Source organism: Castanea sativa, chromosome 8 (assembly GCF_040712315.1).
Source record: "Castanea sativa cultivar Marrone di Chiusa Pesio chromosome 8, ASM4071231v1".
Classification (NCBI taxonomy): domain Eukaryota; kingdom Viridiplantae; phylum Streptophyta; class Magnoliopsida; order Fagales; family Fagaceae; genus Castanea; species Castanea sativa.
Window position 1 is genome coordinate 35,597,373 of NC_134020.1, and position 72,089 is coordinate 35,669,461.

The 72,089-nt window shown below is 39.2% G+C and overlaps 4 protein-coding genes across 5 annotated transcripts; all 4 read right to left on the reverse strand.

The window, feature by feature from the left end:
* Nucleotides 1–14,375: 14,375 nt before the first annotated feature.
* Nucleotides 14,376–15,529, reverse strand: LOC142606250 (uncharacterized). The gene is made up of 2 exons (XM_075777634.1): nt 15,425–15,529; nt 14,376–14,819 (listed from the first exon to the last, which is right to left on the reverse strand). Exons 1-2 carry the CDS (start codon nt 15,527–15,529, stop codon nt 14,376–14,378), a joined length of 549 nt encoding a protein of 182 aa, XP_075633749.1.
* Nucleotides 15,530–15,808: 279 nt separating this feature from the next.
* On the reverse strand, nt 15,809–17,725 carry LOC142606251 (uncharacterized). The gene is made up of 3 exons (XM_075777635.1): nt 17,570–17,725; nt 16,560–16,642; nt 15,809–16,442 (listed from the first exon to the last, which is right to left on the reverse strand). The coding sequence occupies exons 1-3, from the start codon at nt 17,723–17,725 to the stop codon at nt 15,809–15,811; spliced, it is 873 nt and encodes a 290-aa protein (XP_075633750.1).
* A 19,729-nt stretch (nt 17,726–37,454) lies between these two features.
* On the reverse strand, nt 37,455–41,331 carry LOC142608296 (GATA transcription factor 10-like). Its single transcript, XM_075780043.1, has 3 exons — nt 41,044–41,331; nt 39,899–40,212; nt 37,455–38,335 (listed from the first exon to the last, which is right to left on the reverse strand). The coding sequence occupies exons 2-3, from the start codon at nt 40,175–40,177 to the stop codon at nt 37,607–37,609; spliced, it is 1,008 nt and encodes a 335-aa protein (XP_075636158.1). The 5' UTR covers nt 40,178–40,212; nt 41,044–41,331; the 3' UTR covers nt 37,455–37,606.
* A 5,046-nt stretch (nt 41,332–46,377) lies between these two features.
* Nucleotides 46,378–55,486, reverse strand: LOC142605643 (protein-tyrosine sulfotransferase). 2 transcript variants are annotated; one of them, XM_075777076.1, is made up of 13 exons: nt 55,126–55,486; nt 54,531–54,607; nt 53,854–54,031; nt 53,696–53,764; nt 52,834–53,122; nt 52,166–52,306; nt 51,645–51,749; nt 51,368–51,515; nt 49,664–49,713; nt 49,508–49,576; nt 49,283–49,402; nt 47,587–47,721; nt 46,378–46,734 (listed from the first exon to the last, which is right to left on the reverse strand). In XM_075777076.1, the coding sequence occupies exons 2-13, from the start codon at nt 54,592–54,594 to the stop codon at nt 46,591–46,593; spliced, it is 1,512 nt and encodes a 503-aa protein (XP_075633191.1). In that variant the 5' UTR covers nt 54,595–54,607; nt 55,126–55,486; the 3' UTR covers nt 46,378–46,590. The 2 variants fall into 2 exon arrangements, with proteins under 2 accessions (XP_075633191.1, XP_075633192.1); XM_075777077.1 differs by lacking the exon at nt 52,166–52,306 and having other exon boundaries at nt 55,126–55,262.
* Between the last annotated feature and the right edge of the window lie 16,603 nt (nt 55,487–72,089).

Here is a 72,089-nt window from a genome sequence, read left to right on the forward strand (position 1 = left end):
GAAGGCCCCTATCGCATTGTTTCAGTAGCAGGCATAGGGTCATATAGGCTAGCTAATCTAGACGAACGAATTATTCCACGTCCATGGAATGTAAATAATCTTAGAAGGTATTATTATTAATGAAATGAGCTTTTGTCAGTTTGTATTTCAAAGTTATGAGTAGCACTGACGCTCGTAATTATCAATTTTAAGAATCAAACAGAAACTTGGTTAAGTGCAGTCCTCGGACCACAAACCTTGTGGAAATTGATGTCTTATCATTTGTTAAACAGAACCTTAGTTATGCCGGGTCCTCGGACCTCCTACTTTGGGAAAATTAACATTTGAAGTTATTATTCTAAAGAATCAAACAGAAACTTGGTTAAGTGTAGTCCTCGGAACACAAACCTTGTGGAAATTGATGTCTTATCATTTGTTAAACAGAACCTTAGTTATGCCGGGTCCTCGGAACTCCAACGTTGGGAAAATTAACATTTGAAGTTATTATTCTAAAGAATCAAACAGAAACTTGGTTAAGTGTAGTCCTCGGAACACAAACCTTGTGGAAATTGATGTCTTATCATTTGTTAAACAGAACCTTAGTTATGCCGGGTCCTCGGACCTCCTACTTTGGGAAAAAAACATTTGAAGTTATTGTTCTAAAGAATCAAACAGAAACTTGGTTAAGTGCAGTCCTCGGACCACAAACCTTGTGGAAATTGATGTCTTATCATTTGTTAAACAGAACCTTAGTTATGCCGGGTCCTCGGACCTCCTACTTTGGGAAAATTAACATTTGAAGTTATTGTTCTAAAGAATCAAACAGAAACTTGGTTAAGTGAGATCCTAACACAAACCTTGTGGAAATTGATGTCTTATCATTTGTTAAATAGAACCTTAGTTATGCCGGGTCCTCGGACCTCCTACTTTGGGAAAATTAACATTTGAAGTTATTGTTCTAAAGAATCAAACAGAAACTTGGTTAAGTGCAGTCCTCAGACCATAAACCTTGTGGAAATTGATGTCTTATCATTTGTTAAACAGAACCTTAGTTATGCCGGGTCCTCGGACCTCCTACTTTGGGAAAATTAACATTTGAAGTTATTGTTCTAAAGAATCAAACAGAAACTTGGTTAAGTGCAGTCCTCGGACCACAAACCTTGTGGAAATTGATGTCTTATTATTTGTTACTATGTAAGTTTGTTATGCCGGGTCCTCGGACCTCCTACTTTGGGAAAATTAACATTTGAAGTTATTGTTCTAAAGAATCAAATAGAAACTTGGTTAAGTGCAGTCCTCGGAACACAAACCTTGTGGAAATTGATGTCTTATCATTTGTTAAACAGAACCTTAGTTATGCCGGGTCCTCGGACCTCCTACTTTGGGAAAATTAACATTTGAAGTTATTGTTCTAAAGAATCAAACAGAAACTTGGTTAAGTGCAGTCCTCGGACCATAAACCTTGTGGAAATTGATGTCTTATCATTTGTTAAACAGAACCTTAGTTATGCCGGGTCCTCGGACCTCCTACTTTGGGAAAATTAACATTTGAAGTTATTGTTCTAAAGAATCAAACAGAAACTTGGTTAAGTGCAGTCCTCGGACCACAAACCTTGTGGAAATTGATGTCTTATCATTTGTTAAACAGAACCTTAGTTATGCCGGGTCCTCGGACCTCCTACTTTGGGAAAATTAACATTTGAAGTTATTTAGAAACAGTTACAATTTTTAAGAATTAAACGAAAGATTGCTTAATATTTATCTTCGGGCTACGACTTTGATTAAAGTTAACTTCTGATTGTGTCTGGATGTTAATACGTTACTGTTTATTAACTCGGATCGTAAAGTTAACTTCTGATTGTGTAAGGAATGGTCCTCGGATCTTACATCTTACTAAAAACAGAGCTACGCATTACAAGGGTTTAATCGTTATATGAGGCCCTCTCTTCTTCTTAATCGAGGCATTGTTCAAATGAATTAACCATGTCACCTTGTATTAAATCTTTAATAATATACGCATGATTATGTGGAAGTTATGATTGTGCAATCCTTGGAGTTAGATTTTTATACTCTGAGAAACTTTTGATATGACTTAATGGGAAACTTTTGTAATAAGTACAAAAAGAATAAAGTAAAAACAGATACAATCCAAGTGAAAAGTAAACGAAATCGTTCTTCATTAATTAGTTGAGTATGCATTACAATATATAATTCAAAAACAAAAAAAAAAAATGGAAAAAGAGAAGCCCTAAGCTAAGTCCTAAGCTGTTGGAGGAGGATCTTGCTGAGAGGTACTAGTGCCCTTGGTCTTTCTCAACTCCAGCTCAAAAGGAGTCATAACCCCTTTCCTTTATCCGTCTTTGTTGGAAGGACGTTGGGTTCCCTTGTCCGGTTCAAGTCCTTCTGCATCCACTCCTCCTTCCTTTTCTTTATTGGAACCGAAGGTCTCGTAGGATCGAGGAATTTGCCGTGGGACCACCGGAGGTAGAGCAAGAGGAGTTGTCTCGGGGATAGGAGTAGCGGTAGGAGCCTCTTCAATCTCCTATTTCTAGGGGAAGCCAAACATTCTCGGACTTCCTCAAATCCGAAGATTGGGGAACTCCTTACGTTTAAAGCTTCCCCATACTTTTTGACGGTATTCACGGCATAAAGCCGCGAACTCCTCTGTCACCGCTCCTCTGTGGCTGCTACCCCTTCATCGAAACTTGCACCTGGCGGCTTGAAGAGAGAGTTGGAAGGAGCTGGCTTCTTCCTTCATCGAGCAGCTTCTTTTCATCCGAGCACTCCCTTTGAGCTTGGGAGAGTTCTTCATCTCTTTCATGAAGGAGCTTGCGCGTCCTTCTATCCGGGTCTTCATGGTCTTCAAGTTTGACTCGACCCCATTTTCTCTCTCCTCGGATCAGCCACCTCCGAGGTCAACTTCTCATTCGCGGCAAGGGGCCGTGCCCGAGGACTTCTCGGTTTCCATCCTGATTTCGAGCTTCGATCCGGCTATTTTCCGAGTGTCTTCAATAAACTTCTCAGCTACGAAGACCTCCTGAATAGCCTGTAGTAAAGTATGATGGAGTTAGGAATAATAAGAAACAAACTTACCTATAAATATTATTAAAAGTGGAATCTCCCTAAAAAAGGAGAAAAACTTACCAACGCTAAGTCTCTTTTTAGTGAGAGGAATAGTTGTGGCTGGCCCATCTTTTCCAAGGTCTCCATGTCCTTGGGCAGCAGAAGAAGGCGTTCCAAGACCTCGGCCAGGTGGTGGGTGTGGCTTTGTTGAACTGCCCTTATACTGGACTGGCAGGAGATGGGTGCGCCGTCCAGCCTTAGATCGGGTGACCAGGTGGTCGGTGCTCGGCGCACTTCAGCCTCATCCCTGATTTCCCCGATTTCTACCGAACGGGCTCTACCCTTGCCCTTGTCCAGCTTCTGCTGCTGGGCCGGTGGGAGTTGTTGGCGTGGTTTCTTGGGGTCTTTATTAATCGTCCCCTCATTATCCCCCTTCCTCTTCTTCTTGGGATCCTCGGCTGGCAGTTTTGGCTCAGCTGGAGGAGGAGGAGGAGGTAAAGTTGGGGGAACTTGGGACGTCCCCGTTTTCTTTTTCTCTGCAACCTTAGCAGCCCTATTGGTGAGGAGACCCTCCATTCTTCCCATGTCTTCTTCTAATTCGTCTTCGGGAAGGGCAACCACAAACCCTGCAATTCCAGAGGAGGCCTCGGTGGCTTCTTCCTCCTCGTCGGAAAGTCACAACCGGTTCCCGCGAGGTCTCTCGGTGTCTTCGAGATGGAATTGGTCTATCTCGTCGTCAAGTGTGTGTGAAGAAGACACCTGCTCTTCTAGAACGACAGTTGCTTGTGAGTGCACGGCGAGGGGGACTGCTGCTATCGGCCGGTTGTACAAAATGGTATTAGGAGCGTCCGGGAGGTCACGGTCGTCCAAAAAGTGGGGCCGAGCTACGTTTATCCTCTTTCGTCTTCGGTCGCCCGCAATTATGGCGTTCTCTATCTCCTGGAAGTCTTTGGAAAGGGGGGTGTACCCAAGAATAAGGTGAGCAGCCCGGAGTTGTAGGTCTTCACTAACGAACACCTCGGAGCGAAGTACCCGGTTTAGATCTGCGATGTTACAGTGACTCAGGCGAGGACGCACGTGTTGCTTATGCAAAAAAGACGTCAAAACAAACAAACTTGGTCGATTTACATAGATGTTTAACAAATTTAAGTAAGTACGAATACGCATGTCGGTGTGTGTGTTAGGCGAAGTTGTGTTGTGGGGAGATTCATCCTACGGCGTCGCACCGGATCCCCCCACTCAATCGGGGCGAAGGCCGTCGTGCCGGTTCCGGACACAATCAAGTAGTCGTCCTTCATGCCTTTGTTTGATTTGGGCAGACAGGAGATTAGCCTAACGGTGCTGGACCGAGATTTAATGTAATAACCTACTTTAGAAAGTTTATGGGACTCATATAGGAACACGACATCGTGCCATGTGAGGTTTAAACCCATCTGCTCGTTTAGAGCATCTACACTACCTAGAACTCTAAAAACGTTTGGGAGGCATTGATCGGGACACAACCGGTGGTTGCGAAGGTACTCCCTAGTTACAGGTTTCATTGGAAGGGTCATCCCACCCTCTAGAAAGGCTATCATAGGAATGATAACCTCTCCCTCTTTCCTAGAACCGGCCACGGCTGTTGCCGGGCAGTATTTTAGTCCTACATCGCTGGGAATACGGTATTTGGCCCTAAAGCCTTCCATCCCAGCGGCGGTATCAACTAGACACTTAAACTTACCCATTGGAAAAGAACGAAAGGTTAAACTCTAAAGGGGAGAGTGTTTACGAAGACAGCCGAGGACTGTATCCGAGGAGAAAGGGTTAAGAATAGAGAAAGCAAGAACTTACAAGGTTGAAGGTACGATTTCCACGGTTTTCGCGGTAAAGGATGATTGTTGGTGTTTTGATGGGATTGATCCTTGAGGAATTAAATGAAGGCGCAGGTTCCCGAAGCGTCACGACGTGCGAAAAGGCGGCCTCGAAATTATATTTGTCCCGCCTAAAATTTCGTGGAGTAATGAGGGCCGTTGGATGCCCATCTCACCGTTGAACGTGAGGGACAAAGTGTAACTGGCAGTATTAAATACGCGCGTTGTTCAAAATAAAACCGCCAAATGGCATCTTCTGGGACGCGAAACGATTTCCACACGTGCCATTACTCACAAAATGATTGGAGTAGGTTCTCGTCGGATCAAAACCCTATTTTTCTCCTCGGACGTTGAAAATTAGAGTTTTGAGGGGCTATTGTGGGGGGCAAAGGATCTGATGGGGATCGTGGGCCTTTTGGGCCGTGTTAAGGAAGGCCGACCTGACCCTGGGTTTGGAAGTTGTTAGTGCTATGGGTCGGCCCATACGCCGAGAATCCGAGGATCCAGCCGAGGGTGAACTTACCCTCGGATGAGCACCAAAGAACTCGGGATTTCATAGTAAAGGTTAGGGGATGACACAGTTAAGGCCAATGGTTAAAAGGGGTGAACCCTAGAACGCCCCAGAAGCACCGGTGTTGAAGAAATGTCAAAGATAAGGCTGCTACCTCACATTAAAGACCCCTGCACCTACCACCCCGGCCGCATTTATGGGGAAGTGACACCGCGTGGAAGAGAAACTTACGGTTACTATTCAAAGGCACTGAGAAAAGAAATATCTAGGCTAAGGGGGAGGTGAGGCAACACGTGTACAAAGCATTCAAAAGAGTAGTATATAAAGAGCAATTTAAGACAGAAAGAGGGAGGACTTTTTGTAACCTAAAAAAGAGAGAAAAGACTAAGAAAGGGATATAATATAAGAACAGCTCTCGGTTTACGTCCGAGGAGGCCAATTTACAATATTCCTTATTGTTTCCAAGTATTCGAAATCCTTAGTTTGTCATTTAATCCCCACATACTTCTAACCTGGGTTTCAAGCCCACACTCTACAAATTCATATTGTTTAAGGCTCATTGGGCCTGGGCCCGTAACTGTTCTTGGGGCCAGGTGCAATTGTGCACTTACACTTGACATTACTACAAAATACATAAGCATTTCTTTCAAGCCAAACATAATAAACCACTGCAGATCTATCAATTTTTCTTATGGTGCTTTTCAAACTTCTGGCTTTCAACACTTTTAATTATACAAATATAATATTTATTTATAAAGTAAAGAAAAAACAAAGATTAGAAACCTTCTAATTTGATTTTGGGTAGAAATAAACTCAAAGACCCATCCACACGATTTAATTCTCCTTTTCTTTTGGTTACAGATAGATTGGTGCTCTTCCCAATCATTAAAAAAGAATTTGATTTCATGTCACAAAGGTGGAGAATTTATCAAACTTCTATATACAGAGATTCATTTTAACCATAGAAAATTAATCATTATTCTAAAATTCTTTCTATATCAAATTTTCTCACTTTAAATATAGATTTGCAACACATGTAATCATTCTAAAATTGAAATTCCATCATCAAATTGAAATTGAAACTTCCCATGAATTATATAATTCGTACCTTGAATGTTTAATCATGAACCTGGCTTTCTGGCCTCCTTGTACCTGAAATGTACTTGTATTTAACCACAAACATATATATGTATACACCACTTGTGTCTCTTATAAAAGAATCCCATATTAATTAACAAGAGTAGATTAAGCTAATCAACTCTTTCTCAATCAGTTGGGTCAAGAGGTGGATAGACTTGGACCTTACATTCATCACCGCATCTACAATCGTTGAAGCATCCCGGCCATTTCAAATAGTTGCTTTTTAGGAATTAGAAGAAAGTAACTTGTAAGTACGTATTATACAATCAAAAACTAAACCAACGAACAAAACAGCGGACCATCAACCCCTCAAGCCTCACCAAAACATAGCAAAGCAAATGAAGTAGAACAGATACATAATAAATTATAACAAAGGCCTTTTTTGCCTGAAAACTCATACTTCATTTAAAAAAAAAACACAAAAACAGCAACAATAACAAAGAAGCAGGACAGACGCAACGAAGAGAGCAACAATCACACAACTAAAACAGGCCAACATTGCTGGTTAACAAAGCCTTTGTTAACGTAGTCAGTAAAAGTTGGTAGCCTTTAATAGAAAAATTTTCCTCCAACATGCAAACATGATATTGCAAATTCCATCGAAACCAAATTCATCCATGCTAGCCCTCGGGATTCGAAAAATAGTAAATGTGGGGGGTAAAAATTCCCGAATAAATATTTGGGTTTTGGGCTTTATTGACAGGTATCAGTTTGTTTTTGGTTAAGGCCTCCAGGCCCACAAGTCAGTATGCATTATAAAGGTCCGAGGAGTTGTCCGAGGAGGAATGTCTCCTCGGACTGGCCCGGCAATGACCCTGAGACTCGTCAAGAAGATTAAAGGCAGAATTCTGGAAAAACCGATGGGTAAGAGGGTGATCCAAGCACCCTCTAGACGCAAGTATGTGATTGAAATATCTAGGGAAAAGGCTGCTACTTCCACATTAAAGACCCTGCATCTACTTCCCTGGCTGCATTAATGGGAAAATGACCTCTGAACAATAGAATTGGACCTTCCTGTTATTATAAAAAGACTTCAAAAAGGTGGTGGATGGGACAAGTATCTAAGGGGAAGATTTGTATGACACGTGGATGAACAGTAAAGAGAAAGAAGTATATAAGGAGATGAGAGAGGAAAGAGGGGAGATCGGCTCTGACAAACTCAAAAGAGAACTAAGAATTGTAAATTTTGGCCTAGAAAGAGAATATTTATACAAATCGTCCTCGGCTAACGTCCGAGGAAATCTATTTGTCATATTCGTTTATCACTTGCACAGATTGTAACATTCTAGCTTGCTAATCAAACCTCCAACATCCCGAACCTAGATTTCAAACCTATACTCTACAAATTATATTGTATAAGGCTCATTAGGCCTGAGCTCAACATTCGCTTTTGGGTCTGGGTACAATTGTGCTCTTACAGTAAATACATGTAAATAATTTGGTTTCATATATTTAGTCAAATACGTATTATTTCAAGCCAAATGCTTAGAGGATTTGGTGCATAGGATACTTGTTGGACAGAACAAAGCAGAGGTTGCCTTAATTCAAAACCTGAATCAAGAATTGTTATTTCTAATCACACATTCTAAAAATTAATTATTTGAAAGAATCAGAATTCAAATGAAATATCTCAAATTCAAACCCAAATTAGCCTTCAAATATGGCCCCTATTGAACCAAAACCAATTATCACAAACCAAAATTTCATCAAAAAATTTCTCTAGATGCAAAAGTTTCCCTTTGTCAGCATGATCCAATGAAATCTTTCTATTCTCACGATCTTTTATATTCATATATTCTAATGCAAATCATCTGACTTAGGTTAAAAGAGTCCTATCATACTACTACTACTACTACTACTACTACTTGTTTTTTTAATTCGAGTCTATCAGGATTTGGGAATTTGAGTCCTATCAGCCATCAGGATTTGTCTTAGAATTTTTTTTTATTTTTTTATTAAGATAATGCTGACGTGGAAAATTGTAGGAGATTCAGAAGTTTCGGTTATATATATATATGATGAGTTTGAGTTTAAGTTGGACTTGTTAGAGAGATAGACTTTCACTCCTTGTTAAGTTTGGACTAAATAAAAATAATTTTATTAAATAAAATGACAATTTTATTTAAATATTGTGCTAATGTGGAAAATTGTGGAAGTTTCAGAGGCTTCGGTTATATGTGTGTGTGTGTGTGTGTGTGTGTAGGGACACGATTTGTACCTAAGCCCAAAATAGTGAGGGAATAGGTCCAAAGAACCCAATACAATTAATTTGTAGAGAGTGAGTTTGAAATCTAGGTTTTAACGAGTTTATATACCAATTATAATGAGCCAAGATCACAATAGAAACAAGTTTGTATAAGGTAAATCGTCCTCGAACTCAATCCGAGGAGGCTAACTCTTCTTTATATGACTTTCTTTCACTTAATAATATATTACAAATATTATTCCTCAGTCTACAGTATTTTTCTCCCTTTCTTTCCCGATCCCCTTGCATGAGTGTCTCCTCTCCCTTTTATACTATCCTTCCTGCTCTCTGTATCTTCCACGTATGGATTATATTGTTGGTCTGGATACTTATCCCATCAACCCCTTCCTGAAGCCTTTAGAAGTAGTTGTAAGACTAAACACTGCTGCTTAGGTATCACTTCCTCATTAATGCGGCCAAAGAGTTAGCTACAGAGCATTCAATGCGGTGGTAGCAGCTTTCCCTTTAGATATTTCATAGCCTTGGCCTTGTCCTGTCACTTCTTGATACTTATCCCTATCAGTGGAACCGTCCAGAATGTTGCTCTTGATATCAAGCCGTACCTTTAGACCTCGGCTTCGCCCGGCCGAGGAAGTGTTCCTCCTCGGGCCATCTTCTAAGATGATCGTGATCAGGTCGTACCTCTTCATTTACCAACATGGATTCTTATGAAGATGTTTACCCATCTTCGGACTATTTAATGTCCTCGAATTGGGCCCCTGACCCTATATATATATATATATATATATATATATATGTATGTATGTATGTATGTATGTACTTATCATCCCTACAATAGCCTCTTGAGATTATTCTTTTTGGTCCCTCAGGAAGAAAGGAGGATCTCGATGTCTCCATAATTACCCTGTGCTCATCACACATCATCCCTGACTGCACAAGTGCCTTTTCCACTGCCCAAGCCACGCTCCTAACACTTCGGCACACAAGACACGCCTTTATTGATTTTTTATGGCTCCATGTTCCCCACGTTCAACGGTGTGATGCGGATCCAACAATTAAGGAACCTGTTGGAGCCCTAGCGGGAATTTTATTGCTTGTAACTATTCTTTGATATAAATATTGCCCAAATTAATTGTTCACCTCACTGTAGCATTCATACATTGAACCTATACATCTACCCAGTCTACTTTTTCCTTCACACCTACCAAGAGCCAATCCGAGGAGAGTTTTCTTTTTCGTGTAAGTCTTTATAGATCTTTTCATTTATTTTTTTTTCTTTTCATCTATTTTTCTTTTCCCTGTGTCCTTTCTCCTCGGCCCTTCTTTCTTCTCTTTATCTTCTTAGCACCTCGAAGTCTCTCTTAGTAATGGGTAGATTTGCTTACTTGGTAGACTCCGAGGAGGGAATAGAGAGCTTTAAAGCTCTATATAGAATTCTGCCAAGGGTCTCCATTAGATATTGTAAGAATGGAGAATGGCACGAAAAAAGGCAAGAGGGAGAAGTGGTAATCCCAATGATTGCCTTTATAGAGGGTGGGATGAAAATTCCCATAGGCACCATTACTAGGGACTACCTTAAGGCTCATAGGTTGGCTCCCACTCAATGTGCCCCAAACATATTTAGAATTTTAGGGAGTGTGGATGCCCTCAATGAGAGAATGAGTATAGGGCTTACCCACTATGATATCAATTGGGTCTATAACCTCCATCACCTAACAGGGCAGGGATACTACCTAAAGTCTAGGTACCCCGAGGTTAGGCTCATCCAATGCCTCCCCGAGTCCAACAAAGGCCTAAACAAGGACTTCTTGATCGTATCAGGGGAGTGGCACGATGGCCTCCCTTGCATGACGAGAGAGGGGAAACCAGGTGGGGCTCTAGGCTTAGGTTGATCATTTAAAAATCATCCCCTTTTCTTCTTCTTTTATTCTGGTTTATTTATGAGTTTCCTTTGATTCGTGCTTTTTTTTTTTTATTGATGATGTCTTTTGTTTCTCTTAATGGTTCTGCAGATAAAAACGCTGCTATTCCAAACTTCAATCTTATCAACCAATCGAGTTTGGACAAAATATTGAAGATCGAGGTGTTCATCCACAGTGACGATTAGCTCAGAGTGACGCACCAAATCCTCGGCTACACCCCCATCTCCAAAAGCTTCCAAGTGTTGAAGTGTGTAATTAAAACGAAAGATCAGCGTCTACACCAGATAAGTGTTACTGCTCTAGGTTTCCTCCTCCCCGGACCTATCCCCGAAGGCACTCTCACCACTAATCCTATCCTAAAAGGTATAATGAAGGTAGCATTGACCTTCCAATGTGCTATTAAGGAAGAGGTCACTTCGTCCCAACCCTCAACTCGGGAAGAAGAGGAGATTGTGGAAGTTTCTAACTCAGAGGATGAATTTGATATCTTTGACCGCATTTAAGAAGATATCACAACTCCTGAAGCGATGGGGATACAACGTAAACTGAGGGGCAGCTTGATGGAGATGATGGAGTCCCAGGTTGGGAATAAGGCTCCCGAGGCTGCTAGCCAAACTAAGCTCCCTTCTCTTCCTACTTCACATGACACCCAGCAAGAAGCTGCAGACAAGAAAAGGAAGAGGGAGCAAAGAGGTAAGGAAGTGGTAGAGGAAGGCAGAGATGTTTTCTCCAAGGAAACTGAGCCTCAAAAAGGAGCCAAGGTGGCTAAGACTACCCAATCCAAGTTAAAGATCGACGTAGCTCTTGGAGACAAAGGACGTGACCTCCGCGCCAGGGTACCCAATTGGAATCCACCCTTGGTGTTGGATGGGTTCCCTCTTCCAAAAAATTCCTCCATTAGGGACCCCCGGCAAGGGAAGCCTGGGTACATAGTAGATGCTGTAGAGTAGGCTTTGCTACTGCCCAATGACATGACCGAGCTAAGGACCTTGAGGACTCATGAGGTATTTCTAAGTCTGAAGAGAGACCTCGCCAAGCTAAGTTAAGCTTGACACTCACTATTTACTAATTTATTTCGTCATTTATTTATTATTATTATTTTTTTTACAATGCCTTTACTTACTTATTATGTTTCCTATGTAGGCTATCCAAGTTGCCTTTAGGGCCGAAGAGCTGGTGGACTACTCTCACCGGTAATACAAGAGTAAGGAAGGAAGGAGGATCGCTACCTTAAGGCGTTCCACGTGGCTGAGAAGAGACTGAAGGAGCTGAAAGTCCAACTTTCTCAATCCGAGAATGATAGAAATAGTGCAGAGGCTGCATTGAAGGGGGTAGAGAGACAAGCTGAGACCCAGCGCAAGCAACTTCGCCAGACCGAGAAGGACCTTGCTGTTGCTGGGGAAGAAATCAAAGCTTTGAAGAAACAACTGGAGGATGCTGAGAAGGCCAAGGACCCGGCCGAACAGGATGGTTACAACATTGGGGTAGCTGAGACTGAAGAGGCCTTCAGGTCTGAGGTGATAGGGGTGTGTATGGTGTATATTCTCCAGGTGTGGAACGAGGCCTTCAACCAGGTATGGGTTGAGGCCTCCTCTGCACTCAGGAGTGCAGAAAATGTATACTACCCCCTGCAATTCGAGCACCAGACTCTTCAACCTCTTAGGTGAACACTGCCCTTACTGTTGCACGCCCTCCTGAAAAGGCTACAACCAAGGACCCTCCCCTTCCCATTAGTCCTCAGAAAGGGGCAGAGAAATTTGGCACAAATGATAAAGTGCAAAAAGCCCCTAAGAAAACTCCCTCTGAGGTGACCCAACCCTCCGATGCACCCAAGGATTCCTCTAAAGGAGGGGTGGCTGTTCAAAGCCATGAATTGACCCTAGTAACCCTCCCCATCCCGGCCAAGGAAGATCCAAAGGCCAAAGGTGTGACCTCCTCAACAGTAGCAACAACTCAACCTGCCAAGACTACTAAGGACAAGCTCGTAATAAAGATGAAGCCCTAAGCTGACCTTCATTTGTTATGTTTTTTTTTTTTTTTTTATACAAGTATACCTTTGTAAGTAAACTGCCCTTTTCCAAGGCACAGTTCAATGAAAAGTGTGTGTATATATATATATATATATATATATATATATATATATTTCTTTCATAATTGTGATACTTGTGTCTATTCCATGTATAGTTTCTGTTTTACTTAACATTTAACTAATTTGGCAATGAAATATAACTCCATTGGATTATTTGCATAAGTGGTGATACAGTTACCACACTTACCTGGCCAACAACAGAACGGATTAAGCACTACTAAGTCTACAACATTATCAGAACATTCTTTTAACTTTAAACATCATACACCACAATAGAGCATTCATCCATCTCATGCTTAATGAATTTACAGGACTTGAGGGGATAGTCAAACATTGATCAAATCACAAATATATTTGATATACTTGCAAATTTTTAAAATGATATTCATGAATTTCTATTTATTCAAGTCCCTATTGTGGAAATCCTTGCTATTCAGCATGGATGGTGTTATTTGAGACTTAAATGAATAACAAAAAGTACTAATTCACCTTAAGCGTGTAGTCTGAGGAGCCATGAATAACTAGGATTCTGTTAGGCACTTGTAGGAATAATGAAAGATATCAATTTACCCAAGGTATGTGGTCCAAGGAGTCAGACATGACCAAATATTTGTTTGATACTTAGAGAAATGATAAAAAGTATTAATTTACCCAAGGTATGTGGTCCGAGGAGTCAGGCATGACCAAGGTTATGTTTAACACTTAGATAAGTAACTTGAAGTGTTAATTTACCCAAAGTAGATGGTCCGAGGAACCAGACATACTAAAGTTCTGTTTGATACTTAGATAAATGATAAGAAGTATTAGTTTACCCAAGGTATGTGGTCTGAGGAGTCAGGCATGACCAAGGTTCTATTTAACACTTAGATGAATGATAAAAAGTATTAATTTATCCAAGGTATGTGGTCTGAGGAGCCAGGCATGACCAAGGTTCTATTTAACACTTAGATACATAACTTAAAGTGTTAATTTACCCAAAGTAGATGATTAGAGGAACTAGACATAACTAAGGTTCTGTTTAACACTTAGATAAATAATAAGAAGTATTAATTTTCCTAAGGTACGTGGTCCGAGAAGCCAGACATGACTAAAGTTCTGTTTAACAATTAGATAAATAATTTGAAGTGTTAATTTACCTAAAGTAGATGGTTTGAGGAACCAGACATAACTAAGGTTCTGTTTAACACTTAGATAAATGATAAGAAGTATTAATTTACCCAAGGTATGTGGTTTGAGGAGCCAGACATGACCAAGATTCTGTTTAACACTTGTATAAATAACTTGAGGTGTTAATTTACCCAAAGTAGATGGTCTGAGGAACCAGACATAACTAAGGTTCTGTTTAATACCTAGAAAAATGTTGAAAAATATCAATTTACCCAAGGTATGTAGTCCGAGGAGCTAGGCATGACCAAAATTCTGTTTGATACTTAACTATAATGAGGAATGTAACGCATGAAGTAAAAAGCAATATATAAAACAGAAAAAACTTTCATTAATAATAATACCTTCGTAAGTTATTTACATTCCAGGGACACGGTACAACATTTTCATCTAGATCTTCAAGATAATAAGCCCCTATCCCAGCTACCAAGGCGATACGATATGGCTTTTCCTAGTTGGTCCCTAATTTGCCCCATACTGGGTTCTTTACAGTACTCAAAACCTTTCTTAATACTAAGTCCCCTAGCACTAATGGCCTTAACTTCACGTTTGAGTCATAACCTTGTTTGAGCTTGTGTTGATAATATGCCAACTGAACCATGGCGTTTTCCCTCATTTCCTTAACCAAATCCAAGCCCCTTTCCAACAGCTCATCATTGTTGTTTGGAATGAAAGATCTCGTCCTCAGTGTTGGGAAACCAGTTTCGAGAGGAATTACAACCTCAGCCCCATAGATCATTGAAAAGGGTGTCTTCCCTATGGATCTACGAGGCGTAGTCTGATATGTCCAAAGGATGTGTGGCAACTCTTCCACCCATTTTCCCTTCACCTCATCCAACCTTTTCTTGAGCCCATTCATTATTACCTTATTGACAGCCTCAGCCTGCCTATTTTCCTATGGATAAGCTAGAGTGGAATATCTGTTCGTAATTCCTAGATCGCAGCAATATCTTCTGAAGGCCTTACTATCAAACTAAAGGCCATTATCTAAGATGAGGGTGTGAGGAATTCCAAAATTGGTGACAATGTTTTTCCAAACAAATCTTTTTGCATCCAAGTCACTGATGTTTGACAGTGGCTCAGTTTTAACCCACTTGGTGAGGTAATTTGTGCCGACCAGCAGCCATCTCTTATACCCTGCTGCCTTAGAGAGGGTGCTACAATATCCAAGCCACATTGAGCAAAAGGCCAAGGGCTGGATAGAGGATTAAGGACGCCTCCTGGTTGATGAATATTTGGAGCATACCTCTGACACTAGTTACACTTCTTCACATATTCTTGCGCTTCCCTCTGCATATTTGGCCACCAGTACCCTTGGGTGAGTGCCCTGTGAAATAAGGATCTACCTCATGTGTGACTCCCACAAATCCTTTCATGCAATTCTTCTAGAAGTAGCTCTGTTGCTTCAGGGTGTATACATAGTAGGTATAGTCCTGATAAAAAGCGTTTGTATAGCTTTTGGTACTCGGATAGCTAGAACCGAGGAGCCTTTCTACGTACCTTGTCCGCCTCAAACTTCTCCTCGAGCAAGATATCTTCCTTAAGGAATAGCACTATAGAGTCCATCCAATTAGGTCCCACCCTAATCTGATGAACTCGGACCATCTCGCCTTTTATCTCTGTGGACTTGCACAGGTCTTTAACAAGGATAACCTAAGGTAAGCTCTGCACCAAGGACATTGCGAAGGTGACCAAGGTGTCAGCATGGGTATTCCTGCTTCTAGGGACTTGCACTAAGGTGAAAGACTCAAACTTTGACTGTAAATGTCTCACCTGATTCAAGTATTCTTGCATTCTCTAATCCCTGGCCTCCAATTCTCCTTCCACCTGGCCAACAACCAACCTTGAGTCTGAGAATATCTGCACTGTTTTTCCTCCCACCTTCTAGACCTTAGCCATCCCAGCTAATAGGGCCTCATACTCAGCTTCATTATTTGTGGCCGAGAAACTCAATCTTAAGGATTTTTCAATAACGATCATCTCAGGAGAAACTATAACTAGCTCAACTCCTAATCCTCTTAGATTTGCCGCACCATCAACATACACCTTCCAAGATGATGGCTTTTGCAGGGAGACCATGCCAACTGATTTTTTATCCATGTTTTGCTTGTCCTCTTCTTCTTCTACAGAGGGTTCAGCAAACTCGGCCACCAGGTCTGCAAGAACCTGACCCTTAACAGAGGTACGGGGCATATACTTAATATTAAAGGCCCCTAAGATCGTACCCCATTTGGCAATTCTTCCAGTGTAATCAGCACTCCGAAGTATTGATTTGAGCAGAAGTTGGGTCAAAACAACAACTGTATGAGATTGGAAGTAGTGGGGGAGCTTACGTGTAGCGTGCACCACTGCCGAAATGGCATTTTCCAATGGTAGGTAACGGATCTCTGCCTCATGTAATGATTTACTCACGTAGTAAACCGGCCTCTGCACACCATTGTCAATTCGTACCAGCACCAAACTAACAACATAGGAAGCCACAGCGATATAAGCAAACAAAACCTCATCTTCCTCGGGTCTGGACATAACAGGTAGTCAAGATAGATATTCCTTAAGTTGTTGAAAAGCCAAAGCACATTCCTCTGTCCATTCAAATCCCTTCCATTTATTCAAAAATTGGAAGAAATGCCTGCACCTGTCCACGGACCGAGAGATGAATTGGTTCAAAGCAGCAGTCATTTCCGTCAATTTCGGAACTTCTTTAGGATTCCGAGGTGGCTGTAAATTGTTAATTGCCTTAACCTATTTGACCTCAATTTCGCGATGAGTGACCATATAACCTAGGAATTTACCTGATCCCATGCCAAAGGAACATTTAGAAGCATTGAGGTGCAACTTGTGCTTCCTTAGTATCTCAAAGATATTTCCTAGGTCTTCCACATACTCAGACACCATCTTACTTTTCACTACCATGTCATCTACATAGACCTTAATATTTTTACCTAGTTGTGGCTCGAACATCCTGGTCATCATCCTTTGATAGGTGGCCTCTGTATTCTTTAAGCCAAAGGGCATTACCTTGTAATAATAATTTCCCGTAGAAGTGACAAAGGTTGTTTTCTCCTGATCGTCGAAGGCCAGGGGTATTTGATGATATCCTTAGAAGGCATCTAGAAAGCTCATCCGAGGATGTCCCATAGTGGCATCCACCAATTGATCTATACAAGGCATTGGAAAGGGATCTTTGGGACAAGCTTTGTTCAAATCTGTGAAGTCTACACATACTTGCCATTTTCCATTCTTTTTTTTTCACCACCATTGTACTAGCCAACCATTCAGGGTAAAATACCTCCTTGATAGCTCATGCTTGCTTGAGCTTGATCACCGCCTCCTTGACAGCCTCGAAATGTTCCTTAGATGATCGCCGAGGTGGTTGCTTCCTTGGTATGATAGTTGGACTGACATTCAAATGATGACAAATGAAGCTCGAATCCACCCCTGGGGCCTCGTAAGCATCCCAAGCAAATACATCAATGTTTTCCCTAAGAAATATCATCAATTCGCCTTTCTCCTAAGGAGGCAGTTGAACTCCGACCTGAAAATATTTCTCTTTATCATTACTTATAAAAACCTTTTCCAAACCTTCACACTTTGCCACCTCCACTAGATCCTCAGATAACTCTGGCTCCTTTGATTGCTACAAACCTTGCTCATTTGATGCCGGGGACCCTTCCTCAACTTGATGTCTAATTGCAGCCCCAAGCACTGCCTAGCCATAGTTTGGCTCCCAATCAGCGCCTCAACCTGGTCGCCAGATGGATACTTCACCTTCAAATGCATGGTGGAGGAAACAACCCCCATGGCATGAAGCTAGGGTCTTGCCACTATGTCTGTGTAGGGAGAATACGCATCTACCACTATGAAGTTAACCTCCACCATCTTGGACCTAGTTTGCACTGGTAGCTTGATCTGCCCCATGGGTATAACTACATTTCCATCAAAACCTACTAGGGTGAATCATAACTAGCCAAGTCCCCAGGTTTTAGCCCTAACCATTTATACAAATTAGGGTACATAATCTCCGTCCCACTGCCTTGATCAACCAATACACGCCTTACATCATATCCCCTATCTTGAGTGTGACCACCAAAGCATCATCGTGTGGCTATATAGTTCTAACCTTGTCCTTTTCCAAAAAACTCAATGCCATTCGGATTCCAACTTTAGCCTTCTTCGGCTCATAATTAGAGTCCTCGGCTGATGGCCGAGCTATAGACATTACTCTGGAAGGATACGAATCAATCCTCCTGAGAGCAGCAAAAATGACATTAATTGTGCCCAAAAGAGGCCTTGAAGAAGCGTTCCCCTGAGTCCCTTTGTTAGGATTAGTGCCCTTAAATCCTATTGTATGATGCTATGTATGATATTATGTATGACATTATGTAAGACATGATGTATGACTTAATATTGTGATTGATAAAGTTATTTTATTATTATCTAAAATAATGGTAACATGAATATAGGATATTATCATATAGTCCATGAGATGCATTCTATGTGATTTATGTGAAAAGTCACAGAAGATGTAAATCACAAGTTCTTTGTAAACTCAGAATTTATAGTTCGTAGTCGGTGATGAAATTGGGCATTTCATCTGCGAAGACTATAACGTGTCAATTAAGATGATTTGTCTTGATCATGGAAGTGAAAACTTCTAGTTGATATGTTGATATGTTTTAAGAGTTAAAATATATTGAACAGGACCGCTGTGAGATTTATTATTTTCCTAACGACTGTCAAATGAATAATAAATCTCACGACTTCTGTTTGCATGAACTCTTAATCCTGAGAGAATAATGGACCTGATCATGAAGTGTAGGTTGCTTTGATATATCAGGAGTGAGACCTGAAGTGACGGTCAAAACCTCAGTATGTTGGGCAGCCACATTTAGTGTTGATGGAACATATATTCTCAAGATGGAATTCATAGTCTCTTGATGGAGATATAAAATATTCCCTTGAGATAAGTTTAATGGTTTCAGTTATTCAGAGAGTTAGGCCTAACCACTTTAGTAAGAAATTACTAAAGTATATATATTTATGAAATTGGATTTCATAAATATATAATGAATAACTTTAAAGAATTAAACCGGATACTCAAGGATAAGATGTAGTAATTTACAAAGTGGCAGTCTACATTTATGACTTTGTGTTACTACGAATATTTTATGAAGGGGTTACGTGTATAATAAAGTCTTGGGATATAATTTATTAATAAGGCCTAGAGTGCAATTATATTTATATAGTGTTATTAAATATAATTAATGGTAACTTTGGACTTGTCAAGAGTTGACGGAAAAGCCCAAGGCCCATTGGAGCTAGTGTCTTATTGGTCCCTTTTGGTCCCACTCCAAGCCACACACTAAAGCCCAATTGGAAAGGCCCAATAGGCCAGCCCAATTAGATAACCAGTTAGTTATAAAGGGAGAAACATACAGAATTTTTATTAGAAGAGTTTTGAAAAGAAAAAGAAACGGTGTGTGAGAGAGTGTGAGACACACTTTCATTCTCCCTTTTGAAAAACTGATTGAGAGACCACACATCTTGGGCGTAAAGTGGAATTGGAGTGAAGATTAAAAGTGTTCCCAAGTGCTTCTAATCTTTGTTTTGAATTTCTCCACACCAAGGTACGCTATCTTGTTCTTAAATTCTGAAATTTATGTAGTGCACGTTATCAATCATGAATGAAATAGATCCTTGTTCATCGCTTCCGCTGTGGGTTTTGCATGAGATGCAAAACCAGAATTTTTCCTTCACCCTGAACCTGCATGGTCTCCTTGCCCATTGGGCCGATACATAAACTATTTTAACCTTTCATCTCTGACCAACTGCTCCAAATGATTCCACAGAGTCCTGCAATCCTCGAAGGTGTGTCCTCGTTCCTGGTAATACTGACAATGAAGACTTTGATTGCGCTTCATGGGGGTCTCCTCCCATCTTGTTTGGCCATTTGAAGTATGGCTCATTCTTGATCTTATCCAAGACCTGATGCACCGGCTCTCAGAATACTGTGTTGACCGTTTGTGGCGCAGTAGCAACCCTAGTATGCCTAGTAAAATCCTGCCGAGGACAAATATCATTGTACTTATCCAACCTAAAGTCCCTCCTATCCTGAGAGACTACCTTCGCCTTTCCCCTATCTAACTATTGGTCTTCCTCGACCCGCTTATATTTATCGATGTGGTCCATGAGCTGATGTACATTATTAACTGGTTTCCCTATTAACGATTTCCTCAGACCTTACTCGACAGGCAGACCAACCGTAAAAGTTCTTATGGCCATGTCATCAAAGTCCCCATCAATCTTATTGAATATCTCCCAGTATCTATCTGAGTACGTTTTTGGGTCTCCCCTTCTCGCATAGTCATAGATAGCAAGGAATCTAAAGGTCGAGGAACCTTATTGCACGTAATAAAGCGAGATCCAAACACCCGGGTGAGTTCCTTAAAGGAATCAATAGAAACTACTCCTATGCCGTCAAACCACCTCATTGCCACAAGCCTTAAACTTGATGGGAATACCTTGCACATCAAAGCCTCATTCTTGGAATGCACAACCATCCTCTGGTTGAAGTGGCTTACATGCTCCACAGGATTTGTTCAGCCATTGTACATGGTGAATGTTGGCTGAGTGAAACGCCGAGGAAGTTTTCCTCCTTCAATTCTACGCGTGAAGGGTGATTTAAAAATCTGGTTTAACGCTCTGCTCATAGCGTCATTTCCCAGGCCCCTACAAGACGAATTTTTGTCTCTACGGCCATGAGGATTGTCTTCTTCATACAAGAAAGACTCACTAGGGGGAGCCCTTAACTGGGTCTGTAACTGCCATCCCCATCATCATCAGAAGAAGAGTAAAAAATGGAAAGAGTTCGCTTTCATCATTCGTGACGCAACTTTCTCCTCAAATGATCAATCTCCAACTGCATGGCTCTAGCATTTTCCTCATGAGAGACTCTGCTCCTACCTTGTGACTGACTCCTGCTAGTATGAGTGGTGTGCACACTTCCCTCCCGGTCCCTACTTCGTTCAAGATTGAGAAATTGATCTTGATGTTGGGATCCCATAGACTCTGCTTGGTGTGGACCTGAATCTACCATATCTAGACGTTAAACTCGCTGAAACACAAGGCTTCCCACAGACGGCGCCAATTGTCCCTAAAAAGGACACGATTTGTACCTAAGCCCAAAATGATGAGGGAATAGGTCCAAAGAGCCCAATACAATTAATTTGTAGAGAGTGAGTTTGAAATCTAGGTTCTAATGAGTTTATATACCAATTATAATGGGTCAAGATCACAATAGAAACAAGTTTGTATAAGGTAAATCGTCCTCGGACTCAATTCGAAGAGGCTAACTCTTCTTTATATGACTTTCTTTCACTTAATAACATATTACAAATATTGTTCCTCAGTCTACAGTATTTTTCTCTCTTTCTTTCTCGATCCCCCTGCTTGAGTGTCTCCTCTTCCTTTTATACTATCCGTCCTCCTCTCTTTATCTTCCACGTATAGATCCTATTGTTGGTTTGGATACTTGTCCCATCAACCCTTTCCTGAAACCTTTGGAAGTAGTTGTAAGGCTGAACACTACTGTTCAGGTATCACTTCCTCATTAATGCGGCCAGAGAGTTAGTTACAGAGCATTCAATACGGTGGTAGCAGCTTTCCCTTTAGATTTTTCATGGCCTTCCCTCTATTCTGTCACTTCTTGATACTTATCCCTATTAGTGGAACCGTCCGGAATGTTGCTCTTGATATCAAGCCATACCCTCAGACCTCGGCTTTGCCCAGCAAAGAAGTGTTCCTCCTTGGGCCATCTTCTAGGACGATTGTGATCATGCTGTACCTCTTCATTTACCAACATGGATTCTTATGAAGACGTTTACCCATCTTCAGACTATTTAATGTTCTCGGATTGGGCCCCTGACCCTATATATATATATTTATATTTATATATGTACTTATCATCCCTACAATATAGATTACTCAAATTTTGTACTTTTCCTCCATGTGGAGATTTGAATTCACAACCTATCAATCACTAATTGTGAAATATACTAAAGGGGTTTTGAATGATATAGGGCTTAATGAGAATTTGATATCAAGACCAAAAAACTAGACAATCATTTGCCTCTAGAGCCCTGTCATTAGGAAACAGCATGGGCTGAGACCCAGAGTGCATAGATATTTTAGAAGCCCAATTACTGACTTCGTGAGCTCCTGATGAAATAGTAAGTAGTATTAACTTTAACTGAAGGTACAAGCCATAGGAGAAAGAGAAGAAGTACTAGAACATACATTCAATTCTCCTCCTCCGGTCATTTTCTTTTTCTTTTTCTGATGATAAATGGTGGGGAAATCTGAATCAAAATTATTTCTCAAAGCTAGCTAGGTGAACCCATACAGCACACAGAATCACAAGTACATATATACTTGGGCTATGCTATTCTAGAGCATAGTGGTCACATATGTATAGCGAGCTAATTAATAAGGTGGCTGGTGGCGGGACCATACCCAAAAGAAGTATCATCGATCGGGAGGTCAACGAAGCAACCAATAGTTTTGTTTTAATACTGTAGTGCACATGAAAATACAATGGATACAGATACAGATAACAGCCAGGAGAACAAATTAAAGCTCACCTATTCAATAGGGAAAAAAAAAGCATGCAGCTGCAACTTCATCTAACATCAGCGTGCAATGTGGGTCACCATCTTCATTCATTAATGGAAAATCGTTCGTGCATGCGTACGTACGTGCATGGTCATCGGTGAAGACACGTATGCGGATGCGGCTCAGGCGCCGATCCGACGGCCTTGCTTGCCCAAGTCTCTCCTTTATTGGTTCATGGTTATGGTATACTTTGGTTACGACATCATTTATTGCTTTTTTTTAAAATTAATTTGTTTCAAAAAGTAGCGTATGTATGTATTAATTAATATATGTACGTATTCAGTAGTTCAAACTGTGTAACAGTACTGTACTGGGTGTGGGTACTCTCGGATTCCTCGTGATTCTTTTGTTCCTTGAAACTGTATATTTTTTTTGTTTGAGAAGGTCCTTGAAACTGTATATGATACTCCATACTTGGTAAAATCTATAAAGAAAAAGTTTTATTTTTTTATTTTTTTAACGTCGAGTGTGATTATAGTGACATTTTACCTGCTGGGAGTAGAACATAAGCCGAGAATATAGAGTAATTTCCCTAGGCGCTTTTTATTACGAAATTCAAACATAAAACCTTCACCTCTTAAACTCGTATAGTGAACCCATGATCACTAAACCAAGCGGTAAAACTATGTTTTTAATCTTTTCGGGGTTCTATGATTTTCCATACCCCATTCTTATTACAAGTAGGTCCAAATCCAACAGCTAGCCTTGTTGTCCAGTGCAAATAAATGGTCCAGCTCGGGCCTCGCACAAGCCCATCTTTTCCAAAAGGCAATATTGGCCCAAATTTTTTTGTGTGCTAGGTAGGCCATGGGCTGCCTCGCAAAAATTTGCAGCCTTAAAACTAGCTTCTTCTTTGGGTAGGAAATGGTTAATTCACATGAATTAGCCTACGTTGATGAAGCAAATTATGTGGCACAAAGCCATTTTTACTTGTTTGATAGACAAAAGAATTAAAGGAGCAAACCTTTAAAAAATTTGTGGTAACAAATGGTGAAAGACTATTTGTTACTCTATTATCAATTGGCTATGCGCCTCAACAGATCAAGTCAGAGCATCTACAGCAGTGGAGCTAAAATTTAGTTTTTTAACTCTACAAAAAGTTACTTTATCTATTTTACCTACTCACTTTACAAAACATACTGCAGCAGTGGATCTATTTTAGCTTTTAACACAATAAAATAATATAAATATCACAATAAAATAATATATCTACTACAATAAAATAATATATACAATAAAATAAAATAATATATCCACTACAATAAACAACAATCACAACCACCCGCAACCGCTACCGCTGCCACTACCGCTGCCGCCATCGCAATCGCTGTCGCCGCCATTACCGCTGCCGTCGCTGCCACAATAATCTTTATTTTTTCTTCCTTTATTCATTCTCAACAACTATATTTTTCAACAAAAAGTGTTACATTCATAATATTTTTTGCAATACTTTCACAAGAATCATAACAAAATCTTATATGGAAAGTTGTTACTAGTTCTAATTTGAACCTGCGACTGAAATCATATTTTTACTCACCAATATTAGCTAATTACTTAAAATTTATTGTGAAAATATTGCGAAAATATTGTGATAGTATTTTTAAATTGTATCTTCTTATTCTTTGTCTTTCTTTCATCCATACGTTTTCTTTTATCCATATGTTTTTTTTTTCTTTTCTTTTTTTTTCTCTTGCATTTTGTCCACCACACACGTATACCCATTCCATCCTCTCCTTTTTTCTTTTTCTTTACTTTCCCCTTCCTCCAGAACCTCCTCACTCTTTCTTTCTGCAGCTCTCTCATTTTCTACTCTCTTCTTCTTCTTTTTTTCTTTTTTCTACTTGATTCCATAAATTCTCTAGCTCTCACACACTCACCTCTCTCTCATCCTCAAAATCTCACCGATTCATCCATCATCCCCACCAATCATCCTCCTTATCCATCATCCTCACCCAATTCATCATCCTCCTCACCCATCTTCGAAGCCCAACTCCGTTCATCCATCATCCTTCGCCGATCTGTTGATTTTGCATTTGGGTTTGTGTGTGTTTGCATATGGGTCTCAATTTGCTTTCTTTACTGATGTGTGTGTGTTTGCATATGATTATGTAAATCAAAATTATAATTAATTGTTCAACTGTTTTGTGATACTTTGGTTTAAGTGTTGTGAAATGTCTATTTGAGAGAGTGGGTCGATGATGTTGAGAGAGTTTGAGAGCTTGGGACGGCGTGGGTCTGAGGCTGAGAAAGTTGATCGGCTGGTGGATTGGTGACGTCGAGCTTCGGTGGCGGTGACGTTGACAACGAGTTAGTCCGACGGCGATAAACAAAGTAAGGAGATCGGAGTTGAGAGAGTGAGCTTGAGCTTCAGATGATGAGATGAGAGTGAATGAGAGAGAAGGCATGGTGATAAAAGAATGAAAAAAAAAGGGAGCAAGTGGTATTATTTTAATCAGGAGCTAAATAAATTTTTTTTTTTTTTTATAGCTTTGAGCTACAGTGCTCATGTATCTATACATGAGCACTGTAGCAATTAAGCTAAAATTTTTAGCTATTCCTCCATTGCTGCAAGGGTATTTTTTGTATTGTGATGGAGCTAAAATAGCTATATAGCTATTTAGCTCCACTGTTGCAAGTGCTCTCAGACAAATAGAAGATTTGCTAAAAAAACATTGCCTCCAAAAAAAAAAAAATCTTAATGTACCATATGAGTGCAGATGTGGCATTGAAGTATTATGTCAAATTGACAAAAGTCAAAGCCATATTAATCCTATCTCTTCGCTTAGGGTATAGAATATTATTATAACCTCATCAACCATAAGGAGGAATAAAATAAGTATGTATAGATTTTATAAATTCTTCACATACAGTAAAGAGACCGTTGTATACTAAATAATTGCACGAAGAGAAAAAAGAAATATATATCTTTTGTCAAAAAGTTGTATATACACATGTACTTTCTTAATTAATCTTAAAGATTCATTCATGTATTCTTTGACTTATTAGTAACATTAGGTAATTAATCTTAAATATCCATTCATGTATTCTTTGACTTATTAGTAACATTAGGTGAGATAAGGCAAACATCCATTTATTACTACAAGAACACGTATTTTCTTATTAGTCAATTCTATATTTACTGTAGTTTATCTTTATCTCGATACAACCTTCTTCTTTTCCTTTTTTATTTTAATAAAATGCAACTCAATTATAAGAGGCATCGAATGCTAATAGAAGCTCTTCCATTCTCTTTCTTGTTCTCTTAGCATGTGTAACTTGCTTTTATATTATCTATAAATACTATACAATCGAAAAGTTAGTGACTGATTTATATAATATCTAAAAGCTGAAATATAGTGTTATGTTTAACAAAACATTTCGTTTTAGATAATAATTAAATATAAAATGTGATGATGCGAGGAAAATCAGTAGGCTGGATGCTTCGGACTTTAAATGACTACTTGCTCTCTCGATGGCCTGAAAAAGAAAAAAAATAAATCAAAGGCAATCGGGGTCGCCAGCCAAGAACCCTCCGATGGCAAAGTTAGTTTTCTTTCTATATTTTTGGAGTTCCAACTTTTTGGGAAAAGTAAAATCGTACCTTTTTTTTTTTTTTTTTTTTTTTCTGAATGAACGTTTATATAGTGTCCTAAGAACAGTTATCAAACTTGTAACCTCTCCTGAATTTGAGGAGGTGTGAGGGTTCAGAGATAACTTCCACAACTGCTTGGGAGTTACATATTTCTTATCTAACTGTTGTTAGAAGTTATACGTGTAATAAGGAGTTGTTCTGCACACTCAGGAATTTTCCTAAGTGTCTAGGGTTCATCCAAGGGTCCTCATCCTGAAGGCTTCCAGCCGAGCGTACCTTGCATCCTAGGGAGGTCTTTCCTTTATGGACGACCCTTTCCATGGACGAGGTTCACGACGACCCAAGACGACATGGCGGGGTTCTTGTGAAACTTGACCACACAAAACCTCATCCAAACTTCTCCCTGTATGGACGACCTTTATGGACGAGGTTCTGACAGCCTTCGATTGTTTGGTCTTGCCCTGGACGACCTCCATGGACGATTATTTGGAGTTTATCCCCCATCAGTTGCCCCCTTGTCTATAGGTCGTCTAGGAAGCATGTAAAATGATGTCATTTTGGACGTGTGTCTTTATGTTAGCTGTATGTGTGCCATTTGTCGTAGCTTCATTGGCAACTTGTCATGTCGATTTAATTTCTCGAGGGAAACGCCAGGTGGCGTGTCTTGATTGGTCACGTAATTCGAGACACCATTTTTCAACGCCTATAAATAGTGGATTTCCTCTCATACCCTCTGCACTTTTTCAAATTTTCTTTTTTGACATCCTCGTCTTAGCGCCTCGTCTAGAAGTTTCCTGCGTTTGTAGTTCCCCTTCGTCTAGACTCAGGTATTTTCTACATCCTCGTCCTCGAGTTTTAAGCTTTCTCAAAAAATGTCTGTAGAGTTTTCCTCATCTAGCAATAGTGTTGACAAAGCTATAGACGAGTATCATGACCCTAGTAGTTTAATGGGTCTAATGATAGTAGTACTGGTGATAGCCATAGCAGTAGTGAGGGAACCACCACGGCCGAGTATACGTCAGGTGTTCCTGGGATTCCCTTAGAGGAATTTCAGAAAAGCCTTAGGACGAGGACTGAGTCTGGGTCTAAGGCTGGCACTAGTGCCCCCTCGTCTTCTGCTCAAGACGAGGAAGAAGTGGTCTATAGTTGTGCTGTTGGGGTTGCCTCCAAGACAGACGAGAGAAAGTTAGGCCTCCTTAAGTCTTGGTACCAAATCCCTGAAAGTTTAAATCCTAGAGTACCTGTGCGTGATGAGTGGTGTTGTCAGCCCCGTTTTGGTGTTGGCATTTATGAGGCTTACCTCTTGGGAGGTTTGAGGTTGCCCCTCAATGCCTTTACTAGGGAATTGCTTTCTAGGTTAGGCTTAGGTATTTATCAGTTCAACCTCAATGCATGGAGGCTAATAGTCGCCATGCAAGTTTTATGGAGGGAGGTGTTTGAGGGGGATCATCCTCTTACTGTGGACGAGTTCCTCTACTATTATAAGCCCTCCGAGATTAACCAACCCCTTGGCTTTTACCAGCTTACAGCCAGAGGGAGAGATTATAGGCTGCTAAAATCCTTAGTCACCTCAGATAGGAAATGGAAGACGGAGTTCTTCTTTGTCTCTAGCTTTTGGGCTGGACGCCCTATTGAGGTTGACAGGGATTCATTCCCTCCCTACACCAGAGAATTAGGGAACCTTCATCCTGAAGGTATGTCTAGCTGTCCCTTCAACTTTTGTTACACTTCGTATTGTAGTCATCTAATCACCCTCCTCTTTTTTGTAGGTGCCAAACGACCTCATTTGAGCAAGTTTTACCTTGGACGAGTTCAGAAAGCTCATCTACACCCTGAAAGGGACTTCCACTCCTTGGTCGACTTCCACTCCTTAGTCACCTTCCAACGCCTCGCTACTTGGCGACTTGGTCCTGAGCCTACTCCTGAAGCCACAGCCCACGAGCGTACAGTCTGTGGACGTAAGTTTTTACTTTTGAATGATTTCTTGTCATTTCTAGGGGTGATTCTAACGAATTTCTCTACAGGAATGGCCACCATGAAGTAGAATGAAGGGAAGAAGATAATGGACGAGGCTGTAGGGCCAGAGGTTCAGCCTCAACCTTGTCCTGCCCTCGAGGAGTCTCGGCCTCGTCCTGTCCTTGAGGAGTCTCAGCAGTCTCGTCCTTGTACTGGGGACAAAAGAAAGAGTTTGTCCCTGGGAGTTGATTTGGGAATCTCCCGAGCAGACGTAAGGAAAAGAGGGCCAAACACAGGTCGTCCAAGGCTAAAAAGGCTCAAACCCAGGACGATTAATCCCACCCTTTCCTTGTCCCCAAGAGTCCCATCCAAATTTTAGATGTTGATTTTGATCCGAAGGATTCTTCGTCCGTGCAGATCTTGTCTAAATCTGACCCTCCTTCCTCGTTTCAGCCTTCTCAACAAGCCCCTCAAAACCTTCTTTCCAGCGAGGGCTTGGCTTGGGAAAGGTTTGAGAAGGTTGTGACGGACGAAGACATAATGGCGTGCTATGACATGTCTCTAAAGGATTTTGAGCGTTTTGGCGTTCATGACCTTTTTAAGGTATGCCCCCTTCTTTCTTCTTTATATATATATGTCTTGCCAGTTTCGTATATATGCCCATTATAATGAAATTTTTAATTTGTGTAGGCTATGTCTAAGTTTATTGCCGCATCTAGGCAGGCAACTGAATTGGATAAGACGAGGATTCTACTAGAGAAGACGATCCAAAAGGGAAAGGACGAGTCTACAAGGTGGGCTAAAGTAGCTGTTAAGGCTAAGGAGGATGCGAAGAAGCTGAGGAGCAACGTCGAGGAGTTGAGGACAGACATCAAAGAGAAGGACGCTCGTCTTGAACTCCTCTAGAAGAAGAACAACGAGCTTAGTGCCCTTCTTGCCAAGGCTAAGGGAGACGTAGTTGCAGAGTTTCAAGCATCCAAACAATTCGCTAATCTATTAGACACCAACTACGCAGTTGGGTTTAAGGATTTCAGGATGGAGGCAGTGGAGAAATTTCCTGAAGATTGACTTCAGCCACGTTAAACTTAACCTTGGTGGAGCTACTTCAAGTTCCCTCCTCCAGACGAGCTCAGAAGACGCTAATATTGAGGATAATGCCTCTACAAAGCCAGCTCAGGACGATCCCAATGCTGATGCTCCTCCTTCTTGAAGACGAGATTTTTTATTAATTATTCAAAGTGTTTGTTTTTGTTTCTTTATTTTGGTCCACTGTTTTTAGGACCTTTTTAAGATGTATTTGAATACAATTTTCTCGTCCAAAGTTTTCTGGACGAATTTATTAACAATTGCCTTTTTAAGGCGTACTTTGTAAGGGTTTTTGGTCGATGGTTGTCTACCCTTGTTTTAGACTTTGATGAATGTATACTTTTATCTAGTATTTTATCTTATTGTATGGATGAGTTTATGTTCTGTTTTCACCATTAGGTGTTGTTGGCTTTTAAACAGTGAGTATTAAGTGTTGAATGGTCGTCCATACATCTCTCTTATGGACGACCTACCTATGCTTGAATGATTTTGTTAGCCATTTTATAAGTATAACTCGTCTCAGAAATGGCAATGATGGTCATTCATCTTTTTCCTTGTCCATGGGCTAGATAGTTGGCATTCGTCTTTCGCTTAGACATTTCTAATGTTTACCTCGTTCCAGTACACCTGGGCGTCTTGGCCAGATGCTCGTCCATGAACTAGTTTCACTATATGCCTTTTCCTTGTCCGTTTATCTTCAGACGAGCATGCCTTAGATTATTTTCCTTTGCTTTATCCTCATTTCGAGGAAAGCTTATGAACGTTACATCCCTGCGTCTAGAAATTTTCATTCGTCTTAGACTTTTGCCCCCCTTGTTGGTATTATTATAGAAATTAGATTTATGCACTAAATACATTAGAAATCCAAACCATATTATTGTATGAACATTGTCCATGGCACGCTTAGAAGCTAGTGCCTTATTAAAATGCTTAAGAAAATACATAACCTCGTCTTTCACAAACTGGTCTGTAGACGGTGCAAAAGTTTAAGAACTAGTGCACTTTTTATTCTTAATACACCATAGTAGTAATAAGAACACAACAGTAGATATAAGTAAACACATAGACCGTTGCTGTAACTGTCCATAGTATCAACCTCATCCCTGGAAAATTTCGTCCAAGCTCGCCACTGGTAGTACCTCCTCAGGTGTTTCACGTTCCAGGGGTGCTCTAACTTTCGTCCGTCCAGAGCTTCCGGGTAGTATGACCCCTGCCTCTTGCAGTTGATTACCCTGTAGGGTCTCTCCCAATTGGGTCCCAATTTTCCATGAGCTGGATTCCTAGTTGCCAATGAGACTTTTTTGAGAACGAGGTCCCCAACACTAAATCGTCTGGGTTTCACCATGGCATCATGCTGCCTAGCCATAAGATTCTTGTATCTTGCAGTCCTTTGCTCCGCATCCATTCTTACCTCATCAATGAGATCGAAGTCAAGACGAAGTTGTTCCCCATTTTCTCTCTCTTGATACTTCATCACTCGATAGTTAGCCATATGAACTTCTGCCAGTATGACGGCTTCACTTCCATAGGCTAGCTTGAAGGGGATTTCTCCTGTCGAAGTTCGTACAGTCGTCCTGTAGGCCCAAAGAACACCTGGTAACTCGTTTAGTCATATCCCTTTTGCCCCCTCGAGCCGAGTCTTGATGATTTTTAGCAGGGATCGGTTTGCTACTTCTGCTTGTCCATTCGCCTGTGGATGGGAGGGTGAGGAGTAGTGATTCTTGATTCCAAAATGTTTGCAAAAGTCCCTGAAGGGTGCGTTATCAAACTGACGTCCGTTATCTGATACTAGTACCCTGGGTACTCCGAACCTACATAGAATAATCTTCCAAATAAAAGTTTTGACATTTTGCTGAATTATTTTTGCAAGTGGTTAAGCCTCTACCCACTTGGTAAAGTAATCAATCCCTTCTACCAAAAACTTCATTTGTCTGGTTCCCACGGGGAAAGGACCTAAGATATCCAGTCCCCACTGTGCAAAGGGCCATGGGGCCATCATTGGGGTCTGGTACTCTGACGGCTGTTTAGGGACGTTGCTATAGCGCTGACACTGGTCACACACCTTAACATAGGCCTTAGCATCTGCCTGCATTGTAGGCCAATAGTAGCCTGCACGAACGACCTTATGGACAAGCGATCTCACTCCTGAATGATTCTCACATGCTCCTTCATGAACTTCCCTCGAAACATAGTTTGACTCGTCCGGAGCGAAACACCTTAGGTAAGGTTGGAAAAAACCTCACTTATACAGCACTTCGTTTATGAGAACGTATTTGGCTGCCCTGACCCTCAACTTCCTAGCTTTGTCCTTGTCTTCTGGAAACCTTCCATCTTTAAGATAGATTACTATTGGACTCATCTAATTTTCTCCCTTTCCTATCTACTGTATGTCCGGAAGGTCTTTGCTTGGCATATATTGGACTTTGTCGTATTTGTCCATAACTCCTCTTGTCGAAGCTGCTTTCGCCAAGGCATCTGCTTCCATATTTTCCTCCCTAGGGAGTTGAACAAAACTTACCTCTGAAAACTTTCGTGCAAGTCGTTTCACTTTGCTAAGGTATTTCTTCATTCGATCTTCCTTGGCATCACACATTCTATTTACTTGATTGATGACTAGCTGAGAATCTCCTTTGACTATTATCGACTCCGCCTCTAAGGACTTAGCCAATTCCAGTCCTTTGAGTAGAGCTTCATACTCAGCCTCGTTGTTGGTGGTTGGGTACTATAGACGAGCCGCATACTCCAACTTATCACCCTCTAAGGACTTGAGTATGACTTCAATCCCTCTTGTATATAGTGTGGACGATCCGTCTACATTGATAACCCACCTTTCAACTCCCTCGTCTTTGTTAAGCTAGGGGTGAACTTTGCAATGAAATCTGCTAATGTCTGCGCCTTTATCGCGCTCCTTGGAAGGTATCTGACGTCAAACTCGCTAAGTTCCACAGCCCACTGTATTAATCATCCAGCGACTTCCAACTTATTCATTGCCTTCTTTATGGGATGATCTGTTAGGACGTTGATAATATGAGCTTGGAAATAATGCCTCAGCTTCCTGGAAGCCGTAACCAAGGCAAAAGCTAGCTTCTTTATCATGGGGTATCGTCCTTTCGCTCCTCTCATCCCACGGTTTGTGTAATAAACTGGTTTTTGGATTCTCCCTTCTTTTCTAACCAACGCCGAGCTTACTGCGTGTGGGGACACCGCCAAATACAAATACAGCTCTTCTCCAAGTACAGACGGACTTAGCAACGGCGCTGTCATGAGGTATGTCTTCAAGTCTTGGAAGGCTTTTGGATACTCGTCCGTCCACTCAAATGCCTTCCTGAGGACTTTAAAGAATGGCAAACACTTGTTAGTAGCTTTCGACACAAACCTGTTAAGGGCGGCAACTCGTCCGGTAAGAGACTAGACTTCCTTGATATTTTTCGGTGCTTCCATATTCAATATCGCCTAGATTTTGTCCAGATTTGCTTCAATTCCTCTGTGCGAAATCATGAACCCCAAAAACTTCCCCGACCAAACTCCGAAAGCACACTTGCTTGGATTTAATTTCATGTTATACCGCCGAAGTGTATCAAAAGTCTCTTGAAGGTCGTCCAGATGATTTCCCTCATCCAGGCTCTTTACCAGCATATCATCTACATAAACCTCCACATTTCGCCCGATTTGAGGACAGAACATGTGGTTAACCAGTCTTTGGTAAGTCGCCCATGCGTTCTTCAAACCAAAGGGCATTACTTTGTAGCAAAACAACCATTGGCTTGTAATGAATGATGTCTTTTCTTGATCCGCCTCGTCTATCTTTATCTGGTTGTAGCCTGAGAAGGCGTCCATGAAGCTCAGCAACTTGTGACCTGCCGTCGAGTCCACCAACTGGTCAATGCGTGGTAATGTAACTATCCTTAGGGCAAGTTTTGTTTAAGTCAATAAAGTCCACGCACATCTGCCACTTTCCGTTGGCTTTCTTTACCATGACTACATTCGCCAACCAATCTGGATAATAAACTTCTCGGATGAACTCTGCAGTAATCAACTTCTGGACTTCTTCTTTGATGGCATTGTCTCGCTCAGGAGTAAAAACCATCTTCTTCTGACGCATTGGCTTGGAATAGGGACACACGTTCAAGCTGTGAGTAATAACACTTGGATCAATACCGGGCATGTCTTCATGACTCCATGCAAAGACATCGAGGTTTTTCTTCAAAAACTGGACCAAAGCATGCTTTGCCTCTTCTTCCATGCTCGCCCCAATTCTAGTGAGCTTCTCAAGCCTGCTCTCATCCAAAGGGATGTCTTCTAACACCTCAGTGGGTTCCACTGCGATCCTTCTCTCATCTATGCATATTGCCTGTACATGCTCGTCCATCGCCAGCATGGCTAAGTAACACTCTCTGGCTGCCAACTGATCTCCTTGTACTTGGCCTACCCTGTGCTCGGTCGGGAATTTAACAGATAAATGATAGGTAGAGGTTATCGCCTTCCAACTATTCAAGGTTGGCCTTCCAATAATAACATTATATGATGATGCACAATCAACAACAAGGAAGTTTACCTCTTTGGTTATCTACTGGGGATACGCTCTGACCACCACTGGTAATGTGATGGTGCCTACAGGCTGCACATTCATTCCTCCAAATCCCACCAGTGGTGAATTCACTGGTCGGAGTTGATCCCGTCCCAGCCTCATTTGCTGGAAGGCGGGGTAATACAGAATGTTCGCCGAACTGCCATTGTCTACCAGCACCCTCCTAGTCATGTAATCAGCAATGAGTAGGGTGATGACTATCGCGTCATCGTGTGGGTGGTGGAGTCGTCCTGCGTCCTCGTCTATAAACGTAATGGCTTGCTCATCTGCTTCCCTCGTCCTGGGAGGTCGTCCAGACAGCTGGACGTTCTGCACCACCTTCAGGTATGTCTTTCTCGACTTGGATGACTGCGCTGTCGAGGTTCCTCCGATAATTACTCTTACCTCTCCTAGTGGAGGTCGTGATGACTCTTCCACCTTAGCCTTCAGTTTCTCATCTCTTTGGTCTCGTCCAAGGAAATTCTTCAACTTTCCTTGTCTGATAAGATTTTCTATCTGCTGTTTCAAATCAAAGCACTCGTCCGTGTCATGCCCGTGGTTTATGTGAAAGCGGCAATACTTGTTCCTATTGCGCTTGTTAGGATCTCCTTTCATCTTATCCAGCCACTTCAAGGAAGGATCATCCTTGATCTGCATAAGGACCTGCTCTAGTGGTATACTCAAGGGTGTGTATTGTTGATTTCTCGCTGAGGAACTTGCCTTTTTACCATCCTTATCTTTTCTCTCGTCTATCCGAGCCTTCTTTGGACGAGGGCCCTGATCTGAGTAACGCTGGTGGCCTGCTTCCGAGCGCTCTGCTCTCTTTCTCTTCTTGGCTATGATAGCGTCCTCAGCATTCATGAAATTCTAGGCCGAATGGACGAGTTCGGCCATAGTCTGTGGTTCCTGCTCGTAGAGCTTATGGATGAACAAGTTAGAATTGACCCCATTATGGAAAGCGGCCAATAACAACTTGTCATCCATTTCATCCACAGTCAAGGCTTCCCTATTAAACCAGGTAATGAAGGATTGCAAACTCTCATTTTCCCTTTGCTCTATAGTTAGCAAACTAGAAGAGGAAAGCTTGTGGCATTGTCCTCCAATGAAATTATTGACAAACAACTTACTCAACTCTTCAAATGATCCCAATGAGTTTAGGGGTATTTTGCTGAACCACACCCGCGCTGGTCCTTTAAGTGTGGTAGGGAAAGCTCTGCACATAATCTCGTCTAGGACCCCTTGAAGGTGCATGGTCGTCTTGAAAGTAGTAATGTGGTCACACGGGTCACGATTTCCATCATATGAATCCAAGGAAGACATTTTGAATTTCGGAGGTAGGGGTGACTGTTGATGGAAGTCGTGAAAAGGGAGTCCGTTCGGTGAACTAAATCATCCATTGGATTCGCCCGCCTCATGTTCTTCCTCATCTCATCTATGGCTTTTCTCATCTGGTCCATCTCCCTTTCCAAGTGTGGCACTCTTCTTGAAGCAGTACCCCTTGTCTGATTTTCGGACTCAACATTTTCTCCTCCACCTTCTTGACTCTGGGCTCATCCTTTTGCGTGCTCATCATGGCGCTGCCTCCTTAGATTGATCTCCCTATTCAACTCCTAATTCTGACGGGTCAATTCCATCATAGCAGCAGCCATGGACTGTATATGTTGAACAGAAGGCGGTTGCATGACAGGCGCTGATTGACGATCGCGGAGGGGATTACTTGAAGCATCCCTACTCTCCTGGTGGCCTGGGCTGGTAGCCCTTGATCTTGTTCGAACCATTCAGCCTTTTGTCTGAGAAAGGCTAATTGTTAAAAACAGAACTCGAATGAAAAGAAAACTCCCTATTCCCACAGATGGCGCCAACTGATGATGCGAAGAAAATCAGTAAGCTAGATGCTTCGAACTTGAAAGGACTACTTACTCTCTCGATGGCCTGAAAAAGAAAGAAAAGAAATCAAAGGCAACCGGGGTCGCTGGCCAAGAACCCTCCAATGGCAAAGTTAGTTTTCTTTCTATATTTTTGGAGTACCAACTTTTTGGGAAAAGTAAAATCGTACATTTGTTTTGTCTGAATGAATGTTTATATAGTGTCCTAAGAACAGTTATCAAACTTGTAACCTTTCCTAAATTTGAGGAGGTGTGAGGGTTCAGAGATAATTTCCACAACTGCTTGGGAGTTACATATTTCTTATCTAACTGTTGTTGAAAGTTATGCGTGTAATAAGGAGTTGTTCTACATGCTCAGGAATTTTCCTAAGTGTCCAGGGTTCGTCCAAGGGTCCTCGTCCTGAGGGCTTCCAGCCGAGCGTACCTCGCATCCTGGGGAGGTCTTCCCTTTATGGACGACCCTTTCCATGGACGAGGTTCACGACGACCCGGGACGACATGGCGGGGTTCTTGTGAAACTTGACCACACAAAACCTCATCCAAACTTCTCCCTGTATGGATGACCTTCATGGACGAGGTTCTGATAGCCTTCGATTATTTGGTCTTGCCCTGGACAACCTCTATGGACGATTATTTGGAGTTTATCCCCTATCAAAATGTATTATGTTTCTTTTTTTAAAATTATAAAATTTAAAATAACAAATATAAATAGTTTAATTTTTTAGAAAATATAATATATTTTATCAACTATACTTTATTGGAAAATAATTACATCATTTTAAAAACAGTTTGGGACTAACATCAAGTCTCATCTACTATTTTTATTTTTCACTCAATAAAATAAAGTAAAAATCATCAAATTTTTCCTTTGTACACAAATTATTATATATATAACTACCAATGCATGCAGGGCTTGAGGCTTGACCTTACAAAATTGAAACTCTTGATATAAAATGTCATTTATATTGATGAATAAGCTGAAATTCTAGTTGTAGGAGACACGGAGAGGGCCATCAGGAAAGGGTGAATGCATTTAACTCCATTTATAAACTAGTTAAAGTTCTACGTTTTCTTTATTAATTAAAGAGTAAAATATATATATATATATATATATATATATATATATATATATATATATATATATATATATTATCATCCATTGACGTAAATAGTCTAGTAAGTAGAAACTGATAAAATTTTTGTTTAAAAGTCATGAAATTGAGCTGGAGAAAAGTGAACTCAGGCATAGCACTAGAAAGGCATTTAACTTCAAACGAATAAAAAACTTGCATGTTAGAAAAAGATAGATTGGTGCTAAGCAAAAGTGGGCATTGATCAGAAGAGGTATGTAATTAAAGCTTATAGAAATAATAATTTCCAAACTCAGTTGGTAATTGACCATAATGTGACCAAAAATTTTCCAAGCAAATCTGTATTTGTTTGGACTCATTTGGATTCTCAAATTTCGCTGTCTTTTCACTTCAGGAGAAAAACAGAATTGGGAGAGGGGAGGAGCAATGCATTGTCTTCTTGGCAATGCTCCCTCTGAATTGATGAGCTCTAGGCAATGCCATGGCCAAAACCACCCATGGGAATTATGTGTTACAGAAACAATCACTTAAGAGAACCCTCAGTTTGAAAAATAGAAACCATGTCCAGCATCTCCAATGGCTGAAGCATCACTAATCCTAGTTTGATTGAACACAGTACTCCAATTATCCACCTGTTACAAAATTTCTGTTTACTTGCCTTTTCCCCATTTGAAAACATACGGCAATCAAAAACTCCTACCTCTTATTCCATCAATGTACATAAAACAAATTTAACAAATATTAACTAGAAAATAGAAACACAGAACCAAAGGAGCTCCCAACTACAAGTATTGTTCTCATTTCAAAAAGTCTAACAAAAGGTCTAACAAATAGCTATCCAGTCGATACTGTTGGCATGGACGATGATAAAGTGTCCATGTCAGCCATTCTTGCCCCAAAACTACCCTTCTTTCTCATCTCAACAACCTTCTTGTGAGAGTTAGAGTGCAACGATGAAACAAAGGTAGGACTAGCAGCAGGACGGTACTCAGGAAAGAGCCGGCCAGACCTATAACGAACTCCGCATGCATTGCAAAGGGTCTTTGGCCCCATTGGACCCTCTCTCCATTGTGGAGTCTTTGTCACCTCGCAGTGCATGCATTTCCTAGTTGCAACTGGTTCCTCCGAGGAAAAGTTCCCCATCTCTGTAGCACCTGAGAGCACTGACAGGTTCTTTTTCTTCCTCATTTTTTTCTTCGAAGGGTTTGATGCTGTCTCAGAGAGATCAGAAGTTTCTGAACCTGATTCAAAAGCAGCTGAAGGATGGGATATTTTGGAAGCAGAAGAAGTGGAGCAAAAGAAAGGAACCCTGAATTGACTGTTAGACTTTGATGGACGTGGACGCTTGTTTCTTGCGCGCTTCACAGGGATGGTAGTTTTGGGGTCAACAGTTGTGGGATTTTCAACTGAGCAAGAGCTGCTGCTTTCAAGAACAGAAACTGGACTGGAGGTTTGGAAGAGACGCAAACCTTTGAAATCCGAAGATTTGTGCAGGGGAGCGCTTCTACTGGAGGTGGCTTCTACAGTGACTGGCAGTCCTTTTAGGGAAGAAGTTTCATCATGCTAGAGGCAAAATACCAAACAAGGATCAGATAACAGGAAAGAAATGTTTGTTGCTTTTGTCAATAGAAGACTTGATCAAATGTTAACTATCCACTCATTTATTTAAAGGAATAAATAAAAGCACAAAAGATAAATGCACGCAGATTCAATTATATGGTGGTGTGTATATGCAACTTTATAATCTTCAAACCATCAGTAAAATATTACAACTAAATTCAAAGGAATCCAGATTCACACTATGCAGTTTTATCAAACATATGAAGAACGGTGTACAAAGCTTCTACCTTCATTCAGATCATTGATAAAATTATTGAAGCATAATTTTTAATTGGTTCATCATAAAATCAGTTTTCTCTAGTATCTAATTCCTTTTGTGTGCCAAATATCTAAGAATTATGTGTAAAAGAAAGCCTCTACATTCAATAACTCACAGTAGAGAGAAAACTGTACACTGCTTTGTATCTTGCACTGTGCCTATGAAGTCTCAGACAGTCTTGGACACACTCCTAAGCTTCATTTGATCACTACATTACCTATTTGCTAGACTGATGTAATTCATCATGTTTTTGTGATTTGTCTTTTGTATTATATATTCTTCTCAAGGATTGTTCCTTTCTCTACTCCTCAGGTCTCTCACTATTAAAGAAATCATGAAATCGAGAATCATATAAACAAAGATAATATGCTTGCAAGGCCTTCTACTTTTCCAGAAACAACACATGCTTCTGCTGTCAAGCATATCTTCAATTTCAGGCAACAATTTTTCTGGAAATACAGGCATGATGCAGGCCTGCAAATTCAAAAGTATACACTAGGCCCATTGTATATGTGAAAGTGCATAAAGTTTTAAAGTGAGCAACGGAAACATACCTCAACCCTGGTATGTACTTTCATTCTCTACCCCCACCCAAATTCAAAAACAATAACACCCAACTCTTTTTTTTTTCGGACTAAGTAAAGGTTTTGAGGGTTCAACCCCTAGACGTGCCCCACTAGTGGAGGTGGATGTGCCAATTGGCCCAAAGGACATTGGTTAATAACACCCACATATAAGTGAAACCCTTGTCAGTAACCATATTTGGCTTCTTCAAAACATTCTTGTACTTGGAAAAAAATACGTTCACTTCCACCTTGAAGGAGGAATTAAATTTCACAGAACCTAAAAAGTCATCAGTTTTCTCATACTAGAATGTGTACATAGTTTTTCATAATTCATAGGCATATTCACTATTCCAAAATCATTCAATTCAAAATTTTCATCTCCTTTGATAGTTGCTCAATTGTAAGAAAATGAATATCTGTCTTTTAGTCATCCATTTATGCATTGAGCCCTCGAGGAAAATAAAACATCTAAATGTACAACGCACACTTTGATAATGTGGCAAGAAGCCTTCCATGTACACCATAGTTTACTTCAATATATTTTACAGTGGAGTGCAACTTGAACCCCAGAGATTAAGGAGTATAGTATTGTACATCATATAACAGGCCAATATTGCAGGGCATCAATTAAATAGTAATTTAAAAAAAAGAAAAAAAAAAAGAAGAAACAAGAGAACTAACCAGGGTGGAGATATTCACAACCTCGGGAAATTTTACAGCATCATTGCCGTTAGGAAATTTTAAAGCATCATTGCCGTTTTTAGGGGAAGGTCCACATGAGTAACTTGTCAAAAAATCCAAGGATGGCTGTTCGAGGCCTTGAAATTTCACATTCCAGTCCTCGACACCCACATTTCCTTCCACATCTTCTAAAGGGAAATCGAAAATCCTAAATATGTCATCAAAATTTTCATCCAGAACGCCATTGATATTGTCGTCGAATAGGGAAGAACCGGCCATTTTTATTTATAATTCTCAGCTTTTCTTCATAACATCTTAGACCAAACCAACAACAAAATAAAACAACAATGTCACTTCAATTTTCATACACATAATAATCTCCACCATGAAAACACTTACATACATATATATATATACACACACACACACACACACAAAAACAACAGGATAAAGAACCCAATACGAGTAAAAAGGGAATGGTTATATCCAATAGATTGGATGAGCACAAAGTGACCTTATGGATTATGCAATCAAAATCATGGTATAACACGCAAAACAGTAATAAAAATCTGGTAAGAAAAAAAATTCAGAGATTTACCCAAAACGACTCTGAATTATTATTATTATTATTATTATTAATAAAAAATAAAATTGAGAGAATATTCTTGTAATGGTTTAAAGTTGGTAATAAAACGAAAAAGTTAAGAAAACGACGACAGAAACAAAAACAAATTCACGTGGTGTTCCGGAAAATCAGTTAAGTCGTCGTTCTCAAAACATAGTTTCAGCTTTGACTAAACTTTTCATTCTAAAACCAATGGACGTTACCTACGCTACGCTAATTAACGGTTATAACTCTTATTACTTAATAAACTTCATAACTGCAATTACTTTATTATTTAATTTCAAAATAATTAATAAATAAAATAAAATCCTAAAGTGGCCGTTTGGTTAGTGAGAAAATGCAGGAAGAGGTTTCAATTCTTTTGAAACCACTTCAACCGTTCTAGTTTTTTCTTGGCCATTTTCCTTAAATAAATTTTTTTTTTTTTTAAAGTAAAAAAGCAAAAACAAAATTTAAATTACAAAGAGAGAGAGAGAGGGAGAGAGAGAGCAAATGGGTGTGAAGAGAGAAGGAATGAAACCTGGTGAAAACCCTAAATCGGAAGCGAATCCATGAAAATGAGGGAGCTGAGAACTTCACTCACTGGCAATGTGGGTCAAAGAGAGGAAGAAGAAGAAGGAGGAGGAGGAGGAGAAAGCATTCGCTGGGTGCATGTGATGATGAAGTGGTGGGTGAGAGAGTGTGAAAGAGAAAATGGGGATATGAGATATGATTCTGAATGAATCTATCTATGTGTGTGTCTGTGACTGTGTCTGAGAGATTGGGAATTTTTAGGTTTTTTATTTTTTATTTTTTGAAGAGACTAGACAGAGTAAAGTTTTGATGGAGGAGGTTACATTAGGGTTCATGTGAGCTCTCTTTAATCACCGCACGTCTCTATTTTTCTTTTTCTTTTTTCTTCTTTTTTTTGAAAAAATAAAATAAAAATGTTCAATTCCTTCTTTTGAGGTAAGAATGTGACCACTAATATATATATGTTTTATATATATAAAAAAAAAAGTAATATCCTTTTTTGAAAAATAATATACCATTCATCTCATTTCATCTTGTATATATAATTAAACTATTTTTATATATAATTTAATCTCTTGACATTTTTGTGTCTACATTCTCCATTTTTTCTGTCATTTCTATATCATTAATATTGATCGATTAGTTGAGCGATGGTCCTTTCACGTAGCACCGTCGGATCGCTAATGCTGACTTTCTTCCCTACTTGATGGGTAGATCTTGCAGTCAAGGCTCTATTTTGCCTTTGCACTCAAGAGCCAATCTCCATCTAAGTCGAGGAAAACTTTGCACGATTCTATTAATTTTTGGGAGGCCTACGTCTTGTAGAAATTGTTTGCATGAGACTATCCTTTGGCTTGTAGGTCTTAACACAATATTAAAACTTTAGCTCTTCTAGAGTGGCATCTCACTGACAACTCAACTCATTAAAAATGATAAAATACCTTCAATTTATTATGCACAAGTTTGCTTTGCCTTAAGGGACCAAAGCATTCCTAATACAATCTCACTTGAATATTATGTTCCATTTTATACTTCACTAATTGTAGTATAGCCTAAGTGTGATTTTTAAATTTTTTTAAAAAATAGATCTTTAGTTATTTTATAGAGAAAGTAAAAAAGAATACAATAGCAAATTATGATTAGCGGAGTATAAGGTAAAACAAAAAAGTAGTAAAGATAATAAATCCCCCCCCCCCCCCCTCCCCAAAAAAACAATGCATTAAAATCATACTTAAGATGGATATATTGAAAGGAGATCATAGTTTTTGTTTTTTTCCAAATATAAGATGTTAACATGATGGTGTCAATGTGCAAAAAATCTTGATTTGATTTTCTAAAGTTTGTGAAAAAATCTATCATGCCTATTTTCCAAATTTGGATCATTAATTGCAAAAATAATTACCTGTTATATATTATATAATAAAAAATTATGTCTACTTGCAGCAACTAAATGCCCTTTACTTTTTCCTTAATATATAATTTTTTTCTTACATCACGTGGATAATAGAATATCTATTGCTAAAGTTTTAATAAATTTAAAATGACATTTGAATTAAAATTTTAAACACCAAAAGTTTCTATATTTTGAAAGAAATTTTATTATTTATTTCAAATTATTCCAATGTATACAATAACTTTTTTGTTTCACTACAAAAGTTTGAGTATTACATGTCCTGCTTATATTATGTGACTTAAAGTAAGTAGTGCACGTCATATGGCATGCTTTAGTGATGTGGCACACTGTAAATGTACTAAATTATTGAGAAAGTTTACACTTTTTTATTTTTTTGAGAAAAAGAAAGTTTACACTAATTAAATCTTTATCTTCGATTTTTTTATTAAAAAAAAAATCTAAACAGTGCTTTTTTTTATAAAAAACTTAACGCTATTTTGATTGAAGCAAAATTTAAAAGTGTTGCATTATTTATTATAATAATCTATTATAATTGTTTGTTCCGATAAAAACTATGTCTTACTTGCACATAATTTAAAGTAAATATTTTTTATTTGTATTATCTATTTTATTTTTCAATTTTAATCATAGAATCAAATATATGTTATTTAATTAATGTATGATTTTAAATTAACCCATATATCACACCGGCACTGTATTAGTTTAAATTTAAAAAGAAATGCATCTTGATTTGTAAGATTTGTAGAAAAGGTGAACATATTTTTTTCACATTATTTTTTTTCTTATATAAATTCTTACAAATTCCTTTTATATAATGAGTGCATCATCAATAAATAATTAATATATGAAAATAAATGTATTTGCCCCATAAACACGTGACAATTAATTGATAATTAAGTTTGACATAAATGCAATGTTTTGATAAGATGGAAGGATGGGTTAAAAAAAATGATAAAGATGGAAGGGTAAATGAAGACAATTCCCTTTCCTTTTCAAAAAATGTGCTATATATATCAATTTGCATTTCCTCTCTTTTATAATGACAAGCCATAAAATTGAAATTGATTATTATATTAAATAATACATATCATACATGGACCTCATAAAAGATTCGACCGTTCGAACTTATTAATTATAATACATGGTTTATAGTGGGAGAGATAGGAGATGAGATTCAAACCATATACATTGAGTAACATTAAGAATGCTCATTGGCTTCACAGCAAAAAAAAAAAAATGCTCATTGGCTCATTGCCACTGAGCTGTCTCTTAAACCCCTAATCTTGTAAGGGTTGGTTTCACTTCCACAAGGCACAAACACTCCACATGCAGTATTCCATATTCACTCATTGATTGGTGGATAAAAAATGTATAGAATTTAAAACACTAATTTGAAAATAAACAAATAAAATTTGAAGAATTATTCTAGAAGTTACCCATATTTTGGAAACAAGTGGTGGCTGATTGAGTGGAGCTAACTAGGCTTCATTCATGGGCCGGGGGGAAGTAGTCATAAATGGAGTGCACGAGTCAGAGGATGTGGGTCAGAATTGTTTTTAATGATCTTTAACGCGGCATGATTTGAGAGAGATCACCGACAATTGAGGAGGAGAGAGTTGAAAGAAATAATTGTCTAAGACCGATCTAGTTGGACTTCCACATGTTCATACTAGTTTTGCTTGGCCAGTATCTCATCTAATAATCAATCTCTCTTCCTTCCTTTAATTTTATTATAATTATAATTATTTGCGGGGACGGGGACGAGAGAAAGATGCGACAACTGTGGATTGGATTTGGATTTACTCACAAAAATAAAATATGAAGCTTACACACTAAAAAATGTATGTATATATAAAATAAACACACACCACCTGGTAGGAAAGTAGTGGAAGTTTTGAATTTGTCTTCTATTTCCTCTCTTTGTTCCATCTTCCATGGTAACTCTCTTTCCAAATATGGAATACATGGCGGGCCTATTGATACTTGATTTAGTTATAAAATTGTAAAATATTATTTCAAAAAATCTTCATTAATATAATTTTTAGCTTTGTCAAGTTTAAGTAATAACATTGTTGTAATGACATCCTTTGTAGTACTCATATTTGTCATTTTAAGCCAAAAGCATACTTTTTTTAGTTACATAAGTTTTGTTTGTAAAAAAAAAAAATCGAAAAACTGACTTGTTTTGTTTGATTGTAATCTTGAAATGATCTCAAAAACTTGTTATTAGGCATGCACAGAAAATAATTACAATGATGATGCATATGATGTTGATGGCGTTGGGTGGAGGTGGCCATGGTTGTGGCAGTGGTGACGATGATGAAATATGGCATGCACAAGAAAGCATTACAAAGGTGACACACATAGGTGGTAATGGTAGTGGGTGGAGGTGGCATTGGTTGTGATGTGGTGGTGATGGCAATGGTGATAGTGGTGGTGGCAACAATGGTGGTGATGACGATGATGATAATGGTAGCAACTATGGGGGTAACAATGATTGTGGCATAACAATAGTGTGACAATTATAAAGGCAAGGTGGAAAATGAGTTACATGTTTTTGTATCGTCACAATCACAAACATTGTTAACATCATTGTTATTGTTGAAACTTTCGTTGACCATTAAAAAAAAAAACATTTTATGTTATTACTAACACTGAAAAATATTTTTAAAAAATAAAGAAATTATATTAAAACAAATTTAGTATTGACATAGACCATAGTTAAAAGATTGTCTCATTTAAGAAAGTACAATCTAAAAAACAAGAGTACCAATTTTCATACCGATTTTCTAACAAGGGAAGGAATGGCGTCAAAATTTGCTTAACTATTTCCGTTAAACATAAGAAAGCCAAACAATAGGCGCTAGATTTTAGTGCAAAGGCATTAGGTACCCCTCGCAGTTACTAAAACTTATCATAGTAATGCTATAGAGTATAGACCAAACAATTTTCAAAACGAATTTCTTTTTTTAATACAAGATATAATTTCTACTCTAGTCTAATCTAAGTGTATGTGTGTAAAACTCCCTCTCAGAGACTTGAACCCCGGCCTTTGCCCCCCACACCCCACAAATATTTATACTTGTAGAGTGACCACTGCACCAAGAGTGTGCAGTGATTCAAAACGAATTTCAAAAAGTACTAAGTTGGTAGAATGATAGAATATTATTGATTCTCGTATAGGGCAATCAATAACACTACTTTATTATCCACCATTAAGAACTTGTCATCTTAGACAATTGTGAAATTTGTTGCCAATTATGTTGTGACTATAGATTTATTAAACAAGTAATGCTAAAGACAACATCTTTCACGTATAATTATTTTATTGTTTTTTTTTTAGAAAGATATTTCACATATATTGAATTGATAAGTTATTATTTATTCTTATATGAACCCACCATTAACACCATTTATTACCAAGAACATAAGCCATTGTAAAAATTGTTGAAAAATATATTGTGATTCTAGATTTATTGAAACAAAAATGACAAACATAGCATCCTACGTGACTTGCACATTGGATAGGAAAGCAGGTGTCTTAAGAGTACAGGACTCCTCAATATACCTTGCTACTTGTCAAGCAGTTCATGAACTCCTTCGACCTTACCTTGAGCAGTATTGTTAGGGGCATTTAGACTTTTGCTAGGTCCAATGGATGTGGCATCGATTAATTTGATCAGATTTCAAGATTTCAAACCTTGCCCCATATTAAAAGAACAAATAGCAAGCTTATATTATGCTTTTAAGCCCAAGATGCTCGCATCAAAGCCTCATTTTAAAGATTAAAATATAGAAGTTAGTAACACTTGTAACATTCTAGCACGACCCTTAAAATATAAGACACACAGCTGCACACAATTGATTATTAAAGACAAGAGTCCAACTGCACATGTGACCTTTGGCCAATTTGATGTGAACGCAAATCTGATCAGTGCAATACATTTGCCATTGGTGAAAAACCATGTCATAAAACTTCAACCTTATGCAAAACAATTTGAGATCCATGGTTAAAGCTTCCAACATGTGATGCATAAGCAATCAAACAGGGATAGACACTATTATGTTTACTACTATTCTATAAGATCCTCTCAATTTCTTTAAAGCCTGAAATCCCAACAATTTGTCATTAAATAAGATTTATATCTTAACTTTTGATGTTCTTCTTCTTGCATTTACAAAAAGAACAAATAGACAAAAGAGTAAGATAATGGTCATGACTAACGGGAAGACTTTCCAAAGCACACCACTATATGAGTTGTTAAGCATGCTCTCCCACATCTCCTGCGAGTAAAAATATTAAAGAATTAATTGACAAACATAAGCATGCCACTTAAACAAGGCGGTGTGGCAGAAGTGGGTGAGTTTCTACTTGCGCCTCCCCCATTCACCACGGAGTGATCTAAATATTACCAGAGAAATAAAGTAAACAGATTCTTCAATCTGCAGCTGATTATAATGTCTATAAAAAGTATAAAGAAAATGATTAAGGTACTCAAGATAAGGTATGTACATGTGTTTGGTAACATTTTCTAGAATATTACAAGATCCACAAAATGGTTAGATCAACTAAGAATCCTTATTTCTCCCCCAATATAGAATAACAATCATCTTCTTTTTATCTTGTTTTATTTGGGCCTTCTTTTGTATACTGCTTTGTGTACTTGGGTTGCGCCACTTCGGGGCTTCTTCTTTTAATGAATTTTATTTCTTATAAAATAGATGGGACAATTATCAATCAGCCAAGGAAGAAGATTGACATAACATGACTCAAACTAAGGCAATAAGCTTGACAAGTAGAAACAACTACCATTTATCAGGTTGACCTCATTGAAGACATCTGAACACTTCCAAACATGACTGACAAGAAGACTTCCACAATTAAATTCTTTTTGCTAATTAATTAATTGATAAGTGGATGACAGGCCTTATAGGTGTGACCTCCACAATCTAAACCCTAATAAACTATTTCTCCAAACAATTATTCTTTCAGCATCCATGCCCAATTTAATGGAGGATCAAATTGTGAAGGTGTGTAATTAACCAGTTGAAATAGGTACAAATGCCATAATATGGTATAACACACAACACCAAGCAAAACATGGATTCTAAGTGAAACACTGGACAGAGACTTACAGCAGTAACAAGCTTCTCCATTGTATGTTTGCGTCGCTTTTCAAAAATTTCTTGAGCATACTTGTAGAGCTCCAAATCAAGGTGGTTAAGTGATCTTATCTGCTCCAGGAGCATTTCAGGAACCTGAAGACGTTCCTGTAAAATTTGAAGGGTCAAAAAGTTAGCAGTTTGAAAGGAGAGAAAAGTTTTAACTTTTATACCCTGCGTAGAAAATAAAACGTTGTTTCATAGGGCACAGAGGCAATGCAAGGTGTAAGCCTTGAGACAGGGAGAGTACATACTAGCATTTAGAATTTGATATTCTCTCTCTCCAAATTAAATTTTTTGTAAATAGATTTGATTCATGAAATTCAATAAATAAAGTTGCAAGCATATATAAATTTTACTACTTCTTAAAATAAAAAAAAGCATATAAATCTTACTGATTTTAGAATACTAACACAGAGCAAGAAAGCAGATGTAACAAAACAGCAAAACCAACAAAAGTTTAGCATCACATAAATAGCTGGCATAAATCTAACTAATTAATGTAGAAGCATTGTAAAATTTGGATTGAGAAAGAATAATGGGAAAAAGACCATTACATTTGAGCTGAAAACTATTGAGAAAGAAGGATAGGAAAAAGACCATTATATTTGAGCTGAAAGCTTTTAAGAAAGAAGGATAGGACAAAGGCCATTGCATTTGAGCTGAAAACTACATTAAACATAAAATCAACATAGTGATTCTCTTCAAACAAAATTGATTACAAAATCATAGTGGCTGAAATTTGATTCCAGTTATATCAGCTTCTTGCCTGGTATGTATTAGTTTGGATCAGCCGTTGGTTTAATACAATTCTTACTGATTCATAAAAATAAATTAATTAATTAAAAAAAAAATTGATTCCTGTTTAACTAAAGATGGAAGTTTGGGAACCTCTTATCTAATTTTTACTCTTAATTTGTTGCAGGGTAATTACATACCTTCCCCCCCCCCCCCCCCCCAACACACACGTACACAAAAGAAAAGGCAACATTTTGCCATCTCTCTTGAGCATAAAAATATGAACAAATAAATAAACACATAAATTCAATAATATGAAATGGCATCTCACTTTTGCAAGGCAGACTCCATAACAGAAGTGATGCTTTTCTCTTATAAGCTCTATAGCATTCTAGGACTAACAAAATGTTGTCAAGACCTTCATGATGTCACAAGAGGCAGGTTAAACCATCTAATTGCATAATGCCCATGATATTAGAGCAAAATTCAACATAAAGTCCAAAGATAGTAAAGACTTGGTAGTGGTAGGAATTTACAACGACTATTGTGATCTACTTATAAGAGTAATTTCAGGGTTGGATGGAGATTGTAGGAGAGGAGAAAGGGTGACCATTGAAACATAGTGTCCGTTTATTTATCTAATTATGTGTCAAAAGCAATCAGATCGAACAACACATAGTGCAACCTAAATGACAAAAACTAAAAGAATAATAGTTTAAATTCAAAAACAGATCCAGTCCAAGTTCCAAGACATTCAGTGATACAGAAACACTTTTTTTTTTTTTTGCTCTTAGCAATAAACAAGATCCCTTTTTCATAGTCTGAAACTAATCCAGTGTAGTAGCACAAAAATACAGAAATCTGAACAGAGTATAGTGTTGATGCTACATATAGTAGCTTAGACACAGCATTGGTGAATTATCAAATATACCTCCTTCGAAAAGTTTGCAGGGGAAATTCTCTTCAAAGAAGAAGTGCGCCGAGCTGCTTGGGTTTTCCTTAAACTAGGGATGCACCCTTCATAGGCTTTCATAAGGTCTTCCACAGTCATCTAATATGGTAAAGGAAAGGAAATAAGTAATATATAGATATTTTCCCCCTAAAGAAGAGTCACCAATCACATCTTTATATGTGAATATTATGCAAAGTGTATTACATTTTCTTTCGTTGCTTCATCATCTTCATTTGAAGCAAGCTGACCTGCATTTTGGTCAGAGCTGCTATTCTGTATGCAAGCAAAAATGGAGTAAGGAACCTACTTACAACAACCAAGATTTTCATTTATAAACAAGCAAGGTCTTCTGCTGCTAACCTGATGGTCATTGTTATCAGGATCAGAATCCAAGAACGAAGGGCTCTGTTCTGTAGCACAAGTAGATAAATTTTATTAAGGCTATATATGTATATATATACACACTTGCAGAATAGCATCTACATTAAAAAAAAAGGGGGGGCAAAATAATAATAATAATAATAATTAAAAAGGAAAAGAACACTAGGGAGCCAGCCCATATCACTATCGGTCAACAAGCCATATGGGGAATGGAGGAAATGAGCTATACATAGTATCATTTAAATTTGATAAAGGCAATACACATTATCATTCAAATCAACCAATCTAAGAAATGAAAATACACATGTTGTCCTAAGTTTACTATATTACAATATACTCAGCTTAGACATTTTTAATCCTAGCTTTATAACTATATTAAAAGATAATAGCCACATTAATTGAAAAACAGAGAAGTCTTTAATTCAGACTGCACAAAAGCCTGAAACTTCCAATTTTCAAGGCTGAACTGGATTTTTGTAAAATAATAAGAAAATCACTAATAGCATTGGCTTTTTATTCTCCTTTATTCTTTTTTCTCTGGTTCAGCAAGGTTAGCCGAAATAACCCTGATCAGTGTAAAGTCTGCCTCAAGGTTCAAATTGAACGTAATGTATAAAAGAGACTAAAGACTACCATTACTAAACAAAAGTTAGTACAAGAATGAATCTCCTGATTTGTGCTAATCCAAAAGTGTTTGAATCCCATAGAAATTATTTACACTGGCCAGAAGAAAACTGCAAGCAATGACTGCTAGATATCTAAAGTTCCACAAACAAACTCCAAATTCAGGAATGCAAATTCAATGGACCAAGTGCGTTGAATCCAAGAACATAGAGAACATGTACTCTATATCATGTTAGAGCATCCAACCTAAATCTTAAGCTCTTAGATGGAAAGTGGCATCCAACCAAAGAGAAAAGGGTCCTGCCAATAGTATCCAATCAATGTGTGAAGCTGCCAATCTCCATGTCTAAAATCATCAACAAGATTGAAAAAGATCTTTGCATGTGTTGCAAGAGTTCTAATGGCAACAAACCAGAAGGCAAGTCAACCATCATGAAGGCATGATCAAAAGAAGAAAAACAGAAGGCAATTTAAACCAAATAATACAAACTACTCAGCAGCAAATTAATGCACACTCAACTACATAAATTTTTCAATACCAAAATATAACTCATAGCATACCACACAACAGGAATGACAGAACATGATAATGTCTGTAAAACCAACAAAAAATGGCAACTTGAATAAACTCATAATGCAGAACAAAAACAATAAATAAATACATTTTATTAAAAAATCCCATACTATCCATAATGAAACTTCAAGGATTATAACAAGTAAATAAATTAAATGAGCTAAGGAAAGCACAATCATTGAATGAAATGTATGTAAGACTTTTAAGAAACATCTATGAAATTAATTTCAGCATCCTACTCTAACTTCTATTTATGTATATAAATAGAAGAATGGATCATTTGCATCCAGACATCTAGCCGTCTTCCTCAAGCAGCACGATTAAAAAAACCATACTTTTCAAAATACCAACATCCTCAAAGAGACAAATTAGCACTTCATTATGCTCCACAGAAAACAAACTGTGATACTCCAATTTGACTGTTTGAATTTGCCACTAAAAGCAGGAAAAAAGAAGATGTTCTTCCACCACATGACCACACTAACCTGATTTTTTTTTAGATACACTCTTCATACTGGTGTTTGATGCTCTCAGCTGGGAAATCACCTGTGCCCCAACCACGTTTGCAAACATTGTAGCAGATTCTTTGTGTTCCTCAGTGAGACCAACATATAACATATTGTCCAATCTATTCTGCAAGATTTACAAGTATCTACCATGATGTGCAACCATAAGAGGGGGAGGGGGGGGGGGGGGGACAATATCAGAGAAATAATATTATGACTTGATATTATTCACAATTTTAAATCCTATTTTCCTCACCTTTGCAACTTGAAGCACATGGTTACCAAGAATTTTATACTTTTGTACACAATGGCGCACCTCGTGTGACTCCGCTAGATAAGAGTTGTTTGTCAATCCTGCAACCTGTTAATTAAAACAGTCAGGCCAGATCAGCAAAGACACAAATATACAATTTGTTGATTGATAATTACATATGCACCCATTAGTTCTTGAACCAAAGACTTCAGCCTCCACCTTGCAAGGAGTTGGACAAACAAGTTTCATAAATTCAGTTATTTATAGCCACAAGGGAGCCAACATCTACTGGGTACTTGACTAATTCCAGGCAGTTCACATCTATCTGTAGGAATGACATTTTTTCACACACAAAAACACCATACTTCATTACTTCTTCCTTTCATCTTCAGCATTCCCATTTTATTACATATCATAATTGGAAAACATCCCATCAAAATATTATTCTTCCCACAACTTCAAAAAGAAGAAAAGAAAAAAGGAGAAGAGTTCCATGTTGTTTATAAGACCTTAGGCTGAAATACCTGGAATGTGGCTCCATTGTGAATAATATCATGCGCTACAGGATCATTGATGTATTTATGTAATGGCATAACAATATCCTCAATGTCATATGAAAAATTGCTCTTAATGTCACTTGAGCCCCTTTGTATTCTAGCATCTCTCTATAAAAAAAATAAAAACACGACACATTTGTAAGAATAAGAAATACTACAAGCCATTCCAATATTGTAAGAATAATAAATAAATTGACAACCATGATGCAGTCCAATGGGACAATAGTACACTTATGAACATCTTGGATCACAACAGAAAATGTGTGCTTGTCCAATCAATGTATTTAGAGAGAGAGAGAGAGAGAAAAAAGCCTTCACCTTGCTCTTACAAGGTTCTCAAGTTAAGTCCTCTCACTCACATCAATAGAGGCCTTTAGGATGTAATAAGAATCATTAAATGGAAATAAAGAACATAAAATAGTAAGAGTATAATTAGGGTAAAGAGAGATTTTTTAATTAAACACATAAACAGCTTTTGAACCCACGACCTCACCCTCCACCTTGCTCTTACAAGAGCAGAAGGTGCAGTTTGAGCTAGAGCTCATTGGAAAATTAAGTTTAAGAGAGAAATCCAGGAATGGTGCTATCAGGAAAATAAAAGTAATGTGTATTAAGATGAAGAAGAAAAAACTCACCCGAGCAAAGAGGTCTTCTCTCATCCAGGGAACCAGATACTTCCATGGCCAAATATCCAGTGTGCTGACTCCCCTAGTCTTAGAACGCAAGCGCTCAGACATTTGTATCACGGAACTTAAGTTAGGATGCAGCAAAAATCTAGCTGCCACCTCAATTGAAAATTCATAAGTACTGAAAACCCGATCAACTGGATTCCTAAGTATTGTCACCACAGAAGTTCTTTGACTTGGAAGCTTGGACATCATGCTATAGTCATCATGAGTAACCAAAAGCCTACATTTTGGCTTGCTGCACAGTACACATACACAGTAATACCAATTTGTAAGGATCTGTTTGTTTTTCACTTAAAATGCCAGCTTATGTATAGCTTTAAAAAACTTCACTTTTTTTAGGTACACGAAAATAAGCTCATCCATGCACACTCTGCGCAAAATAGTTAATAACACTATTATAGTTTTATGGTACAGTTATTGGGTTGCTACTGTCAAGCTTATTTGTTTCCATTTCCAAATATTTAGCACCAACATTAGTTAACTACATTTTGACCTACTCGAAGCACTTAAGCAATATGCTTAATGGCTCCATCTGCTAGCTTAAACAAAGAAAAATCATGTTCAACCAATTTATATTAAGATTTATTATATATTTAGCAAAAAGGCACCCAAAAACTCTTTCTTGCCCATTAATTATCCTCTTCCACTGAGCCTCCACCACCTTTCTACAAGTCATTGTAAAAAAGAAAAAAAACTCCCCTTTTCTACATGTGACTGACCCCAATTAGTTTGTTAAGAATCCATAACTGACCTTAAAGTTTGGAACTAAGGCTTTGTTGCTGTAGAGAGAGAGAGAGAGAGAGGGTACCTTGGATCAAACCGCAGCTTGTCATAAGAACGGGGGCATTCAAGATTGTTATACAACTTTTTCAAGAAGCTGCAGATGCAAAATACGGAAATTAATATACTTGTGAAAATGCTAGTGGGCAACCTTTAGGTAACAGTATCATGCCTATCTGGAATTACCAATGGAAATATGTGCGGCCTCCTGTTCTTGGGACATGGAGGAAAAACAACAAGTCCCGCAGTGTGTGCCGGTCTTCTTTGATTTCCTGATCAAGTGAGGAAAATGCCCACCTTTTAACAACTCTGTCACAGTGCCCAAAATCACTCTGGATAGAAGAGGCATTTACTAGTATTGAAACTGTGTAAATGTCAGGAAAACCAGTCACTAACAAGCAGAGCAGTGATGACCAAGTGAGAAAGAAAAACTATAGCATGAAAAAAGGGGAAAAATGAAATGGAAAGGATTCTAGCGATAAAAAGAAAAGCTTATAAATGGCACCCCAGATTTTACAATCAAATTGAGTCCACTGATGCATAAACTTCATTTTCAAACTATAGTAATATAGCCACCTAAATCACCAATATCCACAAAAATTAAAAAATTAAAAATTAAAAAAGAGGAAGAAGAAGAAGAAGAAGAAGAAGAAGAAGGAATTACAACTTGATTAATCTACAATTCAAAACAGGGAAGAAAAGAAATCTAGGACCACCACAACAATAAGCACTTCTTAGTAGAAACATTATCAAGAGTAGCAAACACTATATGAAGAATACAAGGGGCTGGAATTAAAGAATGAAATAAGAAGCAAAATGTAAAAGAAAAGGAACACGGGAATCGAATTGTAGGTGATACGTACCCAATCCAAGAAGCATCAACAACAACAACATCAACTTTAGAGTAGGATGAACCATCCTCCTCATCCTACTCCAATCACTGCCAACCAAAAAACCAAAAGTCAAGCCAAAATCACACTCTCCACAATGTCCACATAACAACAATTATTACAAACAGTTAATAAAACCTTTGCACTTATAAACGAAAAAACTTGCATATAGGGAAAACTAAGGAGCAGTAACTTAAAAAATCAAAACTTTTCCTAGACCCAAAAAAAAAAAAAACTATAATTTAATCGTTATCTGATTTTATTCCAATTTACACACAACCACAACATAAACAAAATGTTCCAACTTCCATTCAGTTCAGTTGTGTTCAGTTAGCTGATCAGAGCAAGAAGGTACATTTCCTTAAAACAATCAAAAAGTCCCAACAATTAAAAAAAGAACAACACCAACCAGAAATGTTTGAATACACGAAATGGGAATTGGAAAGGTCAATATGAAGAAGTGGGTTCGATTAAATATAGTAGGAATTACAGAGTCCCAAAACAAAACAAAACAAAACAAAAAAACAAGGACAAGGACAGAAATTCAAAGACATGGGATTGGGCCTACCTGTACCGATAATCAGGATCTCGTGTTCATAAATAGCCCAAAACTATGTTGCCACTCCACCGGACACTCCTCGCGATCAATTGGGCCCCACCCACCACTCCCTTTTTCCGAAATTTTTTTTCCTGGAGATTAGAGAAAGTAGAAAAAAATTTCCATTTAAATTATTTTGCAAGGAAAAATTCCCGAGCTTTTTATTATTTTTCTCGCTAGCCAAACAGTGAAAATTGAGGTTGAAAATAGATTTTGAAGGACTAGTTGTTTTCTGGGGAAGAGTGGGGTTTATATGGGGGTTGGTGTGTTGGTAATGGAAGTGGAAGTGGAAGTGGAATGGGAATTTCTTCTAAGAAGATGCGCCATTAACAATTAACAAACGGCACGGAGTTCAGACAAGCATTGCAAATGTGGTGGTGGGGTCCAACGATTTCCAAGAGACGAGGGGTAAATTAGTCAAACGACAATCTTTATTCCTTATTTTTTGGGTTTTCAATTTTTTTGGATTTTCTCCAATCTTAATCAAAATTTTTGCTAATTAAGACCGCGCGCATATATGTGCGTTCACCGCAAACATGCCATAAAAACAGCGTCAAAATTGTTCCCAAAATAATATAACCACGTTGGACTGCAAGTAATAGTGCGCGGCACCATACGTTGCAATGTAATTTACGATTTTATAATAAAAAAATTGTACAAACCGTAACGCATTACACCATCTATATTAATATATTTATTTTTTTAATATTAAATATATTATTAATATTTTAATAACCTTAATTTTTTTTTTTAAAAAAATTATTAACTCTAGCAAGTATTGATTAGGAAAGTCAATCTAAAATAAAGAAAAATTAGCTCAATAATTTAAAACTTGACCTAAAACAAAAGAAAAAAAATTAGTTTTGGGTTAGCCAAAAAAAGCCCAAAATTTGAAAAATATACTAGTTTCAAACTATTCAAATCGTATCTTATACATGGCACCGCACATGTGACTTCAAAAATGAGGTGCGGTGCAGTTATAGTTTTGGCTAAACTCTAAATCGCACTGCATTGCACATGTAACCACAAAAATGAGATGCGGTGCAGTTATGGTTTTGGCTAAACTGTACTGCAAAATGTGATGCTAAAAATGGCCTAAAACCGCATCGCACCGCACTGCGAACACCCCTACTCACATCTTTTATTCCAAAAAAGAAAAAAGAACTCACATAAGTTATTGTACAGTAGAAAAATATTCACATTTTAGCTTATTTAGTTCAAAATCTACCCACATCATATAAATTCATGAATGCTATATAGTGGAATTACAGTGTTGTAAAAATCTTTGATTGCTACAATAATTGTATAAATCTATAGTGACACTATTCATTTTAGCATTTAGTGATAAAGGAAGAGAGTGGGTGGCAGTGGTTGCGTGTAAAGAAATTAAAAAAATTTAAAAAAAATTAATATTTTAATGAAATATAGTGTAAAATAAATAATCTAATTTGAGGTGTTTTGAAAAATTAATATGTAAATAGTAAAAGTAACTTCTTGTCCAAAAATAGACAAAATTTTTTACACAAGTTAATTCAAATGTTCTCAATGTATATCTCATAAGACTGAAATTTTTAACTTTTTTTTTATTCTTCTGGTGTTGACAACTAAAACTTTTAAAAGCCCCCATGTTATATGTAATTGCTCAACTATTTTTTAGTTTAATTTAAATTTTAGATTTCCCATTAAATTTCTTACATGTACACTTTCTATTGTCACATCATTTATAAAAAAAAATAGAATATATAATTCAAGAGAAGTATTATGTCCACAACATTTTCACAACACTTTTACAATGATACGAAATCGTAGGGAGTAAGTTGTTATTGAATTTAATTTAAACCTATCAATAAAAAAAATTTCCCCACCAATAACAACCTGTAACAACTCGACTCTTATGATTTATTGGGAAAGTGTTGTGAACATAACATTTTTCATAATTCATTATACAAATAAGAAAATGCTAATAAATGCCCTTAGAGCAATAGTTAATAATTCATTTAAAAAAAATTATGAGAAAAAAAAACAATTAATGATAATTGTAATTGTAAGGACACAATTCAAATTCCCAAACCACGACTAGGAGGAAAATGGGCTTAAAAGGCCTTTCTTCACAATGAATTTGTAGAGGATGGGTTTATAATTTAGATTTTAAGGATGGCTTTAGACAATCACAAAAAGAACGGGCTTTGGGCCCAATGGAACAAAACAAAGAATCGTTTGCAAAGAGTAATATTGAGAATTCCTCCTCGGACTGTTTCCGAGGACAGTTTCTAATAGTATTTCTCAAGTGTGGATACAAATAATGTTTATCATACACTTTTTCTTTTTCAAAAGGCCTCCTCCTCTCCTCGTATGCCTTCCCTCCTATTTATATTCCTCCTCTTCTCTTCATCATCTTCCACTTTATGGCCGCGACCCTCATTTTTTGGATACTTGTCCCATCCATTCTTCCCTAAAGCCCGCTGGGATTTGGGACCAAGTTCCAAGCTCTATGCTCAGGTCCCATCCTTCCATCTCTATTGCCAGCGTATTATTTACAGGGTCTTTAATATATGGGCGGTGGTATCAGCTTTACTTTAGACATTCCACCGCTCTTTCTGCTGTCCTCCACGTATACTGTGTATCCTCGGCTTAACATTCCGAGAACAAATCGACTCCTCGGACGGTATGGGACACTTAAACACTCCGCGATCATTTTGATGTTTTCGGATTTGAGTTTCTAGCCCAAAAGACCTTTGTTGGGCCGTCCATTATAAATTACTGGGCCCAATACCCCTACAATAGCCCCTCGAGATTCTTTATTTTTCTCTCACCTCGGGAGGAAAATAGGATCTCGATTTAAAAGACCTTTTCACCCTGCAGGATTCTGGAATATTTACTAACGGAAATAACTTCTGAATTACCCACCGCGTGTTCCCGATGCTTCGGTATGCGAAACGCCCCCGAATTTATTATTGGCGCTTCTATGTCCCCCACGTTTCATTGATATGACATATATCCAACGGTCGAGATCGATTCCCGTGTTGAGGCGGGAATTTGCCCGCTTCAAAACACCTTTTGACATATAAATACTAATTTTCTTCAAACTTCCTCACACTACAGAAACCTGATAACGTACCTGCCACACTTTCCATCTCCCCGTACTCTCTCTTTCTATCGAGTACTCTGTCCGAGGTGACGTGCTTTCTTCTTTTAAAAGTAAGTTATTCAATACTCTTTCCCCTCCTTATCGGCTTTTTGTTTCTTTTGTTTCGTTTCCTTCTGTCTTCTCCTTTCACCGTGTCTTTCATCCTCGGCGTAGTTAGTTTTCTTCCCACCTCCCCTTTTTTTAAAAAAAGAATGGGTAGGTTCGCGTCCACAGTAGATTCGAACGAAAAAATAGAGCGGTTTAAGGCTAAGTACAAAATTCCCTCGGATGTATCCATTACGTATTGTAACGAGGAAGAGTATTATACAAAAAGAAAAACGGGGGAAGTCGTAATCCCGATGATTGCGTTCATCGAAGGGGGAATGAAAATCCCCATGGGAACCGTGACTAGGGATTATTTTAGGGCCTTTAGATTAGCTCCCACCCAGTGCGCCCCAAATGTCTTTAGGATCCTAGGTTCCATAGATGCCTTAAATGAGAAGATGAACTTAGGGCTCACTCACCACGACGTGAACTGGGTTTACAACCTCCATTACCTAAGCAAAAAAGATGAGTATTACCTAAAATCTAGATACCCCGAGGTTAGGCTAATTCAATGTACGCACTTTGAATCAAATAAGGGCCTAAAAAACGACTTCCTGATCATATCAGGAAATTGGCACGACGGCCTCCCCTGTCCGACAAGGGAAGGGACTCCAGGTGAAATTTCTTTTACATACTATTATCCTCTGTCTTTTTACTTATTCTTACCCTCTCTTATTTGGACAACTCTACAGATCCACACGCCGCGGATCATCATCCCAATCTCGTTGACTTCGGACGGTTGGATAGGATCCTACAAGCTGAGGTTTTTGTGCATGCGACGGTCAACTCCGAGCAGCTCATCGATCCTCGGCTACAATCCAATATCCAAAGCCTTTCGGGCGCCGAAGTGCGTGATCAAAGCCCACGATCCTCGTCTTCCTCGGATCGGTGTTGTTCGTCGAGGGTTTGCTACGGAGGGGACCGCCATTCCTCAAGGCACCTTGGTCACCCAACCAATCCAACCACCACCATTCGTTCCGGTTGGGATTCCCACACCGCCTCTCTCCACAAATTTAACATTTGGGGAAGCCGCGCCCTCTCACTCCACCGTAAAGGAAGAAGAAGAAGAAATAGTTGAGGTATCGGATTCGAGGACGATTTTGAGGTTTTTAATCAACCCTACTCTCTGAAGATTCAACTTCCATCCTCGGCACCTCTACCCATATCTCAAAGGCTACCACCGAAGAACTTGACACTATGGGCATCCAACGAAAGACTAAGTCCGGTTTGAAGGATGTCCTTGAGGGCAGCGATAAGGCCCCCGAGTCCAAGAACCACCAAAAGAGGTGCGCCCTCGGACTCGAAAAGGGTGCGACAAAGGCCACGAAGCTAGGCTTCCTCCTCCTCCCCCATCCTCCCAAACCCAACGCACCAACATAGGCGATCTCAAAAGAAAAAGAGATCAGCCGAAAGGAAAGGAAGTGGTGGAGGCGGGGAAGGGCTGTCTCCAAGGAGACCGAGGTGGAAAAGGGTGCAAAGCAGGCCCGCACCATACAGACTAGGTCGGAAAGAAGAACCGACCAACAGGCGGTCGTACGCGCCCCTGTATGGCTTCCTGACCTTTCTATGGACGACGAGGTCATTACCGTGGATGCGTCCATTAGAAATTCTGATGAAGGGACAGCGGCATGCGTCGCGGATGCTTTGGAGCGAGCACTTGTTGCTCCCCGAGGATATGATTGAGTGAGAAAGAAAAGGGACCACACCGTATTCATGACTTTGAAGAAGGAGCTTGCAATGGTGAGTTTTCTCTAAAACCTTGACTTTTGTTTTTATTTCCTATATATATCCGTATGTCTAAGTTTTATATGTTTTGTTCGTAGGCCGTTCAATGCGCCGCGGGGCGAAGAGATTGCCATTAATTCCTACAAGTCTGCGAGGGCCGAGGAGTCCGGGCGTGAAAGCGCTCAAAAGATCTCGGACCTTCATAAGAAGAAACTGCAGGACGTCACAGAAAAATTGGCTAAGGCTGAGAGTGCCAAGGCGGGCTTAGAGGCTGATCTGAAAACGACGACTAAACAGGCCGAGGATCAGTGCCTAATGCTTCGCCAAGCTGAGGATAACCTCTTAGTAGCACGAAGGCTCGTAGAGGATCTTAAGAAAGATCTGAACGAGTCTGAGAAGGCCAAAGAAGAAGCCATCAAGGGCAAAGAAGAGGCCATTGAGGAGAAGAAAAAGGCTGAGAAAGCAAAAGAAAAGGCCGAGAACTCGAGGGACCAAGCCGAACAAGACGGTTATAATATAGGCGTGAAGGAGGTCACTGAAACCTTCAAGGCTCAGGTTCCCGAGGTATGTAGGCACTACGCACTCCAAGTGTGGAATGAGGCACTTTCCCAAGCTGGGGTTGATGCCTCTTCCACTCTTTGGAAAGCAGAGAGTGTCTACTATCCTCCTGCAATTCGCGCTTCTTCCATTCCTGACACTGCACAAGAAGCTGCCCAGGGATCATCCGAGGATAAGGGGGTGATTTGGCTGAAGACTCAACTCTTCCTGAAGATGCCCCTGAACAACTTGACCCTGCACAAGAAAAGGCAATTGAAGACGTACAGCCTTCAAGTGATCTTCGGGAATCTTCAAAGGATGAGTTGGGTGATCAAGCTAACCCAATAACCTTGATAGATGATCCCAAAGGCAAAGGAATTGCCGTTGAGTCCTCGGCTCAGCTTCCATCTCCTCAAGACCCCAAAGGCCCTCTGAAGATTAAGCTGAAACAGTGACTTGCTTGTTGTCTTTCCTTTCTTTATTTTTATTTTGTCTCCAAGTGTAATACCTAAGTATAGGTGCAAAAGTACTATTTTGGAATTTAATACAAGAATGAATGTTTGTTTTTAGATGATTCTTATACATATATTTTTTTTTGTTTTTATGCTGATCATATCATTCCATAAATATCATCTTTTTGTTTTTTTTACCAAAGTTATTAGCAACAACTTGAATTGAAATTTGATACTCCAAGGAAGGCTTAATTATGCCGAGAACTGCATTAAGTGATGCAATTTTGTTTCTTCGTTTTGGATCTCTAGTTTGAACTATGTAAAGATAAGGCATGTAGTCTATGCAAATATCTGATGTATTAATTTTTCTCAAGTAAATGATCCGAGGATCCAACAATACCAAGCTTCAGCTTGATACTTTAGACAAATAAATTTAAAATGTTAATTTTCCCAAAGTAGGTGATCTGAGGACCAAATGTAACTTAGGTTCTGTTTAACACTTTAGTAAAGAATATCAATTTAGACGAGGTATGTGGTCCGAGGATCCAGGCATACCAAGTTTCAGCTTGATACTTAGGCGAATAAATTAAAAATGTTAAATTTCCCAAAGTAGGTGATCCGAGGACCAGACGTAACTTAGGTTCTGTTTAACACTTTGTAAAGAATATCAATTTAGACGAGGTATGTGGTCCGAGGATCCAGGCATACCAAGTTTCAGCTTGATACTTAGGCGAATAAATTTAAAATGTTAATTTTCCCAAAGTAGGCGATCCGAGGACCAGACGTAACTTAGGTTCTGTTTAACACTTTGTAAAGAATATCAATTTAGACGAGGTATGTGGTCCGAGGATCCGGGCATACCAAGTTTCGGCTTGATACTTAGGCGAATAAATTTAAAATGTTAATTTTCTCAAAGTAGGTGATCCGAGGACCGGACGTAACTTAGGTTCTGTTTATCACTTTGTAAAGAATATCAATTTAGACGAGGTATGTGGTCCGAGGATCCGGGCATACCAAGTTTCGGCTTGATACTTAGGCGAATAAATTTAAAATGTTAATTTTCCCAAAGTAGGTGATCCGAGGACCGGACGTAACTTAGGTTACGTTTAACACTTTGTAAAGAATATCAATTTAGACGAGGTATGTGGTCCGAGGATCCGGGCATACCAAGTTTCGGCTTGATACTTAGGCGAATAAATTTAAAATGTTAATTTTCCCAAAGTAGGTGATCCGAGGACCGGACGTAACTTAGGTTCTGTTTAACACTTTGTAAAGAATATCAATTTAGACGAGGTATGTGGTCCGAGGATCCGAGGGCATACCAAGTTTCGGCTTGATACTTAGGCGAATAAATTTAAAATGTTAATTTTCCCCAAGTAGGTGATCCGAGGACCGGACGTAACTTAGGTTCGTTTAACACTTTAATAAAGAATATCAATTTAGACGAGGTATGTGGTCCAGGATCCGGGCATACCAAGTTTCGGCTTGATATTTCGACGAATGAAGATAACGAATATAATGTAGTTTACAACAAAGAACGGCCGAAGTGCCTTTTATTTAGTAATAGTACCTTCGTAGATTATTTACATTCCGGGGACGTTGTACAACATTTTCGTCCAAATCCTCCAGATTGTAGGCCCCTATTCCTGCTACCGAAGTAATACGATAAGGTCCTTCCCGAGATTGGGCCCCAATTTTCCCCACGCGGGGTTCTTCATCGTGCCCAAAACTTTCCTTAGTACTAAGTCACCTGGTCCAAGAGGTCGAAGTTTCACATGAGAATCATACCCCTGCTTGAGCTTATGTTGATAATAAGCTAGTTGAACCATGGCGCTTTCTCGCCGTTCCTCAACTAAGTCTAAGTTTCTCATTAACGGATCATCATTGCTATACGGAATAAAGGAGTTTTTCTTCGGGGTTGGGAACCCGGTTTCTAAGGGGATTAGCCTCGGCCCCATCAGTCATTGCGAAGGGTGTTTCTCCTGTGGATCTTCGTGGTGTAGTTCTATACGTCCACAAGACATGTGGCAGTTCTTCCACCCACCTCCCCTTGGCGTCACCCAACCTCTTTTTGAGTCCGCTTACTATTACTTTGTTGACAGCCTCGGCTTGCCCATTTCCTTGGGGATAAGCCGGAGTGGAATATCTATTCGTAATGCCAAGATCACGGCGGTATTTCCGAAAGGCTTTGCTATCAAATTGTAAACCGTTATCTGAAATGAGAGTATGAGGAATGCCGAACACAGTAACGATATTCTTCCATACAAACTTTTTTGCTTCCGTGTCCCTGATGTTTGATAATGGCTCAGCTTCAACCCATTTGGTGAAGTAATCTGTTCCCACGAGAAGCCACCGTCTGTTTCCCGTTGCTTTGGGGAAGGGTCCAACAATGTCCAAGCCCCATTGGGCAAAAGGCCATGGGCTAGATAGAGGATTCAGGACTCCACCTGGTTGATGTATATTTGGAGCGAACCTTTGACATTGGTCACATTTCTTTGCATAATCTTGCGCTTCTCTCTGCATATTTGGCCACCAATAGCCCTGAGTAAGGGCCACCGTGAGCTAAAGACCTTCCTCCTGTGTGACTTCCACAAATCCCTTCGTGTAACTCTTCCAAAAGTAGCTCCGTTGCCTCGGGGTGTATGCATAGCAAACATGGTCCCGAAAAGGAACGTTTGTACAATTTTTGGTCCTCGGATAACCAGAAACGAGTGGCTTTCCTGCGAACTTTATCCGCTTCAGCCTTTTCTCCAGGCAGGATGTCATTCCTGAGAAATGTTACTATTTGATCCATCCAACTAGGCCCTGTCCTAATTTGAAGAATTTGAGTGGAGTTACTATCCGTCCCAGTGGGTTTCAACAGATCTTCAACGAGGATAACTCGTGGTAGACTTTGTGCCGAGGACGTCGCGAGCGTGGCTAATGAGTCGGCATGGGTATTTCCACATCTGGATATATGCAATAGTAGAAATGACTCAAATTTAGATTGCATATACCTGACCTGGGTTAGGTATTCTCGCATTCTGGAATCCCTTGCTTCTAGCTTGCCTTCTACTTGGCCTACCACCAATAGTGAATCCGAGAACATCTGCACCGTCTTTCCTCCCATTTTATGAACCATGTTCATCCCTGCGAGGACGGCTTCATACTCTGCTTCGTTGTTGGTGGTCGAGAATCCCAATCTCAAAGATTTCTCAAAAGTAATTCCCTCTGGGGATATCAAAACTAGTCCGATACCTGATCCCCTCTGATTTGCTGCTCCATCAACATGGACTTTCCATAATGGAGGCCCTTCACACGAAATCATGCCTACTGATTTTTTACCCATGCCTTCTTGATAGTCTTCCAACGAAGGCTCAGCAAATTCCGCCACAAGGTCCGCGATGACCTGTCCCTTTATAGAGGTGCGGGGCATATACTTGATATCGAAAGCTCCTAGGACGAGTTCCCCATTTGGCAATTCTTCCCATATAATCTGCACTTCGCGAGAATTGATTTAAGAGGGAGTTGTGTAAGAACAACAACCGTATGAGGCTGAGTAATGGGGAAGTCTTCGTGTAGCATGTACCACCGCCAAGATAGCTTTCTCCGGTGGCAAATAACTCGGCTCGGCCTCGTACGAGAGATTTGCTTACATAATAAACCGGTCTCTGGATGTTATTGTCATCTCGGATAAGAACCAAACTAACGGCATGGTTAGCCACCGCAATATATGCAAACGAATCTCATCAACCTCTCGGTCGAGACATAACCGGTGGTCGCGAGAGATATTCTTTTAGCCGTTGGAAAGCTACTTGCGCACTCCTCGGTCCATTCGAAACCCTTCCATTTATTTAATAATTGAAAGAAAGGCTCGCATCCGTCCGCGGACCGAGATATAAATCGGTTGAGAGCGACGATCATACTGTTAGCCTTTGCACTTCTTTAGGATTCCGAGGTGGGTGTAAGCTGTTTATCGCCTTAACTGAGCGAGGATTCACTTCAATTCCCGGTGAGTCACCATATATCCTAGAAACTTGCCCGACCCCACACCGAAAGAGCATTTAGAGGCATTGAGCCGCAATTTATACTCTCTTAGCTTCGAAAAGTGTTTCTCGGATCTTCCGGATGTGCGAAACTTCTTTACTCTTTACCACCATATCGTCCACGTATACCTCAATATTTTTTCCTAGCCGTGCCTCAAACATCCTCGTCATCATCCTTTGGTAGGTAGCCCCTGCGTTTTCAAACCAAAAGGCATTACCTTATAGTGGTAATTTCCCGTAGGAGTGACGAATGCGGTCTTCTCCTGGTCCTCAACGGCTAAAGGTATCTGGTGATAACCTTGGAAAGCATCAAGAAAACTCATCCGAGGATGTCCAACGATAGCATCAACCAATTGATCAATTCGAGGCATCGGGAATGAGTCCTTTGGGCAAGCTTTGTTTAAATCTGTGAAGTCTACACAAACTCTCCACTTCCCATTCTTCTTTTTCACCACCACCGTGTGGGCTAACCATTCGGGATAGAACACTTCTTTGATAGCCCCTGCCGCTTTGAGTTTGAGCACTTCCTCCTTTACGGCTTCGGAATTTTCCTTCGAGGACCTCCGAGGAGGTTGCCTCCTCGGCACTACGGTTGGATTGACCCTTAAATGATGACATATGAAGTTCGGATCAACCCCGGGGCCTCATACGCGTTCCAAGCGAACACATCCATATTTTTCTTTAAAAATAAAATCGGCTCTGTCTTCTCTTCCTGTGGCAATTGAACTCCAACCTGGAAGAACTTTTCGGGATCATTGTCTATGATAATTTTCTCTAATTCTTCACATACTTGCCTCATCTACCTCGGCTATGGGAAGAGACTTTGATTGCTATGCTTCACCGATAGCCGAGGACGGGAGTACGGTTCGGTCGACGCGGAATTGCGGCCGTGACACCTTTGTCGAGCCACGGCCCGACTCCCAAGTAACTCCACCACCTGGTCTCCGAGAATGAAATTTGATTTTGACATGCAAGGTTGAGGAAACGGCCCTAACGCATGCAGCCAAGGTCTTGCCACAATAGCCGTATAGGGAGAATAAGCATCGACCACGATGAAATCTACGTCTACCACCTCCGGACTGATTGCACGGGCGATCTAATCTGTCCCTTTGGAACGACAGCTCTCCCTTCGAAGCTTATCAAGGGTGAGTCATATGGCATAAGATCTTCAACTCTTAACTTCAAGCCTCTAAATAGGTCGGGGTACATGATATACGCACCACTACCTTGATCAACCATTACCCTCTTTACATCATAGTTCCCTATTCGAGGGTTACCACCAAGGCATCATCATGAGGCTGGATGGTCCCCATCTTGTCCTCTTCGAGAAACTTAGGACTGGCGGGATACTTGCCTTAATCCTCTTCGGCGATCCCGTGACTCCTCGGCAAATGTTCGAGCAAGCGACATTACCACGAAAGGAGCCGAGCCGGTCCTACCGAGTGCTGCAAAAATGACATTGATAGTACCTAGAGGAGGTACGGATGAAGGACCATCGTGGTTTGCCACTCTGATTGGTTTCCTCGCCCGTTGGGTTGGTACGAAGCTGCTTCGGCTTTCCCTCTTTAACCAATTGTTCCGGATGATTCCACAAAGTGCGACGGTCCTCGGTGGTGTGACCTCTCTCCTGGTGATAATGGCGGTGGAGATTTTGGTTGCGTCTCAAAGGGTCTCCTGCCATTTTATTCGGCCATTTGAAAAAAGGTTCATGCCTTATTTTCTCCAACATTCTTTGCACCGGCTCCCCGAAGACGGTGTTGACCACTTGTGGGGGTATGTGACCGGCCTGCTGGAAAAATCCCGCGTAGGCTGTTGTTGTTGTATCGGTCCGACACGAAATCCCTCCTTTCTTGTGGGATAACCTTCGCCTTGCCTTTTCCCTGCTGCTGATCTTCCTCAACCCTTTGTACTCGTCGATGCGATCCATCAGTCGACGTACGCTTCTTACTAGCTTCTTTGTCAAGGATTTCCTCAAGTCATGCTCCGTTGGTAGGCCGACCTTGAAGGTCCTTATGGCTACATCGTCAAAGTCTCTGTCGATTTCATTGAACATTTCCCAATATCGGTCCGAATACGTTTTCAGGGTTTCCCCTTCCCTCATGGCCATGGATAGTAAAGAATCCAATGGACGAGGAACTCTACTGCACGTGATAAAGCGAGAACCGAATGCTCTAGTAAGCTCTTTGAAAGAATCAATGGAGCCTGCCCTTAAGCCGTCAAACCATCTCATGGCTACGGGCCCTAGGCTGGAAGGAAAAATCTTGCATAACAAAGTTTCATTCCTGGAATGCACTGCCATTCTCTGGCTGAAATGACTCACGTGCTCCACAGGATCCGTCCGACCATTGTAAAGAGTGAAGGCCGGTTGTGTGAAGCGCCGAGGTAACCTCCTTTCCTCCAATCTACGCGCGAAGGGTGATCTGGAGATTTGGTGTAACGCTCTTCCCATTGTGTCATTTCCCAAACCCCTGGGGGGGTAGTCTCTGCCACGCCTTCCATGCAGATTGTCTTCCTCGGAAGAGACATATCCACCAGGGGCAGTTCAGGATCTCCGCTCGTAATTGTCATCCTCGGATCCTTCCGAAGAGGGGTCAGAGACCGGAGGAGTTCTCCTTCTCCTCTCGTGACGCAGTCTCCTCTTTAGGCCGTCAATCTCTTTCTGCATGGCCCTGGCATTCCTCTCGTAAGGAACTCTACTTCCTCCTTGTGAATGACTAGCACTTCTGATGGTGTGTGTAGTATGTACACTTCCTTCTCGGTTCTCTCCATGATCAGGACGTAAGGAGTGATCCTCACGCTGGGAGCCAACGGACTCTGCACTGCGTGGTGGTTCCGATCCTACCATGATGCCCTAAACTTCCTTAAAAACTAAATCCCCACAGACGGCGCCAATTGTAAGGACACAATTCAAATTCCCAAACCACGACTAGGAGGAAAATGGGCTTAAAAGGCCTTTCTTCACAATGAATTTGTAGAGGATGGGTTTATAATTTAGATTTTAAGGATGGCTTTAGACAATCACAAAAAGAACGGGCTTTGGGCCCAATGGAACAAAACAAAGAATCGTTTGCAAAGAGTAATATTGAGAATTCCTCCTCGGACTGTTTTCGAGGACAGTTTCTAATAGTATTTCTCAAGTGTGGATACAAATAATGTTTATCATACACTTTTTCTTTTTCAAAAGGCCTCCTCCTCTCCTCGTATGCCTTCCCTCCTATTTATATTCCTCCTCTTCTCTTCATCATCTTCCACTTTATGGCCGCGACCCTCATTTTTTGGATACTTGTCCCATCCATTCTTCCCTAAAGCCCGCTGGGATTTGGGACCAAGTTCCAAGCTCTATGCTCAGGTCCCATCCTTCCATCTCTATTGCCAGCGTATTATTTACAGGGTCTTTAATATATGGGCGGTGGTAGCAGCTTTACTTTAGACATTCCACCGCTCTTTCTGCTGTCCTCCACGTATACTGTGTATCCTCGGCTTAACATTCCGAGGACAAATCGACTCCTCGGACGGTATGGGACACTTAAACACTCCGCGATCATTTTGATGTTTTCGGATTTGGGTTTCTAGCCCAAAAGACCTTTGTTGGGCCGTCCATTATAAATTACTGGGCCCAATACCCCTACAGTAATGATTCCATCATTAATGATACATAGCTTTTAATATCAATCATAATTGTCAAATTTAGAGATAAAATAGAAAATATTGAAATTTATTGATCTTACCGCACCATTAAATACACTTTAATGATATTTAATGGACACTTCAATAAAAAATAGTACAATTTAAAGAGAATGAAACCTTTTTTATTTATGTTTAGTTTGTTTCAACATCAACATTTTTTGAAAAATGGTTCATTTTTTCAAATAGCATTTTCTAGAAAATTATATCATTTTCTAATGTTTGGTAATGACCTTGAAAATAAACTTGAGAATGTTTTCTGGTGTTTGGTATGCAAATTTTTATTTTTATTTTTTATATTTCTTGTGTAATTTAAAACATGTGTATTATGTAAACTAACTAATGTAATCAATATAAAGAATAACAAAAAACCAAGAATGAATTTGGTTTTCATGCTAAAATTTTGACAATAAATACAATCAAAATTAGTTGTCAAATTTTCATAATCTCTACCACTCATCTTGCTCATATATATGGACAGAAACGTCCACACACACACACACACATATATATATCAACCATTTGTCTATATACATAAAATTGATAGAGGAATACATCTTTAATAAGTACAAATAACAATAACTTTTAATTGTCTACTGTTTTTGTTGGTACTAGAGGTGGCAATTCGTGTTCGCGTGTCGGGTTCGTGTCGTGTCAAGTCATGAGTATTCGACTACATAGGTCAACACTAACCCGACATATTTGTTAAACGGGTCAAGATTCCACAACCCCAACACGACCCATTTATTAAACGGGTCAGTCGTGTCGACCTGTTTATCATATTTTATCATAATGAAAAATAAAAATTAATGAAAAAACAAACAAATAAATATTTTTAATATAAAATTCAGAACTAACGAGTAACTGCATCACAAATAATCATTCAAAGTTAAAGCATATCTCAATATCACAAATAATCAATCACAATATGTCAAAGAATATAAATCACAACAACTAATAAGTTCATATACCTAGAGTTTGAAGGGTATATTAGTAAAATATCATTTAATTAAACGGATCAGACGGGTCAAACGGGTTCTATGTGTTCAACACTAACCCAACCCATTTATTAAACAGGTTAGCCGTGTTAACCTGAATATGACACGAATCCGTTAAGCCTCAACACATAACCTGCTAATTTCGTGTCGTGTCGTGTCGGGTTCGCGGGTCGTGTCAAATTTTGCCACCCCTAGTTGGTGCACTAATTGTCTACTATGGTCAACCACAAGGCTTTAATATTACTCAAAATTATGTATTTATATAATGTATCTACATAATATATCATCACTACATAGTATCTGCATAATGTATCTGTTAACAAAAAAGATTATCCTATGTAAAAGCAATTTAGAGCCATATAGGCACTATGTTTAAAATTTTCATCTTTTACTTCATTCATTCTTCTTTTTTATTTTTTATTTTTTATTTTTACTTTTATGTGCAAAAAAAAACTTCTACCTGGAATCCATCAAACTACAAATTTCTTAGAGAAAAAATTAAATTAAATTTGAAACTCAAAGTAAAGAATTGAGATTTTGGTAGAGAGGAATGAAATAATTACCGTTGCAAATATGTTCTCTTTTGCAAGTTGGTAGAGAGAAATGAAATAATTACTGAGTAACAAGGGAAAAAAAAATCTAATTAGAGAACTGTGTTATAAAGGGGAAGAGAAATATGGATAGAGAGAGAAAGAGAGAGACCAGAGTTAGTGATAGTGAAAGTATGAGGAAAGAAATAGAAAAGGAAATAGAGAAAGAGTGAGAGAGCGTACCATGAGAGAGAGAGAGATTGTTTTCCAAAAAAAATTTTTGGAAAACAACCTATAAAAAAAAGCCTTATTTTTATTAAGATTTTCCATTGACTAAAGATAGTTTTCCGTTGATCAGTTAATTTTTTGCGCTACCAAATACTGGAAAATGTGAAAAACTATTTTTACCGAAAGTTTTCTAGCAAAACAAACAGAGCGTTAATGAATGGTTTGTGAATACCCAAAAATATAAAAGGTAAGCCCAATGCAAAGAAACCAAATCATGGGCCTTGAATAGTCTATCCGAAGAAAGGATCTTCTTTGAAGGGAAATAGGCAAGGTGCTTAGAGCATTCACATGTAGTCTCAAAAAAAAAAAAAAAATTCATTTTACCAACTTAAAAACTACTTTATCATTTATACCATACCATTTTACAACACATGCATTATCCCATATTCTATTTTATTATTCCACTCATTAAAATAATTTATATTACCCAATAAAATAATATAATTCAATCTCTCTCTCTTCTCCCCCATCTCTCTCTTTAGCCACCAATCACCACCACACATAAAACTCACAACCTAGTCACTACCACCATGCCACTGCCACAACTACCCATTGCTCACCAAAATCCCATTGGAACCAAAAACCCGAATTAAAATTAACAAAACCAAGCAAATACCAACCAAAAACCCAACAATCCAAATCCAACACAAATCCAAATCCAATCCAAATAATTTATCACACGTACAATCACTAGTACTCTAGTTGGTTGCTAAGAAATTCATAAGGGTGTGTTACTGTGTTTGATCATCCTAGAAAATAGAATAGACCCATTAATTCAATCAGCTTTTTCTTTTTTGCTTTCAAACTCACATGATCAATTCTTGCATACAAATATTGCAAAAAAAAATTGAAAAGATATACATGGTTCTCTTTGTCTTTAGCAACCAGAATAGAAAGTAACAGAAATGGAGGGAGGGTTGACAAGTTATTCAAGAGGGACTAAATGGCCGGACCAACATGGTAGGGCTCAATAATATCAAAAGGAGGAAAAAAGAAGTCCTCCAACAAGGGGTTATAGTGGGACTCGATTACCGATATCGTCACATCGTGACCACTCCGATCTCCAACCCAGCTCTTGTGGTTAGCTTTGAGAGAGAGAGAGAGAGAGAAGAGAGAGAGGAAGTGAGGATTGAGGGCTAAATGAAAGAGAAGACTTAGAGAAAAGAAATGAAAAGAGAGAAAGAAGGACTAAAAAAATAATATAATATTTATTTCATATGCTATAGTACTGTCATATAAGAGCATTCACACTCAGACTTGCAAATGCCATATATTAGCATATTTAGCACTAAAGCCTCAAAAACCCCCATTACCTAGACTTGTAAACTTAAAAAAATTTACAATTGTGCTATAGTAGCATCCCAAATATATGATGGTACGGTAACACAATCTCAAATCTCAAATCTCAAATATTATTTTTTATTCCAAATCTCTGCTTTTTCTCTCTTTTCGGTGTTTCTTCT

Bases quoted from the DNA above. Each gene is read 5' to 3' on its own strand.
- LOC142606250 (XM_075777634.1), bottom strand. From the start codon at position 15,529: ATGGTCCGAGTTCATCAGATTAGGGTGGGACCTAATTGGATGGACTCT. The intron at 14,820-15,424 runs GTACGTAGAAAG...GCTTATCCATAG, and splicing joins AGAAGTTTGAGGCGGACAAG to GAAAATAGGCAGGCTGAGGC.
- LOC142606251 (XM_075777635.1), bottom strand. From the start codon at position 17,725: ATGGGGGTTGTTTCCTCCACCATGCATTTGAAGGTGAAGTATCCATCT. The intron at 16,643-17,569 runs GTTTGTAGCAAT...AACAATTTACAG, and splicing joins CCCGGCATCAAATGAGCAAG to CCACCTCGGAATCCTAAAGA. The intron at 16,443-16,559 runs GTGCAGGCATTT...TGTTATGTCCAG, and splicing joins ATCTCTCGGTCCGTGGACAG to ACCCGAGGAAGATGAGGTTT.
- LOC142608296 (XM_075780043.1), bottom strand. From the start codon at position 40,177: ATGGCCGGTTCTTCCCTATTCGACGACAATATCAATGGCGTTCTGGAT. The intron at 38,336-39,898 runs GTTAGTTCTCTT...TTTTGCCTCTAG, and splicing joins TTGTGAATATCTCCACCCTG to CATGATGAAACTTCTTCCCT.
- LOC142605643 (XM_075777076.1), bottom strand. From the start codon at position 54,594: ATGAGGAGGATGGTTCATCCTACTCTAAAGTTGATGTTGTTGTTGTTG. The intron at 53,765-53,853 runs GTAATTCCAGAT...TTGCATCTGCAG, and splicing joins GGCCGCACATATTTCCATTG to CTTCTTGAAAAAGTTGTATA. The intron at 47,722-49,282 runs GTATATTTGATA...CAAATTTTACAG, and splicing joins CTGCAAACTTTTCGAAGGAG to GAACGTCTTCAGGTTCCTGA.